Here is a 72,089-nt window from a genome sequence, read left to right as displayed (position 1 = left end):
GTATATACAGTATATATTAAGGATTCAGTAACTCCAGCCGGAGCACTGTGGGAATCATGCATACGGCGATGTGGAGAACTCTTCACCGGAACATACAGAGGCTGCACAGGCGCTGAGCACAGGCGACGAGTCATCCTGTCCACATCTTGCTGAGGAATTCCGTCGGCTGTAAGTGTATATCAACGGCGAAGCAGAAAGGGTTCCACGATGAATACGAAATTAGCAGTCTTGGAGGAAGAACATTCTGAGGAAATGGTGACAGAGCCTAATGCACATCTAAATGGATGAGACAGACACCATTGCTAATCAGAGGATTGCCCTGCTTGTATAAGGGTTTCAACAAGGTTGTGTAAGGACACTTCCACATTGTGCTTGATGGGGAACAAATATCTTTACTTAAATGGCTATTCATCACATCATGTGTAAGGGTATCAGATTTCACAAAATAATTCCCATATATTTTTCGCCCTATAATGGGAAAAAAGCAGAAGATCAGAAAAGAAAACAGTGAACACTCAATAGTATATGCCAATGTTTTTTGATTATATTCTTAATTTCTTGACTGTAAGCCGAATACATAGAAGTGCATAAAACAGAGAAAGGTTTATATTTCTTAGTCTGTGTGAAGGCTGTTACGTACTCTATCAAGAGCATTGTCAAGCCACTTCTTCATATATCTCCTTAATCAAAATGAATTGTAAATTTTTACCACTTCGTACTCAAAATTAGATTCTAAGGTACAGATCCGCTTCAGCCGTATTGTTACGAAAGCAGGAGGAGGCAGACGAGGGGTGAGGATCTAAGTGCGGTTTTTATTGAAAGTGATGGAAACAAACAAGACTGGAACAAAATGAAACGTCCACGATGGGAAAACCAAAACACGAAACACAACCAAGAGTACACGGGCTGGAGAAACATCCACGGTGGGCAAAGGTAACATTGACAAACTGGGCAAACACGGAAAAATATCTAAATCCAGACATCCACATTCAACGATCGACAATGACTGGGGAACAAACAGGGTTTAAATACACAGGGGTAATGAGGACTAAACGACAAAGTGCTGGCAGTGATGAGGGCCAGGAATTGTGGGAATTGTAGTTCATGAAAATTGACTAGTGAAACACGGGGCAGACAACAAAGGATCGTGACATGCTCTGGCTCGCTGACCATGGCAGGCGTGGGCTCTGGGGAGCTGACCGTAGCAGGCGTGGACTGGGGAGCGGAAGCCTTTGTTCACAGGGGTAATGAGGACTAAACGACAAAGTGCTGGCAGTGATGAGGGCCGGGAATTGTAGTTCATGACAATTGACTAGTGAAACACGGGGCAGACAACAAGGGATCGTGACACGTGTAAATTGTGTGTATTGTAACTTAGATAAGTCGGATGTGCACTTGAAGCATGTAAAACACTATTTTTATAGGTTCATAAGTTTAGTATATAAAGTAGTACAAAGAGTACCAGATTCAAAATGGATTTTGAATAGAGAAATTAAACCGAGCGTGGGTCAATTTCTGCATTAAATCTGGAGTAAACCATGTTGTTGAATGAGCTAAAAAAATAAATCATCAAATACATTCCTACGAACCTTAAAAATAAAAAAAACATCATCCACGTATCTTTTCCACATGATGATATTGTGCAAGAATGGATTATTATTCCAAATATATCTCTCTTCGATGTATCCCATAAATAAAACATGCATTGTCCAGTGAAAACTGTCCATCGCCCTTGCTTTTGAAGATAATATTCATCCTCAAAAAGAAAGTATTTTTTGTCTAATAGCAGCAAAATCATGTTGATGACAAAATCAGGAGGAGATATTTCAACTCTTTGTTCGAGAAAATATTTCATAGCTTTTAGACCTTTATCATGGAGAATGTTAGTAAATAATAAAACAACATCCATTGTTACCAGTAAGATATTTGATATAATCCTCCCCTATATTAATCCATTAGAGCTGTTCTAAAAAAAATCACCAGTGCCCCATAGGTACTGAAAGAAGTTTAGGAATAAAAATGTATATGTTGCATGCATTTGATAAAGTTGCTTTGGAAAAAAGTGTTTGTCAAATGCATAAAAATGGTTTATATTCATTATGAATGCAGTTTTCATGGCTTCATATAAATTGAGAAGCTATATGGAATATTTGTACTTTTAAAAATCCATGTTACAACTTAGGGCAGCAAAAGGTGATTTTAAAAGAAATGGCGACCAGTTACAATCTTAAATTATACACTTTCTGTTATCCATTCATATAAATTTAAACCTAAAATTTGTGAACCCATTTTTTTTTATGGTTATGGCACATTTCAAGAGTTTGGCTGTAAGGCAAGTCCTAAACTGATTCTTAAAGGCCTTGTGTGTACTTCTGTTTTAGGTTGATACATTTTCAGGGCGGCAATGGTTGCTTCAGAGCCAAAATGTGTTCTATCAGGTCCTTGAGGGCTTATCCCTTCTTCTGACAAATGAGAGGGAGAATACAGTGAACTCAGCAGCACTTATCCTTGCGCGACTTTCCCTGTGTGAAGAGGCCTGTCAGAAGATTCTATCCCACCCGTCTGCCTCCAGGACCTTCAGATGTTTAGTAAAGTGCCTATCATGCAGCCACAAAGGTCAGTGTCATCCAAAATGTGTACATTATCTGAGGACAATGTGAGTGGTTCTTGCCTGTACAAAAGTTGCTGTCTTGATGATAGGGTGTTGTGGGTGGTTGCCAGGGTGTTGCTATGTGGCTGCTTACTGGCCCAAGTCAATAGATCCCACCCACAATGTATTCTGGTTCCTATATATGACTTGGGTTCAATGTAAGTCCAATTGTTAGACTGAATTTTTTCATCTGATTGCAGACACAGCAATGAATGCAGCATTTGCTGTTGGTCTTCTGTGTGAGAGTGGACAGAACAAGACCCTCATTCTGAGAGAAGCTAAAGAGCATGAGCTGGTAAGAAATCTCTCATGCATTCTCTCCATAGGTCTACTGTAATTACTTAATCAATAAAACATCAATGACAATCATTATTTTATCATTTGTCACAAGGTTAGCAGACTGCAGGCTCTGCTATCTACTACGTCAGGAGTTGAGATGGAACAAACCGCATGTTTTGGAATGAGTTGCTTAGCAAACGGTGAAGATGGTCATGCTCTATTGATGGAGAGCACCTCATGTACTGCTGTGCTGGATGGTCTTTTACAACTGCTGCACAGTACAGACCCAGACACTGTCTGGTTTGCTGCTATGTGAGTCATTTGTTTCATTTTGATTAACTGTATTTTATACCTCAAATTGTGTGTGTAAGGATATAATTTCAGGGGGTAGCAGTAACAGATCATGTAACAACAATGGCAGTTCTGCTTTTATCCCTGCCATAAGCGCATCAGAATAGCAGACAGGTTTTAGGCCCATATGCAAAAATGTATGGGAGATTCTTTAACTTCGAGCTCCTTTAGAACTTTTAGACTTCTAGAAAGTAATGTCTCACTAAAGGGATCATGACATGCCTTTTTTATTATTTTAATATGTTCCTTGAGGTATAGTATTAATATACCTCAAGGAACAATATTAGTAAAGTTGTTGTTTTTATTTGTGCACATTTTCCACCTTCAGTCTGACCCTCTATCAGAAATGCTCTGTTTTGGTGCTGCTTCTCCTATAAGTCTTGACAGTAAAAATCCACTGTTATGTTTGGCTCTCTGTTCTTGACTGGCCTGCTCTTTATCCATGCCATCTCACTGCTAACCACAACTGGGCGTGTTACAGAAGTGATAAGGTAAAGTAGGTGTTGATTTGTTGTTGTGGAGGCGGTCAGAAGCAAATGTCTACCACAGTGTAACATCAAAATGTGGAGAAAGTAGAGAATTAGCTGTTTCGGCAGCTAGGTTTAAAAAAAATACTGTTTTTGCATTAAGGAGGAAGTTTTGAGTTCTGAAGCATACAGTCTGTTTTTTACCCATTTAAAACATTTTTAATTTTATACATTTAAATATTTTATAACAATGTCCAACAGTGTATGTACATGCATGTATCACAGGAGATTTATGTATTTGTTTCTGAAAGTCATAAAACATTCCCACAACATTGTCATTTCCAGCACATCTCAAATTCTGTACTGTGTTTAACAGAATTTAATGGTGGAAATTACATTTTTAACAATTATTAAATAAAATGGCCAAATCCTTTGTCTTGCTAAGGCTAATTTCATAGCTAACATTTTTCATCTCAAGTATGCTCTTCAATTACATATTTTTCAACTTGGTAAAATATACTAACTTTTAAATAAAACATAGGGGCAAAATTGTTCAGTGTGGTGGAAAGGACTTCATGGCTGTGGGACAGTTTTGAGTTCTGAAAATTCAAAGAAATCATTTTTACATAATAAATAATGGAATTGTTTTTGTTTATTTCACTCTCATAGTTTTGAACATGTAATAATTTGTATTTTTATAACGGATTTTTATAGCTTAATATTGAAAGTCTGGGTCTTTATATATAAGGCATCTGATAAGAACCAAATTTGAAGGTCATGGTAAAAAAGTGTCCAGTTAAGTTTTAATAAGACCCTTATACACTTACCGACCATTTTATTAGGTACACCTGAACAACTACAGTACTTATTCATGTGATTATTTAATCAGCCAATCATGTGGCAGCAGTGTAATGCATAACATCAGGCAGATAGGGGTCAGGACTGGGTTTTGGCACCATTCTGAGTAAACTCTAGAGACTGTTGTGCATGAAAATCCCAGGAGATCAACAGTTACAGAAATACTCAAACCAGCCCATCTGGCACCATCAATCATGCCACATTCAAAATCAATGAGATCACATTTTCCCCCACTCTTATGGTTGATGTGAACATTAACTGAAGCTCTTGACCCTTATCTGCATGATTTTATGCATTGCACTGCTGCCACACGATTGGCTGATTAGATAATCGCATGAATAAGTAGGTGTACAGGTGTGCCTAATAAAGTGGTTGTGAGTGTACAGTATAACAATATAATATATAAAGAAAAAAGTAGAACATGAAACTGATAAAACATGAAATGGCCCGAAGTTGAAGAAGCACCCATATATGAAAACCAAAAAAGATTTAACTTTTTTGCACAGAAACTTTACTTTTGATCTAAGAAGTGCTCCTACCTTAATTTTGTCTTGCTTTCACTTTCAGGACAGTAAGAGTGTTGGTGTCCCGGCCAAGGGGAGTGGTGCTAATCAGAATGCACTGTCCTCTACAAGCGCAGTTGAAGGTAATGTATAATTCTCTGAAGACACACACAGGGCAGCTGCCCGTAATTCTCTCTCTCTCGAACTGTCGTCACCGGCCGCCTTTATCCCTCGTGTGCCCCAGAATTGTGCCAATGGTTCAAAGGTTAAATGTTTATTCACTATAGCTCTATTTTTATTCTACAGATGGTCATTCCTGTTCTATTTCCTGCAAATTTGTGATTGTAGTCAATTTGTTAATAAATACATGTTTTACTTTTGTTCTGTCAATTCCCATTTTTGACCTACACAGTCTATGTATTCAGATTCTCCAATTCGTGTGTTTCTATTAATAATCTTTCTAATTCTATTTCTTTTCTCCTCTCAATTAGCCTCCTTTCAAATTCAGTAACAGCTTGTATCCATATTAGGATTTCTGTTTCAGGAGGAAAACTGAGACAAGAAAAAAAAGGCTTCTCTCTGTAAAGCGGGTTAAGGGAAAGGAGGAGGCGAGAACCGGCTTGACAATATAAATAATAGTTTTAATAATACATTGAACCAAAAACACACAAACATAAGCACAGAGCAGCTGCATGTCATTCTCTCTCTCTCGAACCATCATCACCGGCCTCCTTTATCCCTCGCGTGCCTTCAGGTTGATTGGGGACCGGGTGTGCGTTGTTCCAGCTCGGCTCTGCTCACAGACCTCCCTTTGCTGCGCCGTCTCTGCCTCCCTCACAGATTTCACAGCACTTAGTCTCTAGCGTACTGTCTGAGAGAGGAAAAGAGAGAGAAAAAGACACTTTTCTTATTTCAATTTCCTTACTTTATCGACAAATGTGTGTTTTTTTTTTTTATCTAGATCACACAGATTATTATTTGGATGGTGTTCAAATCAACAAAGCCAATATCTTGGAACATTTTAAGTTCACACCTTTTTTATCATTCATTTGCAGTCAATTCCACACATAGCTTCAAAACTTCTCAATGCCACTTCTGGCAACCTATATAATATTTTCCACACATCCCACTTTTGGGAGAACCCACTTCTGGGTTTATCATGCTACTTCTGCATGATCTGCCAATGCCCGACCTTTCAGTGGTGCTACTTTGAGATGCAGTGCCACCATCAAATGGTGAGCTCACTGCCTCTCAGCCAGCTCAAGGGCCTCTGTCTCAGTGCAGGCTCCCTCTCATCACTGGGGCCCCGCTGAGAGCGGCACTCGTAGAATTTTAGCGCATTTCAAATTATTTACAATACCTGTTTACATTTGCATGCACAATGTTTTTGAAACCTGGAACCCTGTTCTCTTTTTTATCCAAGACTGGAGAGGCTCATTGATTTATCACTGCCCAGGTCAAACTTACAACAGACTACACAAAACACCTTTTAAGCTAAATCTCTTATCTAAATTTTTTGGCACCAGTGATTTTGTGTAATCTGTGTCAGCAAACCCACAGCAGTGCTCTCTTGGCCCCTTTCCCAGCCCCACGTTGGGCGCCAAAATTATGTCGTGGAGTATTGAAGACCCGTTTTCTCTTTCAATACGAAAACTCTTGAAGTCAGGGGTTCCAGATGTCAAATGTTAGACTTTATTGAGCAAAACAACAAAGCCGAGATGCCAGCTGTATCATCTGATCTTCTCATTCAAAGCTTACTTGTTTATACACTTCTGCTAGCACACATTACCACATAAGCACACCCTCCTGTTTTCTTAACCAATAAGCGTGCTTCTCCACACTCCTTGTTCGCCACCAATATTTCACACACTCTCTGACTTATTTTTAATGGTGGAATTCTGGCAGTTGGTCTATTTTTAAAAATAACCTCTTAAATTAATTTATTATGAAAGTATACATTAACTTTAGCTATAGTCTGTGCCATTCAGTGCTTTGAAGACTACTCCCTCCCTAGTACTTTTCTGTCATGGCAGAGTGCCCAGATTTCTCTCAGCAAGGTCACGAAGACCTTGCAGTCTCATCCTTATTTTCCTGGATTAAAATAATGTTCAAACTATTCGATATAAGCACTTTTTCTATATTTGATATATAAAAAATATACTATAATATATAAAAACACACTATACCAGCATTGCCACAAAATAATAATTGTGGCTGCTGCGGCAGCTTGGTGAATAATGTAACGGTTGCGATGTAAGAGTTTATCAGATGAGGGCAAATGCTTTGCACAGAGTAGTTTTTTATTCAAAAATGTTGCATGGATCTGTCGTGGGTAAGTGGGCAAAGCAAAATGCTGGAGGAATCGTCACAGCATGGATGTAAGCAGCTGTTTATATATGCTGACACTGGCATGCGATTGGTCGGATTAAATTAACTTTGTTATGAAACTTTATCACAGTATTTTCACTTTTAGCAGAGACTATTTAGCCTGAGATGGAGCTGTACAGCCCAAAAGGGCAAATAAATCAATGAATTAAGGGGAAATAAAAAACAAGATTGACATTAAAACAATAAACAATACAATATACATTCATGCAAAAGCCAAAGAATATAGATACGTCTTCAGACGCGATTTAAAAATGTGAAGCGTATGAGCAGATCCAATGTCCAGAGGTATGTTATGGCACTTTTCCACAGCAAGTTACGTTTTGACTCACCTCAACTCTACTCGCCTTATATTTCTCAGCTTGCATTTCCACTACAGTTTAGTGCCATCTCAGCGTTGGTAGGATTATAGGCTGATCGTCATAGGTGCGCCACCTCTACTGCCGTGACATCATCTTAAACATGACACAAACTGACCACAACAATAACACGACCACTAGCTGTTAGCTACTAGCTCATTGTGAAAAAAAGTCACGTGAACAAATGATACTTTTATCGCTGTTGCTAACTTTAAAACTAGCGGGTTGATATCACGTATCGGAAATCCAGTGACGCTGGTAGTGACGATTCTCCCTGACCATTCAGTGATCTGCAGGATTTTGACATCACATTTAGTATCGGCTCGGCTCGCTTGGAAACTCGACTGAGGTGGTACTAAAAAAACTATCAGGTACCAGGTACTATCTACAATGGAAAACCATAAAAAAGCAAGCTGAGTCGAGTTGTACCTTGCATTGGAAAAGCCCCATTATTCCATAGTCTAGGGCTGACTAAGGAGAAGGCATGATCCACTTTAAACTTCAAGCATGAGTGTGGTGTATGCAGGAGAAGTTTATAACAGGATCTGTGAGTCCTGGAGGATTGTTGATGACTAAGGAGTTTTCAAAGTTAAGATGGGACCTAAACCATTAACAGCTTTAAAAACAAATAACAAAATCTTCAAATGAATCCAATGTATTGGACTGGCAACCAATGAAGAGATGCTAGAACAGGTGAAATAAGTTCCCTCTTCCTTGTTCCAGTCAGCAACCTAGCAGCTGCATTTTGGACTAACTGCAAGCGATACAGAGATGTACAATCCCATGTACAGTGCATTACAATAGTCAAGTCTGGTTGAGATGAAGGCATGAATATCATAAATAATAAAATCCTTAAATGAGAACAATGGTTTAAGTTTAGCAATCAACCTGAGTTGGAAAAAGCTGCCCTTACCACAGTGCCGTGTCAAAGATAACTCCCAAGTTTTTAGCAAAGGGGTGAATATTTAATGACGGTAATATATTGCAATATATTGAATCATTACATATGTATTGCGATACATCTCGTTTTAGAGTGGATGTGGCCATAGAATGTATGGTCACATGTCTTCATTTATGTGCTTTAAACAAGGCTCATCGAATCAGAATTTAGGGTCAGATCTATCATTTTTATCAAATTAATTACATTTATAACATGCTTCTCTGTTATTCACTTTGCTGTCAGTTGCTCTCGATGTCCTCATCCACTGAGCCAGAACTGCATGAGGAAGTCATCATGTGCCTCAGGAGACTGGAGTGTTTGCCCAAGCCAGCATCAGTAACAGTTACAAACCTGTCATCAACGGCCTGCACTGTATCATGGGACAAGTGTGAGCCTGAGAGCGGCCTGGAGGTCATTTACAGGTGACATATTTACAGCAAGAATTTTTCATCTTTTAAAATAAAACTTATAAAACTTCCTCCCTAGTCCAAAAATAAACATATTAACTGAAGCAGAAAAAAAAATCTTTATTATTATTAGTGTACTTTATATATACATAAAAAAGTATTCCTAAACACTAGGAGAACTTAACAATAAGAGTGAAGTATGGGAAAATTCTCCAAACCTTGTGTTGCCCATGGCTGTGTCTAGCACCTTGTGGCATGGGGGGCGTGGTAACTCTCTCTCTCTCCTCTCTGATGCTCTGGCGTACCTTTTAGGTCTCCCTCCACTATCACTATAATGAGAGACAGGTGTTAGAGATAATTATGAGCCAGGTGACAAGCCTTGCGGCTCTACCTCTCTCGCAGACCAATACATGACTCATGCCATACACCTGCTGCTCTGCATACCCTTTTGGTTTGATTTTAACAAGGTACTGTACTTGATTGTAGTCACATGACGTCGATACACCCTGACCCTTAACTGTTCTAGGATGATAATATGTCAAAGAATTCAAAATAATCAGGCTCTGGAGACACTAAAAGACACTTACATGCTCAAGCTGATGCCCCTGACAAGGTTGCGGACCAGGGAGCCGATTTGGCCGGAGAAGTGAAGGAACTTCTGTGAGAATTGTTGATCTTGTCAGTAATGCTGATGAAGGACGTTGCTGACTTGGAGGATCTTTCTGTATACGTCGATTGATCACTGCCATGGCAAAATTCTCTGAGGTGGTTACAAAAGTGGGAGATGTCGAGAAACGGATTGATTATCTGGATTCATCGGAGATGGAATTAGGTGCTAATCCGGTTTTGAGCACTTCAGGGAAAAGTTGGAGGATATGGAAAATCATAATTGCCGGAATAACGTCCGGATTGTTGGAATTCCTGAGGCCGAAGAAGGTCAGGATATGGTGAAATTCCTGGACGGGCTCCTTCCGAGTCTGCTCAACATAACAGGCCATAAGCTGGAAATCAAGCGAGCTCACTGGGTTCCGGCTCGGCAATGCTCAATTCTGGCTTTCTTGGAAGAACCACAGTATTTTCTTGTTTCGTGATTGTTTCAAGGAATGCAAGAACCTCTTACATCAATGGAAGGTCACTTTTGTACTGATGTTCCTGGCTAAATTGAGAATAGATGCCAAGGATGGCCGTAAAATATTTACATGTCCCAACAAGCAAGTTCTTCATAAAGTCAATGGACTGAGTTAGTTATTTTGTGGTATTCATATTGCAGCCAAGTGGACCAACTCAATGAATATTCACTTGACTGTTCGAGGAAACTGAGCGCCTTTTTTGTTTCTTTTTGTGCTGGTTCTGCCTAGTGGCTGGAGTTTGCTTTATAGATTATCTTCTGTTGTGTAATTCTCGCTCATAAATTTGTATACAACCTTAAGCAATCCTATGGCAAATTTGTTGCAGGGGCTCTTGAAGATGTACATGGACTTTTTGAGTTTAGAGGGATGGATGCCAGGTGGCACTGTTGTGCGGGGGTTAATGCGCATGTTTTTCTTTTTTCTGTTTGTTTGGTTTGGGGTTTGATTGTTGCACTTATGTTGGAGTGTGGTCTTATTAATTTTATTTTTGACACACAATCTATTTTTTCTATGCCAAATGTCAAATGTTAATATGAGTGTATTGTCTCTCTCCACATGGAATGTGAATGGGTTGAGGTTATTTCACTACTTAAACATGAGAATTATGATATAGTGTTTCTTCAAAAAGCGCATCTTTCCCTGCAGGAAGCTGACAAATGTGGGAAGATATGGGGTGGACATGATTTCTTTAGTGCTGGCTCAAGTAAGAGCAGGGGAGTCATCACATTGATAAGTAAGCATCTACAATTCAAAGGTCTCAAACAGATTAAAGATACATTAGGAAGAGTCTTTATTGTTTTAGCAGAAATTCAGGGGCAAAATCTTATTTTGGCTAATATTTTTATTAATTTAAAATGTAATAAAGCTAACGCTGATAATCAGGCCTTTTTTATAGATCTTGAAGGGCTGTTGCAAGTCGCGGGCACCCATCATGATATAATATTGGGAGGAGACTTTAATCTTTTGATGGATCATAGTGAAGCAAATGTGTGTAAGCCACCTAGAGCAACACTGACACTTCACAGGATGTATAAAAATCTTGGTCTTACAGATGTTTGGAGGCTTTTGAACCCATCTGGTAGGGACCATAAAACATTTTTTGTTTTTTTGTTTTGGCTATTCAGGGCAAGACAGCCATACTGTGAGTTGGGGTTCAAAGCAGGAAAACCTATGGTTAGATATATATAAAACAGAGAGAGTCTTTTTCTATCATTCCCTCAGTGAAATCTGCTGGTGGTGAAGTATTTACCTCAGCCATTGATATTAATAATGCTTTTAAAATATTATATCTGGCAGGGTTGCTCCCTTTCTCCATTATTGTTCTGAGCAAGCCGCCTCTCAGTGGCTCAAACGGGGGAATGAAGTATTTGGGTATTTTATTCCCAGCAAATTTGTGTGAATTAGTGAGTTAATTTTGACCCTTTAATAAAAAGGTTTTTGAGCGATGTGGGCAGGTGGGCTTCATTACATTTATCTATGATTGGGAAGGTTAATGTTATTAAAATTAATTGTATTCCAAAATTCAACAACCTGCTACAGTCTCTACCTATAGATGTCCCCCTCTCTTATTTCAACCAATTTGATAGCATAGCGAAGTCCTTCATTTGGAAAGGTAAACATCCCAGATTACATTTCAGTAAGCTGCATATGCCGACTGACAAAGGAGGGCTAGGCCTACCCAAGATTTTATTTTATTATTATGTGTTCGGTCTCAGACATTTGACTCATTGGTCGCTTCCACCCGAGAGAGCCCCTCCCTGGTTTTGTTTTGAACAGGAAGTTCTTGCCCATATTTCACCATTGCAAATCCTTCAAACTAACCAGAGAATTGAAGTTACACCCCGTTATCTTGCATTTGCACTCGGTATGGACAAAAGTGTCCAGAGTGTTTAATACAGACATTTATTTAAATGTTGCCTCGAGGATATGGCTGAACCCAAAATTATATCCACTTTCTGCTGGTCAGAGTGAATTGTTAGGGGGTTACTACACTCTGTAACCTATATGAGAGAGTAGTGTTGAAATCCTTGAAAAATTTGGTTCCCAGATTCCCAGATCTCAGTTTTTTAGGTATTTACAGCTGCACCACCTGCTCTGTACTATTTTTTGGAGTAGCATACACCCTCAATGTGGCAGACACTCTTTGAGTGGTGATTACTGCTTATGGAAAATGTCATAAGGCATCAGTGTATTACTCCCTACTAATTCAGAGTCTGGGGGACGAAGCTTTAACTGCTATCAAGAGATTATGGGAGAAAGTTTTAAACTTGGTATTGGATGAGGGAGTGTAGGCTAGGATTCTAAAAAATGTCAGGTATGCATCTAGAGATGCAAGGGTGCGCCTTATGCAATTTAAGATTTTACATAGATTATATTGGGCCCCCTCTAGATTGTATAGGCTTGGTCTTAAAGACACACCTACCTTCTGGCGATACCAATCAGATGATGGAGACACAACACATGTCTTTTGGTGGTGTGTTAAGATCTAAGAATTTTGATTGCAGGTCCATAGTTTGTATGTGACGTATTGGGCACTCAGGTTTCATTTTGCCCCAGACTCTGTATTTTGTGGGGTGGTCATCAATGTAGAAGATAGACATATAAAGAGTTGGGTCCTAACCTGTGTCATGATTGCCAAACAGGTAGTTTTAAGGGGATGGAGGTCAGTTGCAGCACCCCTATTTCAGGAGTGGTGCTTGGAGATGGGGAGGGTGGTGGCTTTTGAAGATGGGTCATCTTGAAGACTGGGGAAATTGGACTTGTTTGTGGGGAAATGGGGCAGATATCTGGCATTTTTGAAGGGCTCTCGGGGAGAGGCAGTGGAGAGAGAGGTGTATTGAAAATGTGTGATTATTATATTTTATGACAACTGGGATGTTGTTGAGAGCCAGGGTGGGGGTTGGGGATTAGGATGGGTTATAGTGGGGTTAAATATTGATTCTGTGTATATATGTAGAGGTAATTATAAACCAGGTGACAAGCCTTACCGCTCTCTCTCTCTCCCGCAGACCGACACACGACCACGCCCCCCATGCCACAATCATTTCAGACATATCTTTACATATTGCATTTCAGTGCAGATTGTTTTGAAAACCTGTCACGATGTAATGTAGACTTTGTAGAAAGGCTGTTACTGAAGGATGGGCAGCGCAAACTGGCTGCATCTGAAAGCTGAAAATTGCTGCCTTCAGAGGCTTTATGTGGAGGTAAGAAGGCATCAAGACATATCCAAATCCAGTATTTACATCACTCCTGTCTACTGAGTACCTTCATCTGGTCATTTTTGTAAGGCAGCATATATTCAACCTTTGCTGCTTTTGATATCCCTCAACTTATGACTCCATTTCTAGCTAGAAATAAGCATTGTAGGTTCTAAATATTTGCCTGGGTATGTCTAAAGCTCACTTTAAATAGTTTAAGACCATTAGACATGACCGTGTCTGAAAACCAGCATCCTTATGAGGTGCCTTCATGTGCAAATCGCTGACTGTGAAGTCATTGACTGACTGGGAAGTGAGGAATCAAGGCAGCTGCCTAATCTTTTGGACGCAGCCTATATTAGACCCAACAGCAAACCCGCAGCCTGCAAGAAATAATTATTACTCATTCCACATTTGAAGATTTTAGACAATCATAACAGAGGGTGTTTTCATAGAAGTATTAAAGCTGATTTATAATTCTGTGTCAAAGCTAAGCCGTAGCTTGATGTGCACCTCTCCAAAAATGTAACTGTCACTTCAACGCAGACCACAACAGCTAGGATTGTTCCACATTGTAACCAGAGACCAGGACCAGGATGATTAAAAGAAAAATATCTGAGGTAGCGTCACAGTTTCTCCAATACTATTTTAAGATCTATACATCATAATACTTCATTGTATTTGGACTCATTTTAATTGGGAGCATATTCGGTTTTAATTTACTGTTTATGTTTCATGAATCTACCAGTGGAAACGTGACAAAAAGACAGCTGTTTACAACTTTAAACTCTGTGCTTTTTACCTCTGAGTGAAACAATATTTGTTGTATACTAATTATGACTTTTCCAATCTCTATGATATTTTGATCATATGTTTGACAGTTAAATGATCATATTTCATAAGTTATGAAAACATAACACTTCTAATTGGTCAACAAACTAAAAGGCATCTGTTAAGAGTTGGTTATATTTCATTTTATATAACCGTGCATTGCAAAATATATGGATTGTAACATCAATCTTCTAAGCTTTAAAAAACACCCATTTTGTGTTGGACAAGTGAGTGGTTATTAATTCATGAATTCATTCATTTCTTTTTTCAGCACGGAGTGTCAATGTATGGCAAAATATTGATTTATTACTGTTTAAGTGACTCAAGAGCTAGCATACAGTATATGACTAATTTATGTGCTATCTGAATAGCTGACAAGTATGATAAATACAGTATGGATCTAAATCTCAACATACTTTGATTAACTCATTTTTAATGCTACAATAATTTAATAAATATGTTTAAATCCACAAATGACATTGCTTTTGTTTATTAATGAAATTAGTATTAGTAAGGCATTTTCTCTCAATATAATAGCATTTTGGATGCGTACTCACAGAATGATGCAGCAGGCACACCAATGCAGAACTATAAATGCAAACCACCTCAGACCACGACATGGAGCCTTCGGCATTGGCTTGACACAGATGTATAAACCGGCCTTTAAAAGGAGAGTAGAAAAAATTAGAAAAAAAGAGTGAAAGAGTTGGTAGAAATTACGTTTTCATAAAAAACATTACAATAGTTTTGGCACAAAAATCTTTTCTGACTCTATTAGAATGTACTTTGCTCAGATTATTTTATATCCACATAATTAAATATCCATAATTTTGTCTTTGGGTTTCTGTAGTCTCTTTGACAGAGATGTCATGCTGTACCGTGGCCCAATGTGTCAGGCGACCTTACCTGTTTCTACCAACCAATCAAAGAATTCCTTCTCTCTGCGCCACCACCTGTCTACACCTGATGGTGACATCAGTCCCTTCAGTGAAGCTGTGGATGTTACTCTAGAGCAGCTGGATGCCAAACTCAGACCTCCACGGGAGCTCAGTGTGATTGGCTGCACAGCTACACAAGTACACCTACGCTGGTTAGAGCCGGAGGGAGAGATCAAACCCAAATCATACCAAATCTATTGTAATGACACACTTGTGAAGACCACTACTCTGCAAGGGTAGGCCAAATAAATCTTTCATAATAACATGTTTAAGGTCAAGTGTGTTATTATTGCACCACTAGCAGCAACAAATGGAATTGCAAAAATAATTATTGTTTCTGAACAGGTTTCCCAGACATTCCTACTGCTTGTTACACCCTGCCCATCGTTCAGATAAATGTTCTAAAAGCACCACAGAGCCACAGTTAACACACTTCAGGAAGTCAACCTATGAATGGCTTACTTTTAGTTATCTCTGCACAATAAGGTCAACAATAAACATTGACTATTTACTTTCTTAATACACTTCCTGGTCTTATTGTACAGTACATGATTCATCAATGTATGTTTTACAGAAATTGTATTTAGTCTTCGTAATCTTTCTCTAAAATCGAATTATAATTATTGAAACAACTTTCGTTTTCACCTGACATAACCTAAGTTTGTGTGGGCTATTGGATAATGTTAACCAATAGTCAAATATATATATCTTGGCATTGTTACATTGTATGAAACACCCAATTTCCACAATCCAATCAATTTCTTTACTTAAACTGGGATAGGGTTTTTTGACGTTTAAATTACACACTCCACCTTTAAGGAGCATTGTTCATTTCATAACAAAATAATGCAATTTAGTCATATTCATAAAGACTTTTGTGTATTGCAAGCTAGTATTGTTTAATAGAGTGCAACCAGCTTGCAAATGTGTGCGGGTACAGTTGCGCTCTATTATGTTGTGATTCACATAATGAAGTGTCTTCACCGTTTTTTGTCTGACAGGGCTGTAGTGAGTGGTTTATCTCCTAGTACCTCCTACCAGCTTAGCGTGAGTTCCCTCGGTCCAGGGGACGCACAGAGTCCTAGAGCAGGATCTGAGGTGAGGACAGCGGACGATCAGGATCATGCTCCATCCAGTCTGACCATAGCTGTCCTGGGACGTCACGAAATACAGATCAACTGGAGAGCTCCAGTCGTACCTTTAGGGAGACTCTTCAAATATGAGCTCAGTCTGAATGGATGTGTAACATACCTGGGCACAGAGCGGGCATACACTGCCCGCCGTTTGTCCGCTAACACAGCCTACACCTGCATTATAACAGCCATTACCTCCAGGGGGCGCTGTCAGAGCAGACCAGTCACAAAGAAGACTGCTCGGGATGAATACCTGCACTCAAACAGGTGAATTAACAACACCCAGTAATTTATTAATCATTAAAAAAAGTTTAACACCTAAAGGCATGAATTGGAATTTTGTAATCTATGTATCAGAATATTGGTTAATATGAAAAATACCAAAGTTAATACAAAAAAGATTTTAAGTGGTAAATAGCCCTGAATTATCTCTTTCCATGTGTTTATCCTGTGATGTCTGTGTAATTTTCCCAGGTATTTGCATTCCTCTACCCATCAGACTCACTCAAAACCCCCCACTCCTTCTCCAAGCAGCCAAGAGAGGAGTGAGGTCAGAAAGAAGGCCACGAATTCACCAGCTATACTTGGACATAAACCTACAGTTCACTCCAACACAGGCCAGCACAGAGCCTTTGACCTCAGAAAACACACACACAGGTTGTAGCTCATGATAAACAACTATTGTAATTGTTTTTGATACGCTACCAATCACTATTCTTCTTCCTTGCTTAACAAATGCAATTTGTCTTGGTTGTGTTTGAAAGGCGATCAGCCGTCCAGATGCATATTCCAAAAGGAAACAAATCTTCCAATCGCACATCAAAGGTATTGTAATAACTAACTATGACCTTTTAGGGTGTCTCCTTGTTACTCATGGACTTTCTAGGTGCATTTAAGGGTCATTCCTATTGTGTTGCCTTTTTACAAAAAAAATGTCATGTGTTCGTAGAGGAGTTGAGGTTTTGACTGTATCTGCTTAGGACCCAGTAAGACTTGGCACAAAATGTGATTTCAATGTTTTGCTCAAGACTGACAAAGAGAGTCCAGCTGTTGTGTTTCCTGAGAGCTCTAATGACCATCTCATGGTTTCTTACTGGGAACAATCTGATAGCACACATCGGTCCCAGACCCAGTCGTCCACCCCAGGGGACCTCACACACCAGAAGGCCATGATCACCCCAGGTAGATCATTGTTTGAATTATATGATAAGAACTATGAACAGAAACCTAATAAAAAGATACAGAAAATAAAAGCAAATGAGCTACAGCATGCAAGACAAATATAATAATAAACATCTGCCTTGTCTTTATGTAAAGAGATAGTTCACCCAAAAATAAACATTCTGTCATCATTTACTCAATTTCATGTCATTCCAATCCTGAATTACTTTATTTCTTCCGTGGAACACAAAGGAGAAGTTTAGCTGAATGTTGATGCAACTCTTTTCCACACAATGAAAGCATACAGTGACCATGGGATCGCAAAATTTGTGTGAGAATCATATTCAAATGTAAGTTGTTATTCAACTTCTGAAAATCTTTCCATTCGTCACAGCTTTCAAATCTCATTTGCGCATATTTAAGGGGTCATGACATACTAATTTTTTTTACCATTTTATTATCTTCCCTGTGGTCCACTGATTATGTTAATATAGATTTTTTTGCACCACAACTGTCATAATTTAGTAATATATGATAATGTTTGACCCTTTCTCTGGCTCTCTGACTGAAACACTCAGTTTTGGCCTAAGTGCCTCCTTAAAACTTTAACATAAATAGCCATTGTTCTGATTGTCTAACATCGTGCAGCCCCTAGAATACAGACATATTTGAAACTCAATCGGAAGAGAATGAACAAGGTCCACAACATTATAAAACTATATTTCAGCTTTTACACTTCCAACACATTGCATCTTTGCACATTGCAACTGTTCAACTTTAACTCAAGCACAGCAGCACCATAAAATCAAAACGAAATCAAACAGCCATGACATTTGAAATATTCATTAGTGAAAACAAATACGTACATAGTACAAAGCCCGATGAAACAAGACGCACGCATACTGTACAGTATTATCGTGCACTAAGGTGCACATTGCCGGAAACGCATCAAAACGGTCAAAGACGTCCATCTAGTGCATATTTACATACAACAACAATTAAAAATCAAGCAGATATGTGCAAGAAAGCATCTTGGTTTTGAGCACTGCTTGAGCACCCTGTTTTGAGCACTGTTTTTGTGCTCAAAACAGCAAGAGGCAGAACAACTGATGAAACAGTGGCATCTCCATTTCAGAGTAGTATCTTTACGCCGCATCTTTTAAAAGCTGCACGAAATACATGACAACGATCAAAGACGTCTGTCTTGTGCATGTTTATATACATAAATAATTCAAAATAGTCCAGATACCCTTTGGTGTACAGGAATAGTTAGTAGACCACACTAGGCCTGTCTGTCCTGCTCTTTCTCTGTTTACGAACTGAGTACCAATGGGCGGGCCAAGGGTGCATTGATTTAAAGTAGGCCTTGATGTTGTTGCTGTAGGTGTGGTCATGAATTAATGAGCCCCCTAGTGGCATATTGAAGTCACAGAAGTAGAGAATAAGAAAGTCATATTGGTTTAGATTGACACAAGGGTAAATACATTTTTATTAAAACATGCAAATGTATCTTCAATGTTGACTCTATAGTCAGGCGGCTACAGCGGAGCTCAGGCAGAAATGTTCCCATTGACCGAGAAAAACTTCCATGCATCAGCAAACAAATTTGTGAGTTTGTCTTCTTTTCTGATTAGTTGTGTGCAGGCTTAAGAAGTTACCACTGTTTTGATGTAAAAATTACACTGGCATGTTATTCCATTATTGAATATGTGAGCTAATGTTTCTGTTTCAATACAGCTGAGGATGTGAGATTGCTCCAACCTGTCTCATTCAGTTGGTCTAATCTGGAATGGACAAAGCAACATCAAAACAAAGCACAAAGGGACAAGTATGAATTGTACAACTACTTAAAATTATAATTTTTTTAAACATCCCAAAGGTTACAGGATTAGTTTATAACATTTCTAACTTCTATCCATAGTAAGGAATATTCCTGGTTCAATTCAATCTCAATCTCAATTAGCTCTCTAGTTCTGTAGTTAGGGAACTGATCAGGGAGCCATTTCTAGGGGTGTCCCAGTCATGAAATCTTTCCAGTGCAGTTAAAGATTTGCTCCCTAAAAATTCCCAGAATGCACCATAAAAACAGGAAGCATCATTGCTCACTATGTTCCCTTACTGGAAACATTGTCATGTCTTCTGAAGTCTCTCAAGTCATTAGAAGACATGCATAACTAGAGTAAAACTATGAAGTCAAAGCCATATATTTTCTCTTTAAAAGAGATAATAAAAAAACAAGATAAAAAAGAAGATTAAAAAAAAAGAGTTTGTAATATCTCTCATCCATAATGACCATGACAGAGAAACAATCTTTTAAATATTTGTATTGAATAAGGTTAAAATACACTCCAATATATTTAATTTAATTACTTATGTAATTTATCTTTCATTTCAACACTGTACGTGTGCAGAGAAAACATAAAAGTCTGAAAAAATCTTAAGTGAAGGTAGTGTACTTCGTGGATTAAATATTAAGTGTTTTTGGTAGCATTAAACATGAAACATAAAAAAAAACTTTATTACATTCTCAACTTTATACAGAGCACCCCCACTATTTTCTGAAGCACCCTCAGCGATTTTGATCTGGAACCGGACCTGATCATATTAACATGCGTGTTGTTTACATCTTGTGTCAATACTTTTGAAACAGTGAGTATTTTCATGTTTACAGATCGGCCCCATTCACTTCCATTGCAAGCGTCTCACTGTAACACAGATTTTTGCTTTTTTTAAAGAAAAGGAGGGACGAGTCAAAATAAATTTTTGTGATCAACAATATGCCACAAATGCTGTCGATTGAGCTCAACTGGTATTGAACCCGGAATATTCCTTTAATGGGATTAAATAAGAATCCTCCAAGAAACAAGTAAGATCCTTCAGGATAAACTGAAATAAAAAAAAAATTCAAAAAGAATGTCATTTTATTCAGTATGATCTGAATTATTGATAAATTTTTATAATCCGAACTTAAATAATTTTTTCATACTGTTGAACAAAGCTAATCCTGTACTGCTGTGAATGATTGAAAATGATTTCATAGAACTTTCTAGCAAACTTTAATATAGTGTTTGCCAATTTACTCTAAAAATAAGTTAATTGCATAATTAGATTGATTAGTTTTCCTTTTTTTCTTCTTTTTTTTATCAGAAATAAAACCATTTGGAAGGGCCAATGTCAACAAAAACAAAGACATGAACCATCACACACCAAAACTCACATAACAAATGGAGGGTCTCTACAACACCACAACCCCCCATAGATTTAAGATAATACATGTCAGATGTTTAATAAATAAAACTGAATAAATACTGTGAAATGTATTGTATTTATTTTGTATTGACACGTTGTCAGTGTGATTTAGTTTATACACGAAATGCATTAGCTCCTCCAGTCCTTTTGGCGTCGCTGTATTATGAGCCGCATCATTTTCTCGCTGCACATGCGGAAGTTAGATAACAACACAGTGGAGTTGAATAAGCTGTCAGAACAGTTTGGAGGTTACTAGAATTGTAAATAAATAAATACATTTTTTTTTTGCGTGATGGTCAACCTCGGACTCACTAAAGTTGATGATGCGGTTGCAGCGAAGCATCCGGTGCGTAAATAATTATCATTCATAATTTGAAATAATAACGTAACATGTATTAGTATTATACTATGTTGTTTTTTAATACCCTAAATAAATATTAATAAATTAATGTATTCTGAACGATACAATTATGTACAAAAATAGCCTAAACCAAAGTCTTTAATGTGTTAATGTACATGTGATTCACAGGGGCTAGTTGTCATACTTTTTATTTTTATGAGGTTTATTTTTTGTCAATTTATAGACCTTGAAGACTTGACTAGCTATTTAAAGCTATTGAACAAGCTATTGAATGTGTGATTGTGACGTATTCACTTGTTTACAGAAGAGTTATATATATATATTATATAATGAAATTAGATGTTTAGTTTGGTGGGTTGAATTCACATTATAAGAAATTAATTTAAGACAGTTTTAAACTAGGTGTTTGAAACAAACATTGCTTAAAATATTTACTCGTTGAATGCAACCAGTGTGACAACAAACCCCTGTCTCCCCTATAATAATAATAATAATAATTCTATGGTGCTAATATTTTGCTGTCATCCATCTCAGGGTTTGCAGCAGTATGCCGCTTGTCAGTCTTATGCTTTTATGAAAGGCACGGCAAGCTTCATACTCGGTTAGTGTAATATTGATGTTAATGAAGTTGTATCTGATCATTATGAACTGCTTGTAATACTCATAGCTAAGAAAAATCACAAATGAGATCTCTAATATCACAATTTATCAGGCACAGCTGGCTTATTTTTTGCACAGCGAGTACTTCAGAAAAAAATCCCATATCCCCTACAGTGGAACCTTCTAGGGTCTATTGGTAAGTCAGACGCAGAACATCATGCAAGAGAAGACTGTTTACACACAATCCATGCACACTATTATATTTGTGTTTCATAAACACACTTAATGAAGTATTTTTAAAAGAAAACAGTTGGGTGATACTCATATTTTCCTCTGGTCTGCAGTTGCCTCGTCAGTATTCAGCTATTCAGTAACACGCTGGGAAACCATGAGGTGCTCGGACTTGTGGTTATTCCTTGAGACAGGAAAAGTTCCTGACAGAAACGCTCAGAGTAAGTGCATAGTTGCATGCTTTGATAAATTATAAATTAGCATATAGAGATTGATTAACAATGAAGTGTGTATAGTTTCTCCACCACAAGTGTCACTAAACGAAATTGCAAAAATAGTGACTTTTTTTCCAAACAGTCACTCCATGCCGTTGGTCAGTCAAACATATAGTCCTGCCTCAAACGCACCCCAATGGCTGAGCCAATGTTACAGTGTAGTGCTGGTCATGATGCTCAAGTTGTAAGGGGAATCTCCCAACAGATTGCTTACTTCTTAAGCTGGTATAAAAGAAAGAGTTTTAACATTGAAAAGATTACTCACTCCACCTTTAATGTCGAATGCAATTCCAATCTCATTTGGAAGAAAGTTTGTGAAGGTCATAATTTATTCTTCTATAGTGTAATGTACCTCTAGGCTTTACATTAACCGCTTTTCAATCATCTGTCCGAACGGTTCTCGTTGCGAAACCATTTTGTTATGGTTTCTTTTTTCCACTGTGGTGCTTGAATATTTGTGACAGATACAGTATTTCTGCTAGATAACAGGAAAGAGACAGCCCATGTTGGGGAAAACAAGCAAAGAGATAAAATCAAGAGGTTTAACATCATATGCTGAGAGTTTGTGCATGCCACCGAACACAAAATCATTGAAAGGTAAAGGTTGAACATTATTGACAAAAAGAAAAGGGGGAGACTTGATAGTGTTTAAGGATAGTTCACCCAAAAATGAAAATTCTCTCATCATTTACTCACTCTCATGTCATCCAGATGTGTTTGACTTTCTTTCTTCTGCATAAACAAAGACTTTTAGAAGAACATTTCAGCTCTGTAGGTCCATAAAGTGCAATTGAATGGTGACCAGAACTTTGAAGCTCCAAAATGCACATAAATGCAGCATAAAAGTAAACCATAAGACTCCAGTGGTTTAATCCATATCTTCAGAATCGATGTGATAAGTGTGGGTGAGAAAACAGATCAATATTTAAGTCCTATTTTACTATAAACCTTAAGATTTGCGCTTTATTTGTTACTATCTCCACCTACTGGGCAGGAAGGAGAATTTATGATAAAAACAGAATTAAATATTGACAATTTTGTCTCCCACACCTATCATATCCCTTCTTAATATATGGATTTAACCACTGGAGTTGTATGGATTACTTAAATGCTGCATTTATGTGCATTTTGGAGCTTCAAATTTCTCACCATTCACTTGCATTGTATGGACCTACAGAGCTGAGATATACTTCTAAAACTTTTTTTGGTGTTCAGCAGAAGACAGAAATTGGGATGGCATGAGAGTGAGTAAATAATGAAAGAATTGTAATTTTTTTAGGATGAACTATCCCTTTAATAACGTTATTTTGGGATTTAGAACCTGAGCTTTTGCTTAGGTTGAAGACATTTACACAAACACTAAACTCTGTTGCTTTACTCAAGTAGCAAATACTAGTTAGCATTTAGCATGCTAATGTATGTTATTGCTAGCTAAAAGTTAGCTAACTAGCATAACTTTATAAAATAAAAAAATCTTATGTAAAACTGAGGAAATTAATCATGTTAGAGACACATAAATTACTTTGAGGATACCCAATTTGGTTATTTAAAAATAACTATTCCATTATTATTATGTGAACAAATTATGTTTTCTGACAAAGAATTAATGAGCTAAATCAAGAGGAAAAAATATGTTGACGTAACGTTATTGATTCAGGTGATGTACATTAAATAAATAAAAAAAAAACATTCAATGTAAAAAAAGTATGTACTAGTTAAACCATCATTGTAAAATCATTTTTATATAAAATTGTACTAACCTCATCATAGCAAACTTTGCCAGCTAGCATTGGAGTCGCTACGCACTAAAGCCATTCCACCAGCACGGTTAAGCACTGTGTAGAGAATGTTTTGTAATTGTGCCATGCCGAACCGTGCTCAAGTGGAAATGCTACTGGAACCATTCCTCACTGTGCTCAGGACCGTTCGGCCTGATGTGGAAAAGTGGCTATTTTGACACTTTATATGTTTGAATGGAGCCTTCATTTTAGTGTTTCATGTATTGTGGTTGCTTGTTTTCTCTTATTACTGGGCTTTTATAATGGAAAAACTTGAACAATTTTTTCTTTATTCTTTATCTAGAGGAGGACACTCCAATTGTCACAACATCAGCAGAAACCAAAGTCACCCAGTATGGAGATGTGCTGGAATAAATGTAAAGGTGGTGACTTTTACCTTTAGTGTAACACTCTGAATGGCCAATAAAAACACTCTTTTTTTGTTGTTGTTGTTGTTGTTGTTGAATTTTAATTGACTGGGTCATGACTTCTCGAGAATATTTGGCCTTGCTGAACTAAATGTGTACAGTAAGTTCTGTTTATGAAACTGCTTTTTTTTTATTCTTTAAAACATGTTTTTTTGTGTGTGTATTTAACTCAAGCATGTTTAGATTTTTTTTTTACATAAAAATTACATAATCACCTGTCCCTTGAAATGTTTCTTAAAACTCCCCAATGAATATAGAGTCAGCTAGCATTATAGTATACAGTGAGGAAAATAAGTATTTGAACACCCTGCTATTTTGCAAGTTCTCCCACTTGGAAATCATGGAGGGGTCTGAAATTGTCATCGTAGGTACATGTCCACTGTGAGAGACATAATCTAAAAAAAAAAATCCAGAAATCACAATGTATGATTTTGTAACTATTTATTTGTATGATACAGCTGAAAATAAGTATTTGAACACCTGTCTATCAGCTAGAATTCTGACCCTCAAAGACCTGTTAGTCTGCCTTTACAATGTCCACCTCCACTCCATTTATTATCCTAAATTAGATGCACCTGTTTGAGGTCGTTAGCTGCATAAAGACACCTGTCCACCCCATACAATCAGTAAGAATCCAACTACTAACATGGCCAAGACCAAAGAGCTGTCCAAAGACACTAGAGACAAAATTGTACACCTCCACAAGGCTGGAAAGGGCTACGGGGAAATTGCCAAGCAGCTTGGTGAAAAAAGGTCCACTGTTGGAGCAATCATTAGAAAATGGAAGAAGCTAAACATGACTGTCAAACTCCCTCGGACTGGGGCTCCATGCAAGATCTCACCTCGTGGGGTCTCAATGATCCTAAGAAAGGTGAGAAATCAACCCAGAACTACACGGGAGGAGCTGGTCAATGACCTGAAAAGAGCTGGGACCACCGTTTCCAAGGTTACTGTTGGTAATACACTAAGACGTCATGGTTTGAAATCATGCATGGCACGGAAGGTTCCCCTGCTTAAACCAGCACATGTCAAGGCCCATCTTAAGTTTGCCAATGACCATTTGGATGATCCAAAGGAGTCATGGGAGAAAGTCATGTGGTCAGATGAGACCAAAATATAACTTTTTGGTCATAATTCCACTAACCGTGTTTGGAGGAAGAAGAATGATGATGAGTACCATCCCAAGAACACCATCCCTACTGTGAAGCATGGGGGTGGTAGCATCATGCTTTGGGGGTGTTTTTCTGCACATGGGACAGGGCGACTGCACTGTATTAAGGAGAGGATGACCGGGGCCATGTATTGCGAGATTTTGGGGAACAACCTCCTTCCCTCAGAGCATTGAAGATGGGTCGAGGCTGGGTCTTCCAACATGACAATGACCCGAAGCACACAGCCAGGATAACCAAGGAGTGGCTCTGTAAGAAGCATATCAAGGTTCTGGCGTGGCCTAGCCAGTCTCCAGACCTAAACCCAATAGAGAATCTTTGGAGGGAGCTCAAACTCCGTGTTTCTCAGCGACAGCCCAGAAACCTGACTGATCTAGAGAAGATCTGTGTGGGGAGTGGGCCAAAATCCCTCCTGCAGTGTGTGCAAACCTGGTGAAAAACTACAGGAAACGTTTGACCTCTGTAATTGCAAACAAAGGCTACTGTACCAAATATTAACACTGATTTTCTCAGGTGTTCAAATACTTATTTGCAGCTGTATCATACAAATAAATAGTTAAAAAAATCATACATTGTGATTTCTGGATTTTTTTTTTAGATTATGTCTCTCACAGTGGACATGCACCTACGATGACAATTTCAGACCCCTCCATGATTTCTAAGTGGGAGAACTTGCAAAATAGCAGGGTGTTCAAATACTTTTTTTCCTCACTGTATATACCTGATAAAATACAATTTCGGACACACTTTTCATCTAAATTAATTTGCCGTAAACATACACCAGTTAAGCAGCAAACCTCTTTTGTCTTTGTGGTAGCAGACCAGAGCCTTAACCAATAAGACAACCACTAGGTGTCATGAGTAGAACATGAGTCAAGTGTGAGTCAGATGTGGAGCATGTTTGATATTGATTTCTGATATTCTAGAGGTGCATTAAATAAATACATAGGAATAGATTAAACTAAATATAGATGTGTTTTCACACTTTTGTTAAGTCACTTTTGTTATATCAGAAGCGACTTCTTTATTAAAAAATTGTCCAGGGTTTAATACAAGTTAAGCTCAATCGACAGGATTTGTGGCATAATGTTGATTACCAATAATGAACTTCAAATTGGCCCTACTTTTGTTTTATTTTACATTATGATTTCATCATCAAAAATATATCATCAAATGTTTAGGCTATGTATTAGTTGAGAGTGGCAGCAGAATTTATCATATCTGTTTTCTATATTGCAATGAATATGGTAAAAAAAAAAAAAAGGCTTTTTGAAAAATTTAAACCAAACCATTGAGAAAATTGAATGGTTACAACCCTGATTTAGAGCCAAAACATTATGGCCACCTCCCTAATATGCTGTTGGTCTTCTGTGTGTTGCCATAACTGTGCCTACCCACCAAGGCATGGACTCAACAAGACCCCTGAAGGAGTCCTGTGGTATCTGGCACCAAGACATTAGCCGCATATCCTTCAAGTCCTGTACATTGCAAGGTGGAGCCACCACGGATTGGACTTGTTGGTCCAGCACATCCTACAGATGCTCCATCTAATTGAGATCTGGGGAATTCGGAGGCCAGGCCAACACCTTGAATGCTTCATTAAGTTCCTCAAACCATTCCTGAACAATGTGTGCAGTGTGGCAGGCCGCATTATCCTGCTGAAAGAGACCACTGCCATCAAGGAATACCATTGCCATGAAGGGGTGTACCTGGTCTGCATCAATGTTTAGGTACTGTAGGTGGCACGAGTCAAATTGACTTCCACGTGAATGGTCAGACCCAGGGTTTCCCAGTAGAGCATTGCCCAGAGCATCACACTCCCTCCACTGGCTCGTCATCTTCCCAAGGTGCATCCTGGTAACTGGCACACACGTACATGGCCATCCATGTGATGTAAAAGAAAACGAACTCATCGGACCAGGAACACTTGGTGCACAAAACACAATGACGGTAACTAGCAACAGGTAATTTTTTGATCATGAATGATTCATTTTGAGCCAAACATTAAAACAAAATAAAAATAAAAACAGTGTAAATAATCTGGAATTAATTAATGTTACATTTTTATTGCACTTTTTTTTTTTACACTACACTCAAAGCACTTTATACAGTGAAAAGGAGACTCTCCTGAACGACCACGACCAGTGTGCAGCATTCACCTGGATGATGCAACAGCAGCCATAGTGCACCAGAACACTCTCCTGCTGGTGGAGAGGAGAGAGTAGAGTTATGCAGCCAATTAATGGATGGGGATTATTAGGAGGCCAGTGAGGGAAATTTGACCAGGACACCAGGGTTACACCTCTACTCTTTTACAAGAAGTGCAGTTTTTAATGACCACAAAGAGTCAGAACCTTTAACATCTCATCCAAAGGACAGAGCCTTTTTACAGCATAGTGTCCACATCACTATACTGGGGCATTAGGACCCACACAGACTGCAGGGTGAGAACCCCTTGCTGGCCTCCCTGATACCACTTCCAGCAGTAACTTTAGTTTTCCCAGGAGGTCTCCCATCCAGGCACTGACCAGGATGGGAGACCTTAGCTTCAGTGTGCAACCAGTCTTGAGCTACAGGGCTTCATACAGTGCAATCATGTAAGCTCATTAAATATTCAACTGGTATCACCAGCTTTGCAAAGTTAAGTAAAATTATCTTATTTAATTTACCAGTGATATATAATCAAATTAGCAAAGAATATATAATTTATGTTTTTGTACTTCAGGATTAAAACATGATGATGCAATGTGTAGATAACAAACAATCATAAATAATATTTACTTATAAGCAAGGGAATGTCTGAACTGACTAAATGTATTTAAGTTTATGCTGAAACTAACTCAATGTAGGAATTACTTATAATTTACTTGATTTACCCCCCCTTCACCCATGAAGTTTACTAGCATGACAAGTGTTTGTTCCATCTTAGTACACAGAGGTTCCTTTTACTCTGAGAGTGGGCTGGCAAAATCTGAGAAGGTCACAGAAAGTCGAGGAGGGACAAAAGAAAAGGGTGTGCTAAAAGCTGAAGAGCATCTTCTGTCACAAATAGCCTACTATTGCTGTTGTCGTTTAAACTCTAATGCTTTCCATTAAACAATGATAATGGTAAACAAAAAGAAGATTCCTCTGTACTGGACACACTTGGCTGAATGTGTTTCTCACAAATCTTAAAGCCCTTTCAAGACATTTTATAAAATGCTGGAGATTAGTTTTTAGACAAGTGTGTATTTCTTAACAAAACTATTTTAAATGGATAAACTGGTAATCCCATTTTTGTTATTACATTGTTTAGATGACTTTAGTATCATTCTAAAATGTGGGAAATGGTAATGAAGAACGAGTGAATCCAAAATACAAGCTGGCTACCGCACCAGGCTTATAAACTTTAACTTTCCACATTTAGTGGGAAAACATGTTCAGCGAGTCTAAACTGTGTGTTTATTAAATTTATATAAAAAAGGCCTACAATCAACATAGTCCTTGTTTTGTATAGATCATTTCTAACGTACGCGTCCATCGCGCGGAGGTGGCATTTGACGTTGTGTTTACAACTGTCCAATCAGAGGTTGCGTTAGAAAGGTTGGGGTCTGTATTGTGATTGGTTAAGAGGCCGGCGTCATCAATGGACGCGCCCTGATGGACGCAATCTGACAATGACTTGGAGGAGGATTACAGAAGGTCCGTGTCTAACACTTGCTTTACATGAAACTTAAAAATGGGACTCAGTCAGTTATTTTAACATTTTGATTTATTCGTTTTGTCCATCGCTTGAGAATACCATCCAAAGTCAGCCCAAAATCCCCCCGGTAACGTGCCCATCATCATTTGTACCCCGGGCGATTTAATCATGGATTTCGTTCTCGGCGGCGTGGCTGCGTGCGGCGCTTGCATATTCACTAACCCGTTGGAGGTTGTGAAAACTCGGATGCAATTGCAAGGAGAGCTGAAGAGCCGAGGGACCTATCAAATTTATTATAGGAATGTATTTCACGCCTTTTACACGATAGGTAAAATAGATGGACTGACTGGTCTACAGAAAGGTTTGGTACCCGGGCTGGTGTATCAGTTGTGCATGAATGGGGTCCGGCTGGGCTCTTACGCCATCATCGAGTCCTTGGGATACATTCACACGGACGGAAGGGTATCCGCTGCGAAGAGCACTCTGGCCGGGGCCGTTGCCGGTGTCGTGGGTGCTGTCATGGGAAGCCCGATTTACCTGGTGAATAACTGAACTGAGTGTATTTCTGACTTGTTACCGAAGTATTAGGCACTTGTTGAATGACAACTGGTTTGGGGGTGAACATAAAAGGGCGTACGCAGATTTGAAAAGGGCAACTGAACAAATGATATATGGCAAGCCCTTAGTTCCGACATGAAATCACGTGCAGGACTATGGCATGCCGAACTGACTTCTATTCATGCGCAGAATATGAATTGTTGATATAAACAATTACATTTTCACTAGAGAAAATCAGTGCTTGGCATTAACTTTATGGCTCACTGGTGGCTAGTGGTATTCCAAAGTCACTAGCCACTTAGTATTTTAGGAAAGTTTTCAATTTTTTTAACAGTGTCATTTGTAATAAGGCCGTAAGCACAGGTCAGACCATTACTGTGGTTAGGCTAATGTAGATAATCTTTCTAAAAAATAAACAGTGTTTATCATGAAAAACTAATAGCATAAACATGTTTATAAACCTTTCACAGTTAATAATTGTATGGAGTACAAAAGGAGATGTTAGGTAGATTAAACAAAGTCACTATTCACTTTCATTTAAACTTTTTACATAAATTCTTGAATCCCTTTTCCAATCATGGAAGAAAGAAAATCTTAAGGGTTTGGATTTAAAATAAAGGGTTAATCACTGGCACGTCAGCAACAACGAGAGAGGAGTATACTATTTTATTCATATGAAATTCAGCACCTGCATTCCAGTCTACATCTTGATGTAATCCTTCCTCACGATCACACAGCGTGTTTTCATATAATTACTATTATTGTAAATGTTAATTTTTATATCAGTAATTATATTTGCACTAGTAAAGACTTATATGAAAATGAGATACACATTCTTGATATAATTTTTTTTTATTACAGCTAGTAAAACGGTCATTCTTGATATCTGTAATTGCATTTTTACTACTAGAATTGAACAATGATCTGTCATTCAGTTCTGTTCAAAACATAATTATGGATATCTAAAATGTAATTCTTACAAGTTGAAATTCCAATTATCAGCAATGCACTTCTGACTAGTATAAACGGTACATTTGTTATATCAATAATTACATTGTTACTAGTGCAAATGTCCTTTCCTGATATCAACAATTGAATTACAACTAGTAAAAATGCTAATTTTGGAGATCATTAATTTGGTTTTCACTAGTGGCAATGCTAATTACTGATATCTGATTGTAACTAGTAAAAAAAAAAAGCCTTTTTATGTATCTTTTAATACTCTCCAATTTGTTGATATCTAAAATTAAGGGTGTTCGATTTAGAGTTTTTTGGAGTGGACTCTCGATTTATTTTTAATCAGGATTCTGTCCAAATACAGGGCCGTCAACAGGGGTGGCCATTAATTGGTAGTGCCTTCTCAGGTTACATATTTTCACCTACCAAAATTGCTTGTCAGGCATGCGTGGAAAATCAATTAAATTATAAATATCATCATTCATTTTCAATCGTATATAGCTCGCTTAATCGATTGCTTACTGTATACGATTACTGCACCTTGATTTTTTACGTGCAGTTTTCTTTAACTCTGGTCAGTTTCTTTAACACTACTCAAATCATAACCTTAACTGTTAGTGGGACGGGACTCTACATAGCTTCCATGCCGATGGAAAAACAAACACGTATTTATTCTTGCTTGATTAACTTCAATAAATATCAATAAGCATTGTATGGAGACTTAATCAAACAGGAAAACGTTGTTTTTAATGGAACGTACATTATGGTACGTAAAATAAACGTTTTATGGAATTTAAAAATGGCAGCTTTTTAAACTGAACAGTCTCGACTTCAATAGATTAAATAGCAGTGGGTTTATTTAAGATGTTTTGGTGTGGTTACTGCTTTGAAAAATATCACTAGGTTACCGATACAGTTAAGATAATAGTGTTTCCTATTACATATGTTCCGGCTATGGCCCTGCGAATATTGCTGTCTCTATTGCACACTAAATGTAGTTTTCTATTATGTGTTTTTAAAATGTATGACACGAAAACATAAACTCTTGCTATTATAAAGTGCACTTTAATACTGTTCAAATTAGCCTAATTTAGAGACGTTGAGTAACTTTACCTTAAATAACAGGTGTCATTCGCTAATTAGCTGCTCATATTCAATTTTAAGAGGGAAAAATTAATCGAAACAGGCTGGATTTACTAGAAATAGTTCCCCCAAAAATGTCATTCACACAGTGTCATTCCAGCCCCATATTATTTAATTTCCTTCGTGACGTACAAAATTTGAGGCAGAATTTCCAAGCTTCAGTTTTTCATTCATTGAAAGTGGATGGATATTTATACTGCCAAAAGGAGGAGATCATCAGTGAATAAAGGCATATACTTTGGTCTTTTCCTTAAACAAAACTATGATATAGATAGAGTCTGATGACTTATAATACAGTATGGTGCTTTTTTGCCCTTTTTTTGAAGGTTGCCAGTATAATTGACCATTCGTCACAAGGAAAATTCCAGTTCGGACATTGTCAAACATCTCCCTATGTGTTCAGGGAAGAAAGATACTGTTGCCACATTAGGGTTTGTTTATGATGACAACATTTTCTTTCCTTGGGTAAACAATTTTTTTAAGAGGGTATTCTTCTCTTTGTGTCATGCCAACACCAAATACTTGTGGTAAAATCACTGTTATCCATGGCATTGAGTGTCTGATTGTTTTAGTTTAGCAAGTGTACCATCTGTTTACCATCTCTTTTCTTTACCTCAGGTAAAGACACATTTACAGAGTCAATCCACTTCCTCAATTGCAGTGGGACACCAGTATAAGCATCGGGTGAGTTAATGTTCAAAATCTTCACATGACTACACATGACAGATTTTAATTAGTTTCTTTGAATGTGAAGTTAGTAGTTTCATCTTCCTTTCTGCTGATGTTGTTGAACTTTGAGTTGTTATATTCTGTTTTCAAAGGCAGATTTGTGCATCCATGGTGACATAAACCGGTCTGAATATAAGACAGCACTGTTATGATGTAAACATAGTGATTGTTTATGTTGTATGACTCTTTTGATTGGTTTTTCTTTTTATTGTTAGGGAATGATACATGCACTTTTGGCCATCCACAGACAGCATGGCATTCTGGGTTTGTGGAGAGGGGCAAGTGCAGCAGTCCCAAGAGTCAGCGTGGGGTCAGCTGCTCAACTCTCCACTTTCTCTGCCTCTAAAGAGCTGATCACTGACACACAGGTAAGCATAAGAGAACCCACTTTAAATTGGTGTCTTCAACTACTATGTACTTAAGCATTTGTACTTGCAACAATGTACTTATTATGTACATATGTGTTGTTACATTGTACCTACATTTAAGGAACCTGCATTTAATAACATCTGTAGTTACACTTTTATAGGGGTCATGACATACTCTTTTAAAAAAAAAAAGCGCACTAGATAGCACCTGGAAATGCTGTCCAACAGTATAATTATCCACCGCTGCTCAACCTTTAATGGAACTACATATTATCTCTCTCTCATTAAGCAGCTGGACTAAGGAATGCCTGTGACACAAACCATACTAATTAGGGAAGGGTCAGAGCTTCGTGACAGAGCTTCGTGCTAACATTCTTTTGCGTAGGCATAGGTTCTGCAACCTAAGTATGCCAGAGAAATATTAGTTGTCTGTTTTAGAAACAGCCTATTGAAGTCCCTCACATCTGCACTACTCCTATCCTACGTCTTATACACACAGCCAGTTTTATTTAGTTGTCAGCTATCAAAACCTATATCAAAAGGTGTGGCGAAGCTGCGCACAGCACGATCTGTTGGATCGCGCGGAGCAGATGCATTTATGTTGTAGTGAAGCGCAGACCATTATGTGGAATGCCCTGGCTTTTACAAATGTTTTATCTCTTTGGCGTGTGTCCCAAAAAGCATCTAAGTGGTAAAGTAAAAACTTCGTAAATTAAAGAGGACTTTGAACCACTCTAAAGGTGCAATTTAAATGTACCTTTCTCTCATTTTCACAGTTTATCCGAGAGTATGGAACCTTTAATAACTTGTATTGATATATTTGGATCATTGGAAAGCCATAGCCAGAAACAAGGCTTTGGGTGTGTCAAGGGAAAACTGTGTTTAAGAACTGAAGCACAAAAAAGTGAACTTTAACATCAATTGCCATTCACAAATGTAAAATTTTTAGCACAAATAAATTATGCTGCACTTTAGCAATAAATTATACTCTAAAACAAGTGAAGCACTGTTTGCAGACACTAAAACGACGATAGTTTTACACACACTGGATAACCAACCCGAAGTCTAACAGCAAATCCTACGGGACAAGTCTATTCTAAATCTAGCAGTGGAGTGGTGGTGGCGGCGTAGTGGCTAAAGCACAGGGCTATTAATCGGAAGGTTGCAGGTTCTAACCCCACGGCCACCACCATTGTGCCCTTGAGCAAGGCACTTAACTCCAGGTTGTTCCGGGGGGATTGTCCCTGTAATAACTGCACTCTAAGTCTGCGTCTGCCAAATGCATAAATGTAAACAAATCTAGCAGTGAATACTATGTGACAGGTCAAAACAAATCTAGCAATGAATATTACAGGACAAATCTATCAGCGAATACTATGGTACAAGTCAACACAAATATAGTGCACACACACCAAACACACGTTTAAGCGACCCGCGTTCAAGACAGTAAACAAACAGCACCTGATCTAGCAATGAATACCACTCTAACAATGTTAAAAACAACATTAATTAACACTTTTATCAATTTAACAATTTTCTTTTCTTTTCTTAATACATATTAATATATTCCCACTATCCTATGCAAAGTCATGAATGTACTGGAGCCAAATTCCCAGGATTTGTTTTTATCTAACATTAGAAAAGCTGAAAACTGAGCTTTGACTTTTACAAGGCAGATATGTCTGTGCTAGAAATTAATATACTGTAAGACTAGATAAGATTATTTGAATTTTTATTAAAAAAAATTTATGTGTCAATTACATTTCTGATTTTAAAAATCCTCGACTGTGTAGAAGTCCTTGTTTTTTTTCTAAATTATTTACTTCAGCACCAGACATTAATATGCAGATATTTACATTATGCAAATAAATAAATGTATAAACAAGGCTCAGATTTCACCATGGTACAAATAAACAAATATATGTTCCAACAAATCATATAAATTGAATAATTGCATCTTACATATTATTTTAATAAACTCTGGTCACCCTACTTTATTATGCTTCTGTTTACCTACACAGCAATCAGTGATTCAGGGCCGGTTGTAGACATTGAGAGGCTTTAGGCAATTCCTTTTGGAGGCACCCCGAATGTTTTTTTTATTTTAATTTTGTAACTTATTTTTAGTTTTTAATGTGGCATGACATACAACAAAGCAGTAGCTCATTCATATAATCACTTTTAAAATCTGTTGGCCAATCAGAATGGATTGTCTGACAGCTCTTGCAATTTATGCTGCAATTTACATCATGCTTGCTGTGAATGGTCTGTTGTCATTTCCTGCGGCCTGAGACTAACCCTTAGCATTGACCAAATTAAATTCACCTTCAAACATTCTTGACTTAATTGTTTAGTGTTTTACAAGTACAGAAACTAAAATGTACCACGCTTTGAATAAGTAGTAATAATGACATTCTTGTATTACTATTAATATTCATTTTCAGATAAATTCTCTAATTCTCTAATTTTATTTAATTTCCTTGTTTCTGCTCATTTCTTTTCAAAATGAAAAGCAAACTATCAAAACATACACAGATGCTCTCTACCTGTAGCTTTGGTCTTCAGCAGTCAACACCCAATCGCATTCAGTATTTTGTACATTGGAAAGCAAACATTTATTCAGAATTACCCATTTGCAATTTCGGTCAGTTCCTCACATAAATCTGTTGTGGGACTTTAGACATGGAACATAGCACATGAGTCATATGGACTTTTGTTTAAGGACCCAGCTATTCACTTTAGTTGGAAAGCCAAGTGTGTTTTAAGGGAGCACACTACAATTGCACATCAATTTTGTCATGAATGAACCAAGAATTTTTACTGTGAGAATGTGTAGTTAAAGATGCTATTGTGATATGTTGTACTGGTAATAAGTGGTGTTTATAAACTAAATTAACTGAATGAATAAAATATTTTTATTTAAAATGAACAAATAAATAATTACTGCCAAGCACTGACAAGCATTAACAAGTAGCAATGTTTGTTGTGTTGTGACTTAGATGTGGATGTACTGTATTTTAACACCCCTCTTTCCTCATGCGGTCCAGTATTGCGAAGCACAGTGTTACAAAAGGATTTATTTTAGTGTCAGTTCTATATAAATCACAGGGAATATACAAGGAAGTAGGAAACTAACTTTACAGGATTTTACAAGATTTGTCATATTTGCTTTCTACACTATTAAAGCACCAATTATTTCAGAGTATATATTTAATGGGTTCAGGATGGGCAAGGAGGAGGTGGGAACCGGCAAAAGAGTCAACATAACTTTTATGACATAAAAGAACTGAAACATATCATAAAACACATAGATGCACACACACAGTGGCCTCGTGTGTCTCTCTCTTGAACTGGCACCCCCGGCTCGTCTTTATTCCCCTGCTGGCTAATTAGGTGACTCAGGCCTGGCCACGCCCCCTCACGACCTGGCCACGACCTCCTCCTCATCACACTCCTCCACCACCCGATTCAGGCTGATGAAACCTCCAGCATGACTTACTCCCTTCCTCTCACTTCCTGGAGAGGAGGTGTTGCCCTTCCGGCCGGCCTTCTCCTCTCTGGAGCCTTGGGAGAGACTAGGGGAAGGAGAGGGAAAGAGCGAGGGGGAGAGAGAGGAGAGAGAGAGAGAGAGAAAGAGAGAGAAAAACTCACTTGCCAGTCCCCGGACACCATCTCCTGGTCTTCAGCCACTCCTCTGCCCTCTGGCGGACGACAGCCAACCCTCCCCTGGCAAACGGCAGTGAGTCCTCCAGCCCCTGGCGGAAGGAATGGCTCCTCCCCTTCCTGGCGGATGGCAGCAGTTCCTCCGACTCCCTGCAGTGACTCCTCCGTCCCCTGGCAGTAGGCAGTGGCTCCTTACCTGGTGGACGGCAGCGGCGAGGACTCAATGACAGCACATTCCTCCTCCTTCCTGGGTTTCGGCACCAGTGTAATGGGTTCAGGATGGGCAAGGAGGAGGCGGGAACTGTCGGAAGAGTAAACATAACTTAAATGACATAAAAGAAATTAAACATAACATGAAACACATAGACGCACACACACTGTGGCTGGATGTCTCTTTCTCTCTCTTTCTCTCTCTCTCTCTCTCTCTCTCTCTCTCTCTCTCTCTCTCTCTATCTCAAACCGGTGCCCCAGGCTCATCTTTATCCCCCTCGGCTGATTAGGTAACTCAGTGCCTGCCTTGCGCCCTCACGGCCAAGTCAGGACCTCTTCCTCCTCGTCACAATATACTTATTAAAAATACATTTAATTAAAAAAAATTTACATTTCAGTCTGAAGCTTAAGTTTAATTTGTTAAATAGTTTTACATACACCTTAGCTAAATAAGTTTAAACTCAGTTTTGCACAACTCCTGACATTTAATTGTTGAAAAGATTCCCTGTCTTAGGTCAGTTAGGATCACTACTTTATTTTAAGAATGTGAAATGTCAGAATAATAGTAGAGAGAATTATTTATTTCAGCTTATTTCAGAAGTTTACTTACACTTTGTCAGTATTTGGTAGCATTACTTTTAAATTGTTTAACTTGTGTCAAATATTTTGGGTAGCCTTCACAAGCTTCTCACAATAAGTTGCTGGAATTTTGTCCCATTCCTCCAGACAGAACTGGTGTAACTGATTCATGTTTGTAGGCTTCCTTGCTCGCACACGCTTTTTCAGCTCTGCCCATCAGATTGAGATCAGAGCTTTGTGATGGCCACTCCAATACCTTGACGTCTGTTGTCCTTAAGCCATTTTGCCACAACTTTGGAGGTATGCTTGGGGTCATTGTCCATTTGGAAGACACATTTGCGACCGAACTTTAACTTCCTGGCTGATGTCTTGAGATGTTGCTTCAATATGTCCACAAAATGTTCTTTCCTCATGATGACATCTATTTTGTGAAGTGCACCAGTTCCTCCTGTAGCAAAGCACCCCCACAACATGAGGCTGCCTCCCCCATGCTTCAGGGTTGGGATGGTGTTCTTTGGCTTGCAAGCCTCACCCTTTTTCCTTCAAACATAACGAAGGTCATTATGGCCAAACGGTTACATTTTTGTTTCAATACACCAGAGGACATGTCTCCAAAGATCTTTGTCCCCATGTGCACTTGTAAACTGTAGTCTGGCTTTTTTATGGTGGTTTTTGAACAGTGGCTTCTTCCTTGCTGAGCAGCCATTCAGGTTATGTTGATATAGGACTCGTTTTACTGTGGATATAGATACTTGCCTACCTGTTTCCTCCAGCATCTTCACTCAGACCTTTGCTGTTGTTCTGGGATTGATTTGCACTTTTCGTGCCAAACTGCGTTCATCTCTAGGAGACAGAATGCGTCTCCTTCCTGAGTGGTAAGATGGCTGTGTGGTCCCATGGTGTTTATACTTGCAAACTATTGTTTGTACAGATGAACGTGGTACCTTTAGGCTTTTGGAAATTGTTCCCAAGGATGAAACAGACTTGTGGAAGTCCACAAATTTTTTTTTTCTTTTGATTTTCCAATGATGTCATACAAAAAGGCACTGAGTTTGAAGTTAGGCCTTAAAATACACCCACAGCTACACCTCCAATTCAGAACACCTTCTATCAGAAGATAATTGTCTAAAGGCTTGAAATCATTATCTGGAATTTTCCAAGCTGCTTAAAGGCACAGTTAACTTGGTATATGTAATCTTCTGACCAACTGGAATTGTGATATAGTCAATTAAAAGTGAAATGACTCGTCATGCACAAAGTAGATATCCTAAACAACTTGTAAAAACTATAGTTTGTTCATATTAAATCTGTGGAGTGGTTAAAAAAAATTGTTCAACCTAAGTGTATGTAAACTTCTGACTTCAACTGTAAAACACCAGACAGTCTGAGTTAATTTTCTGCTTTTCACCAACTATAGACCTTATTCAGGTCAGACGCCATATATAATTCTTTGTGAAAACGAGAAATATCCATTTCCATGTTCACTTATGCACAGAAACATTGCACTGTGAAGATTGATCTTTAGGATTTTTAAGGTGTCATGTCATTGTTGTGCCAAAGACCAACAAATGAATGGATGATATTGGTGTTGTACTCACAAATCACAAGAAACTGTGAAGGTTTTTCTATACTATGTATTAATATATAAAATTATTGGTGGGGTTTAAGAGTGAACTTAGATCTGAAGATCTATTACATTTTTATTACAAATCAGCAATTAACAGCCCTGATAATACAGTTGTATCAACAATTCAGAGAACATTGTGTGATGTTTGCATATATACAAATTTTACTGCAAAAAACTAGGGGTTTCTGTAACTCATCTGGTTGAGCAAGTCACAAGCAACGCCAAGAGCATAGGTTCAATTCCCAGGGAACACAAACTGATAAAATGAAAACCTTGAATGCACTGCAAGTGGCTTTGGATAAAAGTGTCTACCAAATGCATAAATATGAAAAATATAGTATAATGATTGCATAGGAAGAGTCTTGCATTGGCCCAAGGATATTTGAGCTATAATGTGACTATTTGAATCACTGTAAATTATTAAATTAATCTGTTTTTCAATCAAGGAAACTCAAATATTATTGTAGGCTGTTAGCTGAGTAATGAGTAATGTATGTTTCAGTATAATAAATATGCAAATTTAATGGGATAGTTCATCCAAAAATTAAAATGTTATCATAATTTATTCCCCTTTCTTGTACTTCACCTTCAACACAATCACACGATAAATTATATTTTCCCGCTACTGATGGTTAGGTTTATGTTTGGAATGTGGCACCAGCACCTGCTTTGGTAGCGTACCCATGCAACTACCAATAATATTGCATATTTTATGCAATAAGATGCACATATGACAGTATAGCATTGTATAGCATAATTATTTAGAAGTTGAAATATTTTGACAGGGTGACTAAGTTCACCTTTACAAATTCCTTTCATCAGGCTGCTACTGATTTAACTACAGTCATCTCTTGAAATTGAAATAAAACAACTTACATTTTCCTACAATCAGAGAGCATTAGAAAACAGATTTTAAACTTATAGCTTGGTCCATCATAATTATGATTATAAAATTTACCATAGCTCTACCATAATATCCATATTTTTTAACAATTATAATTGTAATAAGTTCATAGTAAACACAGGTAAAACCATGCATGTCTCCTCACTACATTGCATTTTTGTTATGAAAACAGCAGTCTTAATAAATTTAGTGACTTTTTCTGCCACAAATACCACAGTTAATACAGTTGGTGTTACTACAGTAAATCCATGGTTAATTTTTGTAAGTGTTGTGATCTGAGAATTTAAAAGCCTTCTAATTTATGTTTTCTCCTGTTTTCTTTGTCAGTCCCGTTTAGAATGTGGGGGCTTTTTCACATTATCGTCACAAATTTGGTGTTAAAAGGCCTTTAAATTACATTTTCATACTACTAACGGTTAGATTTAGGTTTGGGATAGGGAGTAGAGTTAATAAAGCATGCATTCCTGTTGACTTTATTACATAATTTGCAAATAAATATACAACTCTCTTTTGGCGCCACCATGTGGACATTGTCAACATCACTTCCAGCTTCTGCCACTGGGACAGTGGTTCAAATTCGAGAAGCACAGACATATTTCAGCACCAGAACTGTCAGATAACAGAAGACAAGCGACAAGAGGGTTGGTAGATGATGAGAGAATTTTCACTTTTGGGAGAACTATCCCTTTTAACTGTAGAAGAAAGTACTCTCAATAAAGTTGAACTGAAATGTACAAATATATTCTCAGGGAAGAGGGGAAAGTAATACTGCTTATTAATGCTTATTTGTAGTTAACATATTTCTCTTTTTTCCCCCCTGTATCTGTAGGTATTCTCTGAGGGCAGTTGGTTAATAGCTCTGAGTGCTGGTATGATCAGCAGTGTAGTGGTTGTATTAGCTATGACACCGTTTGATGTGGTCAGCACACGCCTTTACAACCAGCCTGTAGACCATCTTGGCAAGGTGAAATTTCTACAACATTCAGCAATCATAGTTAAGAGCTTTGCTTTAGCCATACAGCGCCATTAAGCATTCTCATGCAGACTGTAGATAAAGTTATATTATAAAACCGTCAGAAAGGTATTTATACTCACTGTTTGTCCTTTTTTACTGCAGGGTGTATTGTACAGAGGTTTTGCGGATTGTTTCTCTAAGACACTGAAGAAGGAAGGTATGACTGGTCTATATAAAGGTCTCGGAGCCTCATACTTCCGGCTCGGTCCTCATACCATCCTTTCCCTGCTCTTCTGGAACGAGCTGCGCACTTTATACCACAACTACAGCTAGCGTCTCACGACAGCCTGATGTGGGCATGCCAGTCAGCAAAGCATTATCTCTATCAGCATGATCTGCTGGTTAAAGTCATATTAAGATTGTTATTTAAGGTTAGAGCCTTATCCAATAGTTTAGATATTAATGTTTTATATTTTATTAAGCTCTAGACAAAGTTTTTTAAAAGGTGGAATACCTTATCTGATCAGCTAGAACTTGAATGACACCCAAAAGATCTAAGTTTTACAGACAGCCTTAAGAAGAGACTGATAAGTAATACTGTAAGAACTTGGTTTAGACATTTACTGAAGGACATGCAAGTGCTTACAAGGCAGGAAAAGAATAAGGTAAACGTTTTAAGTAGGTGCACCTATAAATTATTATTATTATTTTGGCTGATACTGATTTTAACAAACATTTTACCTTATTTTCATGTTTATCACTGCCGATGGTTTTAATTTGGCCAATAACTCGTTAAAAGATTAGTTCACCCAAAAATTGTCATTCTCTCATGATTTTCTCACCTTTAAGCCATCCCAGATGTTTGTCTTTCCTTCTTCAGCGGAACCAAAATGAGGATTTTTATAAGCACATTTCAGCTCTTTTTGTCCATACAATGAAAGTGAATGGGTGCCATCAGTGTGCTGTCTGTTTGACAGTCTAATAGTCATATTTAGGCAGCATAAAAGTAATCCACACGATTCCAGTCGATCAATGAATGTATTCTGAAGCAAATTGGTAGGTTTGTGTAAAAAATAAATAGATAATTCAAATTGTATTCACTTTTAAAAAACGCTTCCTGCTACCAGTCGACCCATTACGGACCTGTCGTGTGACGCAAGCGCAATGGCGCATTCACGCGAGAAGTCGGAAGCGTGCGCTTTGTATACAACAGAGTAACAAATGTCAAGAGAGAATTAGGACATTTCAAACAGAAATACAGCGGCGGGCAGAAGCAACAATTTAAAGTTAAAAAACATTTTAATTATCGATTTGTTTCTTACACAAACCTCTCGATTTTCTTCAGAAGATATTAATTGATTAACTGGAAGCATGTGGATTACTTTTATGCTGCCTATATATGCCTTTTAGACTGTCAAACAGCCAGCAGTGTCATGACATCCATTCACTTTCATTGTATGGACAACAGACTTGAAATGTGCTTATAAAAATCTTCATTTCGGTTCTGCTAAAGATGGAAAGACACACATCTGGGATGACTTTGAGGTGAGTAAATCATGAGAGAATTATTCTTTTTGCGTGAAATAATCTTCTAATAAATATCGGTCGCCGATACATTGGTGCATCCCTGTTTAGATGGATAAGCAGATATTTGAAAGAAAAGATCAATCACAATTGCAGCATGCAAATACATTTAAGAAAGAAGACCAATCGCAACCCATTATGCAAATATTACAGTGACATAAACGTTGGTGGTATGATTTTAAATAGCGATTGGGAAGGTGGGGATTTTTCCAGTCAATGGGAGATTTTTTTATTTAATCTTAATTTTATTTAAAAGTAAAAGGTAACAAAAACGGATAACACAAATAATCTTATACAAAAAAGAAGTTTGAACGGAGTCTGTACGTTAAGCAATTTGAGCCGAACTGCGAAAAAAAGGAAAAAAAAAAATGTTGGAAGATGCTTGCCCTTGCAAAAGTCACTTGCACAATGGTAGGGTGCTCTAGGTGATAGCTTACTGGTCCAAGCCAACAGCTCACCTCCAAATCATAATACACTAAATGTCCAAAGGTTTGTGGCAAGTTTGTACTTGTTGAACATTCAATTTCAAAACCATAGGGATTAATTCAACTCTTCAACTTCAACTTGCTATAATCTTCCATTCTTCTGGAAAAGCTTTCCACTTAATGTTGGAATGTAGCTGAATGGATTTACTCCCATTCAGACACAAAAGCATCAATGAGGTCAGACGCTGATGTTGGATGATAGATGCTGACTCGCAGTTGCCATGCAATTTATCCCAAAGGTACAGTGAGGTTCAGGTCTGGGCTTTGGGCAGGCCAGTCAAGTTCTACCACATCAGACTCTGTACGTTATTTCTTTATGGACTTCACTTTGTACACAGGGGCATTGTCACGCTGAAACAGAAAATGTTTCTCTTCGAACTGTTACCACAAAGTTGGAAGTATACAATTCTTATTAAGATTTATCTTCACTGGAATTAATGGAACAGCCAAACATGTTCATTAAAAGGTGGTGTCCACAAACTTTTGGCCATATGTTGTATTCTGATACTTAGATATTTCTTTAGTCCCTTCTTCAGTATAAGTAAATTGGTCTTCAATAAGCCAAACAATGTAAGGTATCGTTCATGTCCATGTTAAAAATGGTGCAGGATGAGTTACACAAATGGTTAGAAATTAATGTTGGCTGGGACCAATAACGGCCCCCGTAATTAAACATGTGGGACAAAAAAAGGGCAAGTTCTTAATATTCTATTATAGTAGTCTTAGTTATACATATTATGGCATAACATATAAATGAACATTGATTTAATTCTTAGGGTAAGAGGTCATTCATTCTCTTGGGGCTTTGTATCAGTAAATCGATTAAATGGAAGTGTTTGACATAAATGGATGGGATACATTTTATGTTTTAAAAAGTTTGAAAAATTATGCCCTCATAAAGGTAAAAATGCCCCTGAAAATCAAATCCCCTTAATGTAAATGTACATATTTGACACGCGTTACACACCACAGTTTAGTACTTAAGTATGAGCAATAGTAGTGTTGATGGGTGCCTAAGCAAACAACACTAGTCAAATAAAATAGATTTTTGTGGAATATTAATACAGTCATCAGCTTTGTGAACACTAGTTAAATAGTACTAATAATACTCAATTAGAATGTACTGTATACAAAAGGATTGAATACTTAACACTCCAGCAATGTTTTCTAAGAGGTTTAATGGAAAGAGATCATATCTGCACAAAGATGTTAAATAAGTGTTACTAGAACAAGCTAAATAAAAGGTTAAAAGGAATAGTCCAGGTTCAATACAAGTTAAGCTCAATTGACAGCACTTGTGGTGTAATGTTTATTACCACAAAAATCTAATTTGTCTCGTTCCTCCTTTTCAAAAAAATGTGTGTTCCAGTGAGGCACTTACAATGGAAGTGAATGGGGCCAATTCATAAACGCTAAAATATTGGCTGTTTCAAAAGTATAGCCACAAGACATAAACTACATGATTTTGGTGTGATAAAATTGCTTACTAACCTTTTGTTTAAAGTTATAGCCAATTTTACATTGTTGCCTTGACGACATAACACTGTAAACTTCTAAAACCCTAAAATGACTGTAGAAATGATGATTTAAGCAACTTTACAGCTCAAATAATATGAGATTTAACAGAATAATTAATTTAAGTGCTTTTATATAATTATAAGCTTCACATTTCTGCCTTTAACAGGGTTTCTGCGGGGCATTAAAAGTCATTAAATGGATTTTGCGAAAATTAAGGCCTTAAATAGCATTAAAAAGCATTAAATGTTTTCCCTACAGGCATTACAATTTTCAGATAGTTTTGAAAAAATTATATTACCAATTTATTTTGAATATATCCTTCACAATTAATAACTTTGATTTGCTGTCGCAAAATATGTACATTGGTGTGATAAACATGCGGATCCAGTTTGGTAATTGCCTCCGGCCGGTGCAAAATTGACGTAACGCCGGATGTTTGGACAGCGGCAGGCTGGGACAGGAGTTAGAACAGAGAACTTAAATTTAGTAAAGTTGCAAAGAAATGGGTAAGTGCAAATTCCAGCAAAAGTGGCTAGAAGACAAAGAATGTAGGACATGGTTGCTTACATGGTTGGTTGTCAACATGGAGCCGTTAAATCTCAGTCCGATGGCCACAAATCGGCTGTAAAAGGCAGACAGCAATTAACTATCTCAAGTTACAAACTTGCTTACTGTAAATGTGTCATTTTCACATGGAAAATGTTATAGAATGACTGGAACAAAAAATATTTTTCTATTTTAAAAAGTTTATTTTCATTTGTGTTCTCTGATCTATGACTTTAAATAATGACAGCTGTAACATTCATGCTGCTAGTTATTAATCATGTTAGGAAGAAATAAAACGTGAGAAAAGTTGCACTCAAACTGAGTGGCTAAAACACAATAACTTCAAACAGTACTGCATTCATATATTTCATTTTCCAACAGTCTATTTGGTCTAAATATTTGTCGATGCCTTTTAATGTATGGTTTTCTCATTTATTTCTATTCGCTTTGTTGCCATAAAAAAAAAGTTGTATCCCCTTTTCTCCCCAATTTGGAATGCCCAATTCCCTCTACTTAGTAGGTCCTCGTGGTGGTTCGGTTATTCACCTCAATCCGGGTGTTGGAGGGCAATTCCCAGTTGCCTTCGCTTCTGAGACTGTCTTCTCACGACCACGAGGAGGTTACCCCATGTAACTCTACCCTCCTTAGCAACTGGGCCAATTTGGTTGTTTAGTAGACCTCGAAATTCAAACTTGCGACTCCAGGGGTGGTAGTCAGCGTCAATACTTGCTGAGCTATCCAGGCTCCCGGTTGCATTAATCAATTAGTAACAAAGCATAATCGCCATATCACCTTTGGTTATCCAATTGCCAGTTCTTGATCTCATATTATTAAAATCTCTTTGTGTTTATAAACTGCTGGTCATGTTTCATGTTATATTTAAAGGGCTTTTTCTAATGTGGCAATAAGAGCCATAGATATTTGCAGTGAATAATAGGACAAAACTATCCCTGTTTGCCTTACATTAAAGGTGCTTTAACTGAATGTGTAGCACTGTTTGAGGCTTTAGAGAAATGAATGTAACTTATTGTATTAAATTAACTAATTACTTAGGAGACTCTGAATTTAAATAAGCAGGAGTAACCATTTTGGGTTCTGTAACATGACAATGTACAATTTGAGATTAAACTTTTATTTTTAAAAGGATGATTCTTCCATATGATGTTACTGTTACTGTATACTGTTTACAGTACTGTTCTACATTTACGTTCTATATGATTACAACAACTAGAGTAATTACTAGGTACTAACCCAAACCCATATTAAGAATATATAGTTACCTAATATTACTCAGTACTTTCTTGAGTAAGTACACTGGAAGTATACTGAAAGTACATGTACTGTAAAATAAAGTGCAACCCAAACTTCTTTATGTGAAATGTTTTGATTTGAAAAGTTGTATCTTTCTTTAAAATATATGGCATTTGGTTTCATAGTTTAATCTTTAATGCATTGATGACAAACATCCATCTAATTGTGTGTCGAGTGTCCAACTACTTTTTGGGGCCACTGTACATAGTCAAAAATGAATAAATGGGTAAACTGTGTTACATTTCAGAGTTGAGGACAAACCTGACTTTTAACACAGTCTATTTCCAGTGAAGTTGTTAAACATTAGTTTAGGGGTGAAGTGATAGAGATGTTTGAATCTGAAAAAGAAGACAATGAGCTTTGATACACTCGTTAAAGTCCAGAGAATTGCTACTGATGTGTGAAACAGTTATATGTTTGTGTAAATACAGCTTTTAAGCTTACTTTAGATTAAGCAACACAGCAGTTTATCTTATAAAATGTAGTTTTTAAGGCTTTTTACAAATGTGACTGGATTGTGTCAATGACATTGTTTATCTGGTATTAAGGTGATCTTCGGTGATCAGATCACAAGTGATCAGCGCTTAATACAGTTTGTGTTCTGATCAAAAAAAAAAGAAAGAAAATCAGAGACCATCCAAATCCAGACACAGGTGGTCACTAAAGATGCAATTGAGTGACCAGGTGTAAACAGAGATGTGAAAAAACCTGGAAAACAAGACTTTAGAACACGGATGTCATGTTTAGTTACCATGTTCGTTAATTAAATTCAAATACATAAAAATAATCCCTTAACACTATATTAAGAGCCACTGCTGTCCTGGTTTACAATTCTTATGAACGTATAAATGTCCTTATCAGATTTTAATTGTGCAAGTCTATGAATGCTGACACTCTACGGGTATTCCAGAATAAATGCTGATTACATTTATATACATATTGGAGTCAGTGACTATTAATAAATGGCACGAGAGGCAGCGTGAACAGTCTCCTCGTGGACGTGCATCTGAAAAGTAAAGAGTTATAGTGAAAAGGACATAAATATTGATCTGTTTCTCACCCAAATCGATCATTTCGCTTAGAAGACATTAACCACTGGAGTTGTATGGAATACTATTATTACAACTGTGTTTTTTGGAGCTTTTAAATTTTGCAAATAAAGAGCTGGTTGCACCAATAAGCACATGGGCCATTTGAGCCCACATTCAACTTTGAAGTTAAATCAAATAAAAAATAAACCCTCATTTCTCTTTGCTTTTTTTTTTTAAAGAGTATATTTGTCACTTTAGTGTTATTTTCATTGTAAGCTATTCAGACGAATTAAAATTTGTGCCTTAGTGACCACACAAGAAGCGGCAAAATGTTGGTGTGAAGAACCCCTTTAAATGCACACATATTTAATCTATTTCCAATCATTTAATTATGCATACTTGATGGGAATTTAAGAGATGCCTGGTTTGATCTATGCATGCTATGAAATATAACTCTGAAAATAATTACCAAACAGACCACTAATGCATGTTCCATTCAACTTGGAAAGTGGGAATTTCCAGCTTTTCACCAGGTGCAATGGAATGCCAATTGAAGTCGGACTTCCAACTTGAAAACTTGTGTGGATATCCTCAACTATTCTGTCTTTTAAGACAGAAATCAATGCCGTACCATTTAATCCCACTATGCTCAGTGTACTTCAATGGGACATTTCATGTATTTCATTTTTAAGAACTTTTCGCTGTACTTTTGCCAATAGCTAATTCATCAACATATTTTCTTTGTATTCTGTATTCTTTATCTCTTGTTTTCACATCAAGACAAGTCAAGAGTAATCGAGCACACGCTTCAATCTACGATAAACCAATGGTAAGCAGGACCCGCCCACTTAATTATCATACAAGAGACAGAAATGTAAGAATAAATACATGTGGGAATATTTAAATATGGAAATAAATACATGTGGGAATATTTAAATATGGAAATAAATACAGGTGGGAATATTTAAATATGGAAATAAATGAATGCATAAATAAATAATAATAATAAAAAAAATGAAAGAATTAAAAAGTTTTAAAGAATAAAAATAAAAAGAGAAAATAATATAGGAAAAAAGTCTATAAAAATAAATTCAGTAATAACTTTAATTAAAAATTAATTATATTCGTTTTATCAAGACATGTATTCCTTTATTTATTTTCTTATTATTAATTTATGTATTTATTTATTATTTTTGCAGGTTTGTCCTCCATATAGATATTCTAAACTGAACACTGTTATAGGATCCAGATCAGAAACGTGATGACATGCAACTTTGTTGTCCTCCACTCCCCACTAGGGGGCGGTATTTAATTATATCACTACAGTACATCCCCCTTTCTGAAATTTCTTCTTTACATCAAGTTCAGATATATATGGGAGGATGTAAATGTACAATACTTTTAAAGTTTTCTACAATATCACAAAATCTGTTATCTCCATTACATTACCACCATACCCATTATTACTTAGAATAGAATTACCACATCCACATGAATAGAACAGATTTTTTTTTTCCAAAGAACATTTAAAAAACAATTCTAACCCCTAAAAAGGGTGGGGTAGACTACCCATTCCTTCTACTGCATGTGGGGGTTTATTCTGCCCATTGCAAATCACTCAGTTTTCCCAATAGGACTTGCTAACTATGAACAAAGTCCTTCAGGTACTTATGGGGTTTCCTTTCCCTAGAAGGATGTCTTTTTCTCAGGGGTGATTGTAAGTACTGGAACATTATCTGAACACAAAATATCTGGCCAAACTACAGAAGCCCTGTTTTCTAGAACAGGTGTCTGTCTAAGTCCTGAAGTTTCTGCTGGCGGTGCTACTGGTGTAGACACTAGTTAACTTCGGTTACGATGAAGAATGCCCTTAGGTGAATCCACAAGGTAAGATCTTGGAATTTCCGCTGTTGTAATCACAGTCCCTTTTTCTGTAGTGTCACTGATCCACACAGGCTTCCCTGGATGGAACTGTGGTAAATCATGTGCTCTGTGCCTTTTTATTCAATTGTTTTCCTTGTTTCTCTCTCCTAACCTTTTCAGCTTCTTTCAGACGATTCAAGTCCATCCAGCCTGGGTTCAACATTGACGGTATGACTGGGACTGTCGTGCGAAACGTTCTGCCCATTAGCAGTTCTGCTGGACTAGATCAATAGGCTAATGGTGTTGCCCGATACTCCATAAGAGCAAGGTATGGATCTGCTGCTTTGCTAAGCAAATCCTTACAGTCCTCAATGCCCTTTAAGCTTCACTATTGGCTTGCAGATATCTGGGATTGGACGTAGTGTGAGAGAAACCCCACTCTTTACCAAATTTCCTAAAGTATTCCGCACTGAATTGTGGGCCATTATCTGACATCACCTCAGTAGCAAACATACTTTTGAGATGTGTTACTACACTTGTAGCAGTTGTTGATGACAGTTTTGCTATTTCCACAAACTGGGAAAAATAGTCAATCACCAGCAGATATTGATCCTCTTTCCACTGAAATAGATCTGCTCCAAACTTTGTCCAAGGTCTCACAGGGAATTCAGTGGGAATAAATGTCACTTTGAAGTTTTTTCGATGGCTTGCACAAACATCACATTTCTCCTGGCCATCAAACTGACTGCTTAGCATGCTCTCTACACTTGCCTATACCTTAGTGTTTAGTGTGTACATTTTCCAAGATATCACTCTGCAGAGGTTTTGGAATTACAAGTCGACAGCCTTTTAACAACAGTCCGTTTTCTACGGTTAACTCCCCTGCAAATTGAAAGTACGCCTGCACCATGGCTTCCACTCTATTTTTAGTAGGCCAGCCCTCTAGAGAGTACTTCTTCACCAGCTGTAAAACTGGATAAGCTTCCTGATGTTGCTGAATTTCACAAAGTCTCTTTTCAGTAGCAGGTAAGCTTGTGACAATTGAATTCACATACAGGTTCTTCTCTTCTTCATTTTGCTGCTCGTCTTTCTCTCCTCCTTCTCCAGGTGCTCTGGAGAGGACATCAGCATAGTGTAAGTGAATTTCATGAGCCTTATATGCAGTCTTTGGATATGTGGAGGTAGTTCGTCTAGGTTTTTGGAACTCAGGAGAGGTACCAAGCAAGTTTTCTCTACAGACAATTCCTTGGACTTCAAGGCTTGGTTTGTGCTCTTACTGTTAACTGTGGGACCTTATATAGACAGGTGTGTGCCTTTCCAAATCATGTTCAATCAACTGAATTTACCACAGGTGGACTCCAATCAAGTTGTAGAAACTTCTCAAGGATGATCAGTGGAAACAGGAAGCACCTGAGCTCAATTTTGAGTGTCATAGCAAAGGCTGTGAATACTTATGTACATGTGATTGTTTTGTTTTGTTTTTGTTGTTGTTTTTTTTTTATAAATTTGCAAAGATTTCAAACAAACTTCTTTCATGTTGTCATTATGGGGTACTGTTTGTAGAATTTTGAGGAAAATAATTAATTTAATCAATTTTGGAATAAGGCTGAAACATAACGTGTGGAAAAAGTGAAGCGCTGTGAATACTTTCCGGATGCACTGTATATACACAGTATACTGTATACAGACTGTGATGCCCCTCACTGACCTCTGCCTGCATCATCTTGGTCAAAGGATAAACTAGACTCTCTTAAAATGGAATACAAAGACAATAAATTAATCAGGCTTCCCACTTGGTGTTCAACCAGCCCCATGCTTCAACCGCCCAAAGAGCTCAGTATAGGCCTCTGGATCATCTTGTGGCCCCATCTTCGTGAGCGTGATGTGGGGCGGGGCTAAAGCTGCCGCAGGGTCATGGCTGGAGTACTCCCCTGGGCCATCAAGCTCCGCAATACCTGTCGAGTAGACAAAATTAGACTAAGTAGACTAAGTACTCGTCAGGTACTTGAGGGAAAATTACATGTACATAACTGTATATATAATAACATGTCTGACAAACGTCTTTGGCTGCTGCATTGCGTCTTGTTGTTCCAATATATCATCTATTCATTATAATAGACTTTTATAAAATAATCTGTTGCAAAATGTACAAATGATTGCTTAAGCAAAAAAAAATGCATCTTATTTTGTCATTATGTCAAGATTCGCTGCCCAACTCAATGAAAGAATGTTTACAATGCGCATCTGTCTGTTCTTCCTTCAGGTTACTGTAGTAAGCTTAGTAAGCGGGCACCAGTTTTATAGTGACTGTCTGAACAGTCCATTTTCAAATCGCGGTTGGCTTAACAGGACACACCATAATCAACATGTTTTTAATATGCCTGTTAAGTTGAAGTTCCATTTTGAAGACGCTGTATTCTGTTCCTGACTTGAGTCCACTGCCACATGCCTGGTGTGTATGTGTCTGTGGTGGTGTGGTGGTGGCATAGTGGCTAAAGCACAGGGCTGTTAATCAGAAGGTTGCAGGTTCTAACCCCAAGGCCACCACCATTGTGTCCTTGAGCAAGACACTTAACTCCAGGTTGTTCCGGGGGGATTGTCCCTGTAATAACTGCACTGTAAGTCGCTTTGGATAAAAGCGACTGCCAAATGCATAAATGGAAATGTGTCTGTGTGTGTCTCCCCAAGTGTTTGCTCATGTGGGGAAATTTCACACATTTTATTTCACTCTCTTTTGATGATCATAACGATAGCATTGCAACACTGTTTATCAGTTTGATTGCTATGAGACATCTCTGCCAATCAATGTTCCCCTCAAAATCACAATGTAATCAATCTCAAAATTAAAAATAAGCTCCCTCTAATTGTCACTGAATTTTGAATTAAGTAAGAAGTTACATAATGCATAATCACCATCGTTTTTTATGATCGATCATTTCTGCCATGTCCGAGTACAATGCTCTCTAGATCTTAATTGGGCCTAATTTCAGCAAACAGCTTTGCCAAACCTGCATCTTTTTCTGACCTGAAATGAACTCACTACAGGATTTTGATGGAGAAAATGTGGGCATACTCGCCGGTTTAACAAGAGAAGATTTTGCTTGCATATTTAAATTTACGTCTTCCAATGCACGGTTCATGGCACGAGTTACAGCGCAAGATACAAACACGTCTGGAAAGTTTTGTACACTCTTATCAGACTTAGTTGAGAAATGTGGTCGTTTTGACAACAGGATGCGGTTGGACACCACACGCGTCCTCCAGCCAAATACTTTCCCAAAATAATGTCCACACCTTCCACAGGTAAAGAAGGTCATAGAGCAATCTCAACTTCTTCCTCCACAAGATATGATTCTAATTGCATTTTATGAATGGGCGCAGAAAACCTTTGTAACCCTATCCCTTGGATCAAATCATTACTCCCTGCACTAGACTCGGAAGAGAAAGGTACTTTTGACTCCAAAATAAAGAATTCTGAGAACCCTTGGTTAGCACTGCACTGACCCTCAGCGATATCAGCCATCACAACAGGTGATGGTTTTTCACCAGAAATGCCTGCAGATGTACTTACGTGACTGCATACAGGCCGGGAAACAAGAACTACAGGTCTTGCGGTAGCGAACTTACATTTACCTTTAAGCACTGGATATACTTTCTTCCAATGCCCCTTTTCCAGACATTAGTTACAGGTGGAGTTTGGATCTATTTTTCGACTCTGATCAAACTTTAATAAAGTTGACCTTCCCTCGCCCTCATATTTACGATATTCCCTGCGATTATAGTATTATTATCTTTGTGAGTCAACACGAACTCATCTGCAAGAACTGCTGCTTCGGCTGTTGTTTTGACCTTGCGTTCTTTAACATGTGGCAATTCGGTCAGGAACAATGTTTTTAAATTGTTCCAGCACTATCAGGTAAGCTCTCTAGCCAACTTGATGTGAGTTTGTTTTTCCCCTTTTTTCCAACCCCTAAAATGTCTTAGATGAGCTCATATGCTTTTAAAACAGCATCTATTACGGTCTTATATATACTTTCCTATCTGCTACTGAGAGTGCAATAAAGGCCTCTTGTGTTTTGCAATAAGACTCATCCCATGCTCTATCATCAGCCACATTCTCAAACAAAGTAGAAAACTAATTTAGCTTCTTCAATTCTTTAAAATTAATTCTAAATGCTAGTTTACACTTGTGGAATTCTTACCTTTTCTAATTATAATTGACTTTCTAATTCATGTTCCTGACTGCATTTTCATGAGTTTCTGTTCAAAATTAAAATCCCTTTTCATTGCCCACAACCGTATGTGGGGTTGAGGTGGCTTTTGGTGAGAGCACTTCCTCATCAGACTGCGTATCTAAAGTCATTATTAACCTTTCAACCAGCTTTTCTTTAACCACTTTCCTAAGTTGTTTTAATTTAGTACTTTGTTAAAGACGCCTCAAAATTGTAATGTTCAATAACACTCCACAGCTGATCCTTTGTAAGACAATCAAGTCTTTCCTCAGTAGGCCTGACCAAAAATTCCTCCAACCTATCCATTTTATAATTTCGAAAAATCACAACTCCACATTTCTACTGAGCCAACCAAAATACCTACCAATTGGAATCAGTTGTAAAAGGTCCCAATCAAACAAATTGTTGATCCCCACTTACCCAAATTCCTTTGACTGCGCACAACCAATGGAGCAGTGCAGACAGTGCTATGATTGCTGGGAGAAAATATAAGTTTAGGAGCTGCCCCTTATCTAAACTAATAGACCTATAAACTAAATCTCAACCTTATGCCCGTTTCACACATACTCTGTTTGCAGTGCGTATGCGGTGCATATTTCTTTCCATACCCATGTTATCAAGTTAGAGCTTTTACACTGCAGTCTGTCGATTTGTTGCGGTGCGTATACAGCAGTGCAGCGATCGATTCCGCACCGAGTCTATTTTTGCTGTGCTGCACCGCACTGAATTAAAGTAGCAGCACATTGTTCACATTAAAATAGACATAGATTGACAAGAAACTGTAATAATTTCATCATATACGCATAATTTTAGTTAATGTGTTCTACAGTTACTAAATTACAGGGTCAAGAAAAACAAAAAAATATGATTATAGTCCCAAAAGTTGCAAAATGCCATCATATATGATTTTTTTTACCCTAAAAAAAGACAGAGTGAACCCAAATGCTTCTCATTCTTCTCCTTCTTAGCAACAGATATAGCGCGATAGCTTTTCTTCTGTCAACAACTCGAACTACATGTAAAACAAAGAATCACAATGATTAAAATAAATTTTCATACTGTTTCAATGTCTTAAACAATGTCAAAGTTAACGTTTGGAATTAAAATCAAAATTACTTACACATTTTTGATTTTGTGGCACACAGAAACTGCGGATCAGTAGCGCACTGCAAACGCAGCATGTGTGAAAGCACTATAGCGCGTGCTGCTCCTGTACCGTATACGCACCGCATACGGAGTATGTGTGAAACGGGCGTCAGTCTTCGGTACGCCCACATACAGCTCAACTGCTAATCAGTCTACCCGTGCCCGATGCACCTAAAACAATAAACAAAAATAACAAAGTAAAATAACAAACAGTGTTAATTGCTCTACTGCCTAGCACAGGGTTTTGCATAGCTCTGGTGATCTAAACACACGTAATCTTTCTCTAGTAGGACAATCTCGCACGCACTTAAATAGATCATGTGCAGCAAAAGCTCGACCCTGGACTATGGCGTTCCCATCTCCAGCACCGGGGGAAAAAAATACAACAAAAGAAAAATATTTTCAAAGTTAACAAAATATTAATTAAATTACAATGAAATTATTAAATTGCCAATCGGTAAACAGGCCCACCAAATATTTCAAACTAACACAATATATCTCACGTAGTGTGTTATGAAAATATTCCTAAGGGCATTACTGACCTGATCCCGGCACAAGGAAGAGTAACATGAAGGGGATGCCATACATGGATACAATTTAAACAGAAAATATTATTTATTTTAAAGTCAAAGAAACATAATCAAAATATGTAATAAGAAAAATAAATGAATAGAAAAATAAAGAACAAAAAATCTGGGAAAATCAAATCAAACTACTCAAGGTGCTGGTGAGGGGAGGCCAACACACTGGGGAGAACAGCCTTTTTATGGGCTGCTCATTCCAGCTCTGGCCTCAGGTAATTCAAAACACCTGCTCCTTCAGAAAACCTGGAAGAGACAACACCATCTGTTGGACAAAAATAGCATCAACGCCCAGGGCCATAACAGTAGGCATTGCTCATTACATTCCTATTTCATTAACAGCACAATGCCTTTGTTGCTCTAATACAAAAATAATCAAATCAAAACAAGGAGGTGCTAATTCCTGTTTACAGTTATGCTACATGTTCTGTTTTATTAGAGTCAATATGGCATCTTTCAGTGTAGAGACTTGCAATATCATGGGTTACTGTAACCTTTTAATTAGTAATAGGACTTGAAGCTTCCTAACAATGGGGCTTTATAAGAAACATTTGAAATTACAAGGTATCTTTACTCAAGTTTCTGCATTCTGCTGGTCAACAAAAACTCGCCAAAATTGTTGCTGCATACCCCTCTAACACTGGGTAGTTGTGCCCCTGATACATCCCCTAACCAGCGCAAATGTGCTGTCCTGGTGCCTCAATTAAGCCGTGTTTTCTGCTATCGTCTCAATCTATCTCCTAAGCAGCGCACATGTGCTGTCTAGGTGATGCAACTGCGGCATGTCTTATGACATTGCAAATGTGATTGATAAATAAACCATTTAATCTCACTTCACGTGGCAAAGCATTGTTTATCTTTGCAGGGGTATTGCACAAACAATGCTTTCCCTTATCACAATCCTCTCTCTTATCATAGGGCTCAAACGCAAAATGCTGTTTCCTTGCAAGGGTATGCACAAACAACGTCGCCCTTATTGTAGTGCTAAAATGCAACATTGTTTGTCCTTTTGCAGAGTTTGCAAAAGCAACGTCACCCTTATCGTATGGTTTAATGCAGAATGTTTTTGCGTCTGCAGGGGTTTTGCATAAACAACATAGCCCTTATCATAGGGCTCAGTGCAATCGTTGTTTGTTTTTGCAGGGGTGTTGCATAAACTATGCCTGGCCTTTTTGCAAGGGCTCAATCACAAACAAGGGCTTATTCACAAGCATTGTTTACTCTTCTGCAAAGATATTGCACATACAAAGCTCAACCATTTAGCAGGGGATAATAATAAATTATCATAATCTAGTTACCTTTCTGAAGGGTCTGTCAGCTGGGATAGGCTCCAGCACTACCCGTAACCCTACATAGGACAAGAGGCTATAGAAGATGGATGGATGGAAAACGAATGTACTTTCTAATTATTCATAATTTTTGTATTTATTTTAATGTATTCAAATAAATGTAATCTTATTGCACTACTCTATATTACTGTGAATTAGAACATGCAGAACTCTAGATCTAATAACCTGCAGATAAAATAACAAAAAAAAAGTAAATTTAAATGCTATTTCCATTATTCCAATCGAAATTGGCTCCACAAAAATTAACAACAGCTTTGACTTTTCAATGACTGAGAAGTGACTATGGTAAAAGCGGAGTACTCCACGTCTAGGTGAGCATTAAACAATTTAATGCACTCTGTAAAGGCAACCACCCACCCTTACTTGCATTACATTCCTATATTAATTCATGACCACTTAAATTTAAAACCAAAAGCTTTACATATCAGACACTAACCAGCCTGACATCCTTACACATTAATCAGTGCCTCAGGCTATAGGTCTTACAGTACCTTTCCTCCAAAAGGGCATTATCCAGAACTGAAAGATCCCAAAGTGTGTCTGGACTCTATTCTAGCTTTCAACTGTGTGTGTGAGCTAATAATGTCTGGTTCATCCTTAGCAGCTCCTAGTCCTCTTTTCTGCAATGAACGTTTTTGACTTCTGCAATTTCGCAAATCGGACTAAACAATCCAGTCCCAACATTTCACTGTCAACAGTACTGAACTGATAACTGTCTCCAGCAGACATGTCTGAAATGCAGAGAACTGATGAATGAGCTGCTAATACTACGACTACACATGTACCGAGTGTTTTTCTGAGGGATGCGATATGTATGTTTCTGATGTATTTTACAAAGTAGCAGAACATTTAAAAAATTGTAAGGAGGGGTGCCAATGAGTTTGCATTCAAAGGACAGAACTCCCAAGGAAGGCAAACAGCAACTGTATGATGTTTGAATCTTTCTCGCAAAGATACCATCTCACACCCAACTGAGCAAGAATTGCCTCATTGTTGTCTTTGACATCTGTTCTCTCTCCTGCTTTCCCTCATGTCCCTCTCAGCTCAAAATCACCTAAAAATACAAAAAAATTTTAGGTAACAAATGTTGAATTACTGTATACTGTATGTCTGGCTATTCATGTTTCATATCATTAAAAAGGTCTCAGTATGACTGGTACTGCTCTGTTGCCTCCTTTGAAAATGGGCATGTAAGGGGGGCTCTGTAGCATCTTCCATTTTCACCTACAGTCACCAAAATTGGTGCATATGTACTTCTTGTCAAGCCGAACAACTTTTATACTCACAGTCATTAGCTCTGCACAACAGGAAGTCTGAAAATCACTGAACTTTTAAATACTCCTCCTAGGGGATTCATGTGACTGGCACCAAATTTGTGCAACATCATGCTAAAGACATTGTAGATGCTAAATTACAAACAGATTTCTTATATTTTAAACAATGTCGCCATGGTGAAAAATGGGAAACAGGAAGTGCCTTATATCATCTGTGAACAATGTGTGATTTTTATTTTTTTTTTGTTCAAGGTTTTTTATTATTATTATTATATAAAGTCATGACAAAAGTTTCAAACATTGTACAATAGTAATACAACATAAATGAGGATAGAATAGCAATGTGTGATTTTGATGAACATTCTTCTGTATGTTTGGTAATGGGGGCTGATCACATTGATGTGGCTATTATGGGTCACGGTCATAGTGCTAGCAACTGGTAGCAGGAAGTATGGCACTTTTAACAGACTTTCAAATAGGCCTCTTATAGTTTACATGAATTGCTTAAGAAAAATTTGAATAATGTCAAGACAGTGCTGGATGTAAATTTGTAAAGGGATATTTGAAATCATAAATTATGTTGTCATGACAACATATTAATTGTTATTATTCAATTCTTATTTGGGTGTTTTTGAGGCACTTGGCATGCTTCAAATTTCATGACATTTTCCACACACATCAGAGTCGTCGGCCATTAGGTCTAGGCTAAAGTTCATACATGGGCATGTAGGGGGGCTCTGTATCGCCCTCTTTAAAATGTGTGTGCAAGATGGCCTCTGTAGGAACCGAATTTTCTCCTACAGTCACCAAAATTGGTACATATATAGTTCTCATCAAGCTGGACAACTTTCATAATTATAGTCATTAGGACTGTCCAACAGAAAGTTGGAAAGTTGCGAACAGACGTTGATATTTTGAACAGTGTTGCATTAAATTAATGGTGAAAAAAATGGGAACCAGGAAGTGTATCCTATCTTCTGTGTTCAATGTGTGATTTAAATCAAATTTTAGATGTATGTTTAGTCTTGGGGGATAATCACAGAGATTTGATTATTTAGGGTCACGGTCATAGCGCCACCACCTGGTAGCAGGAAGTGTGGCTCACAACAGACTTTGAAATTTATATTTACCCAAATTGCTTCAAAAGTCTTTAGAATAAAGTAAAATGCCAAATGCATGTGTCCACCTTGCATTGTCTTCCTAAAGTCACCAGGTGGAAATGGACCCATGGTGTTTGGGCCTGTCATCACTGCTTAAAGCTATATTTATCATAAGAATCTCTAACTGAATCTCTAAATGTTCCAGTAATCTATCTGCTAATTTCGTCATGCACTCAGATGAAAAGAAGCTCTTTCGTTTCAGTGTCTGTCTAAGTTAACGACATTTCTTTCTTACAACAACGGGCTTACAACTAAACAGTGTGGAGTAATTGTGTCAGCTGATTCAGAACTTTGTGATTGGTTAAAACATGTTCACTCTGGAAGTTGACATTTTGTTTCTGACTGTTCCAGTACCCTAGGATCGGCCACATTATGCTGACTCACTAATAAGCGTCATCTCCTATCAGACATTTTTGCATTGGCTCCAGTTTGTTAACCTTCCCTTGTGGCACAACCCAAAGCGTTTTGTGTCAGCAGCGAGGGAGTTCCGGGATCGGATTCCCTCATCACGGACCTGGCTTTTCAGAGACCCAGGTTCGGATCCCGTCATCAAGGATCTGGGTTTTGTTAGCCAAAAGGATATTCCAAAAGACCAATAGGATGGGAAGTGATATTGAGGATATAGGAAAAAAATAGTATGTTACAAAACTGCATAGCACTGGGGACATAATTACACCTGCTCAAACCAAAGTTGTGGAATCATTTTAATTTACCCTTTGTGATAAAGGAAAACAAGCTAATACGATTTCCATCTTCAATAAAATATTTTCAATATATTCAAACATATATGATGGGGACATGAAAGTCATCTTAGTAAAACATTATAGGCAGTTGGACTGTGTATTACACAGTGGAATCATTGTCTGATTACCAGAGGGAGGCGCTTATGTGTACGTGTGTTTATCTGTGTAAGAAGCTAACTGTGCTCAGTTAGTCCATTTGATCTATTAGACCGTTTTAGCCAGATTATAGGGCCAAACATCAAACACTTTACACCGAACAATGTTCTTTAATGGCCTGCCTACACATTCACAAATGCACGCTACACACAATGGTGAAGATAAGTTTAATTCTGTCTGTGCCAATTGCTTCAGTTAAATGAAACAGCCCAAATTTCCAGGTGTGCCTAGTGGACAGATAAGTCATTATTTTTTAATTTCTAGCACAGATAACTAACGGTTCTTCACCAAACCCTTTCTTGAATCCATGTCACAGGTCAAACCTCACTTAACCTAATTATCCATCTTTATCTTCTGCTCTCTCTCTCTCTCTCTCTGGAGCATGCTCTCAATCTGCACAATAAGATAGCTCCCTCCCCTGACCCTCTTAAAGAACATGTGTTAAATCCGGTTTCACCAGCTAGTACCTCCAAAGTTTCTGACTGGGTTAACCTGATAACTTGAAAATTGGCTTGACCTGAACAATTCTTTATCAGGAATATAGAAGAGGAAGCAAAGATCATGGTCACCTTAGCAATTAGTTTATGTGACCTAGGGCTCAGAACGACCACCCTGTGTTGTGTCTTGGTTTTCTATTATGCAGTGTGCTCCCAAAGCCCATTTTAATCATGGAATGGAACTAAACAAAGTTTTAGGATTTAAAAAATTAAAACAAAGAATAAAAATGAATTTAATAAAGAAGAAATATTTCAGATTTATAGTTAATAATCAAATGTAAGCAGGTTTGTGGCATTGACCATGCTGTGAACTCCTTTGTACAAAAGGTCAGATTCCATTGAAGCACACAAGATGCTCTCTGGAACAGGAACATCATCAGGGTTTGCATAAACTTGTGGAGTTTAAAGTAACGGAAGGACATTCCAAATTGTACACAATTATGTTTCAACTATTCACTCAATATAATTTGTAATGAAAAGTGAAAATAAAAAAGGGAAATAGAAGCATATTCACTAGTGGTTTCAGACTTTTGGAACCCATCATATTTCAAAAACTAAAACTTTTAGGTATACATTTGATCAAGATATACAACCCTTAAATGTTTGGATTTGGCCGATGAGTAATACTGCATAAGAAAGAGTAATATAACCTTTTTGCACTGCTCCACAGTTCAGTTGCTGATCCCTCCTACCTTGCTTATCATGTTTTCCAAGCGCTGTCTTCTGGCAAACCTTTTAGGTCAATCAAGGCAATGTGTAATCTGCATCTGTGCGGTTCTGCTTCACACTGTATTGTGACCATGTTTCAATACATTTGTCCACAATGCACTCCTCCTCTCCTAATTATATAGAGCATTAATATATCCAACCACATAATATCTCTTCTCCATTTAAAATGTAAAACATCTTGTTAGACCTTCTATTCAGACTATAATGTATTTTGCAAAAGTTTAGTCTGAATGATTTATATATGCACAACAACCTTCCAGTTTATGTATATATTGAACATTTCAGTAATTACATTCTTAAAATTACAAAAGAACAAAAAACATGTTATAGTGTACACAACAAAACAAAGTGTTTTAAAGCAATGTTCAGCAGCATTGAACCTCAAAATATTTGATTTCTCAAAATCCAGTGTTTAGGATTCAGATTTTGTTTCTGATTTGAAATATGTTTTTTGATCATAATCCTTAACAAGTGTTTTGGAGATTTCAGTCTTTCCCCATTTACATTTACATTTATGCATTTGGCAGACGCTTTTATCCAAAGCGACTTACAGAGCCTTTATTACAGGGACATTCCCCCCGGAGCAACCTGTAGTTAAGTGCCTTGCTCAAGGACACAATGGTGGTGGCTGTGGGGATCGAACCAGCAACCTTCTGATTACCAGTTATGTGGTTTAGACTACTACACAACCACCACTCCACTTCAAGTTGATATGAGCTGCTCTTGTATGCCACTTGTTTACATAGAAAAATAGCTTCCAAAAAAAAATAGCATTCCAAAGTTGACGCCAGTGGACTGACTTGTTAGAAATACTTTGAAATAGCATAGCAGTTTCTACTGATGTTGAATACTTATGGGTAGTTATGCTATGACTCTTGAGTGAAGTTCTTCCCATGCAAGAGGATGGAGATCTGGAGGACTGGACAAGACCTTATTCCCAGCAGCGCCATCTTTGATTTTACCATGTTAAAGCTTATTTTAATGTAAAGATCAGGAATGTGACTTTTAAAGTTGAAGAAAAGTAACAAGGAAAGCCAAGCTAAAACTGTCACAGACGTTTTTAGTTGTAAAAACCTAAATGTTTATTAAAATCAAATTTAAGGTAATGAATTTAGCTAGGTGCTAAAGGGTTGATTTCTGACAGAATAGGAGCAAGAGAAAGCTTGACAGGAATTAAACCATCCTGAGCAGGGGCTGCTGCTTTGCAGTGCCTTCTTGGTAACTGATCTAACCCACAGCAGACTTACACTAATAAACTTTGACAAGTCCCTTTCCATTCTAACCCACAGACCATAATCCACACAAACTAATGAACTATCAGTTTGGATTTCAGATGGACCATAAGATCCAACTCAGTTTCCCCACTTATTCTCAACCATAGTGAGAGTGAAGCTGGAGAGAATATGGCAAGCCATTGAATGACGTTGACTGGAGGAGAGGCGCAACAGTGGGCTATCAGAGTTGTGTAATGCTTGCTGGAGTAGAGAGGCTTTTACATTGTCAATGGAGTTCTTAGACTGAGGGGCCAATGCTTTGGATTTGATATAGGGGGATTTCTAAACCACAATTGGTTTTATTTGACACAGGGATCCTACAAAAGAGAGAGTTACAAAGACAAAGGTAGGGACATTAGAGATGTATGATAGAAAATATGTGTGTATTTTTCACATATGGATGTTTTTCACATATTTCTTGTGTTTAATTAATAGTTAGTTCATGCAAAACATATGCGTGAATTGTTAGGTTAAAATTTTGATTAATGTACAAGAGAAAGTGTAGGCTATATTTGCCGTGCTTCGACTGGTCGGCAAGTTTTTCACCATTTTTAATAAACTTTTGCCTTCAAATGTTTATTTTAAGTACACATATTTCATGTAGTCTCTTAAATTGATATGGTCATAAATACTGCATGCATAATAATTATAAAACAAATTGCAAAATGATTTTTAACAATGTTTTAGAGGGCATCTCACAAGTATTTAACGTCAACTTCCCTAATATTTAGTGAATGTATTTAAATTGATATATAATAATTATATTGGAAAATAATAAAGATTTAACCACCCTGTTTTTATTGTGACAATTTCCAATGAGACAAAACTCAGTTGTATAAAGCATGTGTTCAAAGGAATGATATGCATTGGAAAAATAAGGAAGGAATATGCAATGTAATGAATTAGATAGTTGGCAGCACTGTGCCAAAGGGTGATCAGTGTTTCATTTTAATTCGATATTGCAATAATTTACAAAGAAATTAAACTTGATTTTAATGGCCAAATGAAATCAATCATAAACCCACTAATAAACTAATCAAACAGACAAATGTATAGTACATTTTAATTGTTGTTTGTAAAGAATCACATAGAAAGAAAAAGGAATCTCTTTATAAGGACTAAGGGCAGAGCCTGATTGTGACATAGAGTATGATATTTTAGCAAAAATTATGTCAGTAATGGCTGATTTTCCCCATTTCATGCCCATTAGGCTGACACCGCAATCACAGCTTTGTAGTTCAGCAGCAAAATTAAAGGTGAGCATTAAGTGGATGAGAAAGAATCAGGGTCATTGAGAAAGTCAACAACAGACCCATTATTTAGCCCTATCGCTGTGAACAAGGATCACAGATTACCAACAATGCTAAACCAATGGCATTTTGCCACATTTAGATAGTACTACAGGGTCACAGGGTAATTATGTGTTGACAGGGTAATTATGAATGGCTTGCTTACAGTTGTCTCTGAATATTAAAGTGGTACAATTGTCTTTGAGCACTGACATTGTTTTGACATGCTTCACCTTTAAGCTATGCATATGGGGCATGCTGTCAATTACCGCAGAAAACAACTTTGAAACCCCCCTGAGGTTATGAAAATTAAAGGCAAATATGTGTACAGTAATGCTTTTACAATAGAAGTCAATGGGGTGAATGTAACACTAATACAGTGGTATTACTGTATTACTGTATTAAATACACATTTAGAATATGAAACTGTAACATTGTTACATGAAATACTGATAGTATATAGTACCTGTAAAACCTTAACATTACATGTACATTTCACATATTAGTTGTAATCCTCAACTCATGCCAGGACTATTCAAAGTCAATACACCTTGCAACTTTTGCATGATATAAATTCAAAGATATCAAGAGGGAATGTGAGTCAAAAGGATATTCCAAAAGACCAATAGGAAGAGGGACAGTGTGCTGTGCACTAAAAGTATGTTATATACTAGTAACAGTAAAATATATCACTTTCAGTGTGTAGAAAGACATACTTCTGTCACATACTGTTTTGAATTAGCATGCAAGCATTAAGGCGGTCACACAGCGGACGAGGTGAGCCATACATTGTGCTGCGCCTAGCACATGGCACAGGTTTCAAACACAGAGCACAACGATGTGTTTCAGGGGGCAGACAGTACACGCAAAAGTTACCAAGGTTTGAACAAGGCTAAAGTAAATAATCAATGTCCATTGATAATGATTTAGGTCTAATTTATTGGAAAATATGCGAGTTGCACTCCGTGGTGCTGCAGAAATTTGAGCAAACTCCGGAGACGTAGTTGGCGCCACAGACAGATGCTGCCCTTAAGAAACAAAAATAAATGTTTATCTTATATTGAGAAATATAATGTGATATACTAAATGATACATTTTCATATATGGGTGTCTAGTGCATATATTTGTCAATATTCTGCAATATATGCATGAACCATGTATGGCTATGTATTGATACATTGATAAAAAAAAAATATTGCAATAAAAGACAAAAACTGTACTACATTTTTACAGGTAATAGCTTTATTGAAACACTCAAATAATTTCTCTTTTATTAGTATGTCTCAAAAATCTATTCCCAATATGCCTATAAAGTTCTTTTTTTTTTTGTTTTGGACCATGTTGGTCTTCCTATTATTATGAGCACTTTCCATAGGTATAATGATTTTTATACTGTACAAACTATAGATTCTATCCCCTAAACCTAACACAACCCCTAAACCTAACCCACACAGAAAACTTTCTGCATTTTAACATTTTCAATAAAACATAGTTTAATATGTTTTTTAAGCTATTTAAATTATGGGGACAATAGAAATGTCCTCATAAACCACATTTATAGCATAATACCCTTGTAATTACTATTTTGTAACCTACCAGTTTGTAATTGTCCTCGTAAACCACATTAACACGCACACACACACACACACACACACACACACACACACACACACACACACACACACATACACACATATACAAGGAGCAGATAAAAGGTGCAGAGTTCATTTCAAGTGTGCTATTTGCATTTGGAATCTGTTGCTGTCAACTCTCAATATGAGATCCAAAGCTGTCACTATCAGTGAAGAAAGCCATCATTAGGCTGCAAAATCAAAACAAACCCATCAGAGAGATAGCAAAAACATTAGGTGTGGCCAAATCAACTGTTTGGAACATTCTTAAAAAGAAAGAACGCACCGGTGAGCTCAGCAACACCAAAAGACCCGGAAGACCACGGAAAACAATTGTGGTGTATGACAGAAGAATTATTTCCCTGGTGAAGAAAACACCCTTCACAACAGTTGGCCAGATCAAGAACACTCTCCAGGAGGTAGGTGTATGTGTGTCAAAGACAACAATCAAGAGATGACTTCACCAGAGTGAATACAGAGGGTTCACCACAAGATGTAAACCATTGGTGAGCCTCAAAAACAGGAAGGCCAGATTAGAGTTTGCCAAACAACATCTAAAAAAGCCTTCACAGTTCTGGAACAACATCCTATGGACAGATGAGACAAAGATCAACTTGTACCAGAGTGATGGGAAGAGAAGAGTATGGAGAAGGAAAGGAACTGCTCATGATCCAAAGCATACCACTTCATCAGTGAAGCATGGTGGTGGTAGTGTCATGGCGTGGGAATGTATGGTGGCCAATGGAACTGGTTCTCTTGTATTTATTGATGATGTGACTGCTGACAAAAGTGTTCTGAAGTGTTTGCAGGCAATATTATCTGCTCATATTCAGCCAAATGCTTCAGAACTCATTGGACAGCGCTTCACAGTACAGATGGACAATGATCCGAAGCATACTGCGAAAGCAACCAAAGAGTTTTTTAAGGGAAAGAAGTGGAATGTTATGCAATGGCCATGTCAATCACCTGACCTGAATCTGATTGAGCATACATTATCAATCTCTATCCCCTGCATCCGACTTCCCAGTATCTAATCTATCCCCTAACACGTCCCCTTTCCCCCTTATCCCTCCTGACCTCCCTCCCCTTTCTCCACATTGCCTCCTCTCCCAGTTTCACTCGGTCACCACTCTGGAAATCTCTAAACTCATCAGCTCTTCCAAACCGACTACCTGCTCACTTGATTCCCTCCCAACTCCACTCATGAAGTCCTGCCTCCCTGTCCTTTGCCCCTACCTCACTAACCTCTTCAATTCCTCACTGTCCCTTGGAACTGTCCCCTCTGCTTTTAAAACTGCTGCTGTCACCCCAATCCTCAAAAAACCTGGTCTGGATCCCTCTTCTCTTAACAACTACCGCCCAATATCCACCCTCCCCTTTCTGTCTAAAACCCTGGAACGTATAGTTGCCTCACAATTACAAACCTATCTTCATGCCAATAACCAATTTGAACCTCTCCAATCTGGTTTTCGCCCCCTACACAGCACAGAAACCGCTCTCCTCAAAGTTCTCAATGACCTCCTTACCTCAGCTGACACCGGTTCCCTTAACATCCTTATTCTTCTCGATCTGAGTGCAGCCTTCGATACTGTGAGCCATAACATCCTGCTCACCAGACTCAAAGACCTTGGCATCGAAGGTACTGCAGTCAGCTGGCTCCATTCCTACCTTTCCGACAGATCCCACTTCATCTCTCTTCATAACCTCACCTCTGCAACAGTCACAGTCACCCAAGGCGTTCCACAAGGTTCTGTACTTGGCCCCCTGCTCTTCATCATTTACATTCTCCCCCTTGGGCAGATACTTCGCCACTTCAAACTGAATTTCCACTGTTATGCCGATGACACCCAGATCTACCTCAGCACCAAATCCCCTCAGAATCCTCCCCTCTCTCACATCAACTCCTGTCTGTCTGCTATTAAAACTTGGATGCAACACAACTTCCTCAAACTCAACAGCAATAAGACAGAATTCCTCCTCATAGGCTCCAAATCCACTCTCAGCAAAACCAATAACACCACTATCACCATTGATGACACCATTGTCTCCCCGTCTCCCCAGGCCCGCAACCTCGGCGTGATTTTTGATTCAACCCTCTCCCTGGAGCCTCACATCATGTCATTAAAACCTCTTTCTTTCACCTCTGTAACGTCGCCAAAATCAGAGCCTTACTCACACTCTCTGCTGCTGAAAGACTCATTCACGCCTTCATCTCCTCACGACTGGACTACTGCAACTCACTACTCTTTGGTATCAGCTCAAACTACATAAAAAGACTCCAACTGGTCCAGAACGCAGCTGCCCGACTCATCACCCGCTCCAAATCCTGGCACCACATCACTCCAGTCCTAAAACATTTACACTGGCTTCCCATTTCCCACCGGATCACATACAAAATCCTGGTACTTACCTACAAAGCCATCCATCACCTGGCCCCCTCATACCTCACTGACCTCCTCTCCCCCTACCAACCCTCACGTCCCTCAGGTCCACCTCAGCCGGTCTCCTCTGCATTCACAAGTCCAAGCTCCGCAGTTTTGGGGACAGAGCCTTTTCCAGGGCAGCTCCCAGGCTATGGAACTCTCTTCCCCATGAGATCCGCACCTCTGAGTCTCTAACCATCTTCCAGTCCCGCCTCAAGACCCATCTATTCACCTCTGCCTATCCATAGCCCCCCGCCCCCCCCCAACTCTATATGTCCCTGAATATTTTTTTTTTTTCACTTGCTCTGTAAAGCGACTTTGAGTTCGAGAAAAGCGCTATACAAATTCAATTTATTATTATTATTATTATTATTATTATGCATTACACTTGCTGAAGACAAAACTGAAGGGAAAATGCCCCAAGAACAAGCAGGAACTGAAGACAGTTGCAGTAGAGGCCTGGCAGAGCATCACCAGGGATGAAACCCAGCGTCTGGTGATGTCTATGCGTTCCAGACTTCAGGCTGTAATTGACTGCAAAGGATTTGCAACCAAGTATTAAAAAGTGAAAGTTTAATTTATGATTGTTAATCTGTCCCATTACTTTTGGTCCCTTAAAAAGTGGGAGGCACATATACAAACTGTTGTAATTCCTACACCGTTCACCTGATTTGGATGTAAATACCCTCAAATTAAAGCTGAAAGTCTGCAGTTAAAGCACATCTTGTTCGTTTCATTTCAAATCCATTGTGGTGGTTTATGGAGCCAAAAAGATTAGAATTGTGTCGATGTCCCAATATTTATGGACCTGACTGTATATTGCTCATTCATATTCCCATAGAAATGTGACTATATGTACAACATATATGTTAAAATATATTTAAGCACACACTACCATTTTTTATCCCATGCACATCTATATATTATAAAGTGTTTTACTGAATATAAAATGACATATTTTACAATATATAAGGACATATATTGTCATAAATTTCCCAATATATGAAAAGCGGCAATACCTTATGTATTACTCAGTATATTGTAATATATTAACACAGTGTATTATTCTATATAATTATGAATATACTGAAAATTATTTAATATATTGAGCCTTAATATATAAGGAAATATATTTGCTTTGCGTAAGGGCAGGCCGCAGCGTTGTGCATACATTCATAGAAAACAACTGTTTCTAATTTTAGAACGCTCAATGTTGTCCACCAGATGCATCCGGTGTGCGACCCCCTTTAGCATCAAGCTAAATTATTTGATTACTACTAAACTTTTAGGTTTGTGCAACTAAAAACTGCGGTGTCAGCTTCAGCTTGGCTTTCCTCATTACTTTTCTTCACCTTTAAAAAGTTGGAAAAGTATATCATCCAGGTACCTTTTTGGCAAACAGTTTTTAACACTATGATTTGAGATGCACTAATTTTGCAAACTATGTTGGACAAATGGTATTTGAGTGGGAATGCACAGACTGTTTAATATAGCAATACTCCATCCACAGTAATTACATTGGTTATGCATAACCGAAAAGTAGTTCCACCTTAAAAGGAACATTCAGACAACTGTACAAATGAAATAATAAATTTTTTTACTGAATAACTCATGTAAATAATTTAACAAAAATATGAGCTTTACATTTCTTCATAAACATTTTGCAATTCTGCCATTAAAAGCTCTGGTACATTCACCCCATATACTGTTTTGTAAGTGCAAGTAATTTTCTGTGGAAAGCATGCCACTGATGGTGTTGACAGATCTTAAGTTTCTTTATAGGCAGAATTTCCAAGTATGAGTAATGATACAGTTAACCATTTGTGAATACAGTCTCCAAGGAACCTGGGTGTTACAAGCATTGCTCTCAACCGAAGCTTAAGGTCAATGGGAGTTGGATCTCAGTAACTCTTAAGTTAGTGGTTGATCCCTACTTGACATAAAGCCTGAGGCCATCTCGCAAGTACCTTAGACCTCAGAACAGCAAACCATGTCGCTAAAGAAAATTTTAAGATAATTAGCAAGAAATTACAACAAATACGCAATTTATTCACACACATTATATAGTAGAACAAGTGCATAGGTCAGGGCTATTAAAATCCAATCCTTGAGAGCCACTGTCCTGCAGAGTTTAGCTGCAACCCTAATCAAACACGTCCGAACAAGCTAATCTAGGACTTCAGGAATACTTAAAAGGTACAGGCAAGAGTATAAATGCAGGATTCATAAGTCATTGTTTAATCTCAGCCTCCCTCTCTCTTTATCTTTCTATCTCTCAGACATGGATATTGGAGGTTTGGAAAGTGTGGTGGCCAACTCAGCCTACGTGTCAGCACGTGGGAGTATAGATGGAGCAGCCGTGGCAACTATGCGTGACAAAAAATACCGTGCTAAGCTCAATCTTCCACACATAAGACAATGTGAACACATGAAGTCTACAGTCGATTCTGCATTTGACAGCATGTGTGTACGCCAGCAAATTGGTAAACGGCTCTTTCAGCAATATCTCGAAGGCGAAGCTGCTCACAAGAATGCTGTAGACCTCTGGAAAGATATCGAAGACTACAATGTTGCACAAGAAAACGACAGAGCTCAGAAAGCACAAAAGATGATCAACAAATACTACGAGTCATCATCCAACAACTTTTGCAACTTCCTGGTGGATAAAGCAGTGAGCAGGGTAAAGGAGGATCACAAGAACATTCCAGGGGATCTGTTTAAAGAGCGCGAACATCAGCTCCTTGCCCACCTGGAAGCTAAAGCACTGAATGGCTTCAAGGACAGCATGTACTTTCTGCGTTATGTACAGTTTAAATGGCTGGAGAGTCAGCCTGTTACTGAGGATTGGTTCATGGATTTCAGAGTGCTTGGAAAAGGCGCGTTTGGTGAGGTCCATGCTTGCCAAATGAAGACGTCAGGGAAGATGTATGCTAACAAGAAACTGAACAAGAAGAGGTTGAAGAAAAGAAAAGGTTATGATGTAAGGGAGAGGGCTAGTTTATCAGTACAGCCTACTCTCTACAAACCGAATTTGGTTTTATCCATTGCCTAGACTTTTTAGAGCCATTTTCACACCTAGCTCATTGGGAGCTTTTGATTCGGTACCTGGTGAACTTTCTTCCTCTGTATGTTTAGTTTAGGCATGCACTTTTACGCTCTCAAACGTATGAGAACTGGAACAGATAATGGATGATGTCACGTTGCGACTTGGCAGTAATTTGTTTATAATAATAATAATGATAATATTTCAGGTTTTCTAGCTTTTATGAAACACAGGGGACCCCCAAATGTACTGTACACAGGGGACCCCCAAATATACTGGACCACCCCACTGGGGTCCATTTCTGAACAAAGTAAAGGAACTATAGGCCTGAAAACAGCCTTAGACTTTGTACAGGAGACCCTTGTGATTACTGAACTGCAAACATCATGTGCTGTTAAGTATGCAGCAAAAACCTGCTAGTGGAGCAATTCCTCCACTTCACCACATAGAAGGGAAAAGAGCAATTGAGAGAAAGGGAAAGAGACACATACAGTAGAGACATGAGATTAGATTAACCTGAGAACATATAATTAAGCAGCTCTAATCATAATGTATTGGCTCAGTGCAAAGAGGCTTGCAAGCTCTGCTTGATACTCCACAAAGCAGCTCAACAGCAACAGAGAAGCAGAAAGACAGCAGGGAAAAGGAGAGGAATCCTTAAGAGATGGAGGAAGAGAAAACAATTGGAACTATGCACGTATGTCCACACCAAAACAGAAAGGACAAAGGCAATGAGAAATAGAGTGCTGTAGGGGAAGCAGGGGAGCTAAACTACTTGGCTAAAAAGGTTTTAGGAGGGTAAATGGAATTAACCTTTTGCTAACATTTATAGATCTCATCTAAGAACTTCTTATTCTTTCTTATCTTGGAAATTCATCCTCGTCACCGATTTCGGAACCTGTGTTGAGACTGTGGAAACATGAGAATATCTTTCCCAAGTATTGAATTAACAAATTAAGAATTGTAGATTTCCTAGTTTCCCATGTGCAGTAATGTATAGGTGGATGAAAAATACAGTTGAAATACCTTAGAAAAGCAAGGTATGTGGTTAACAAGCACCTCTTTAAGGATTGACTATAGGAAGAGTGAATAAGTATTTGCACAAGATCTAATTATGAAGGACACAAGCTAATTCTGTGTTTTGGCAATTGGTCTTTGTATCAAGA

The 72,089-nt window shown here is 37.9% G+C and overlaps 4 protein-coding genes across 4 annotated transcripts in view; all 4 read left to right on the top strand.

Moving 5' to 3' along the window:
* Positions 1 to 20,851, top strand: part of LOC127621996 (uncharacterized) — a 21,049-nt gene extending 198 nt beyond the window's left edge. Inside the window, exons 2-13 of the mRNA XM_052095846.1 lie at positions 2,851 to 2,945; positions 3,042 to 3,241; positions 5,173 to 5,251; positions 9,036 to 9,214; positions 15,211 to 15,534; positions 16,300 to 16,698; positions 16,906 to 17,088; positions 17,196 to 17,256; positions 17,460 to 17,613; positions 19,123 to 19,200; positions 19,330 to 19,420; positions 20,740 to 20,851. Of these exons, the coding sequence (XP_051951806.1) occupies positions 2,851 to 2,945; positions 3,042 to 3,241; positions 5,173 to 5,251; positions 9,036 to 9,214; positions 15,211 to 15,534; positions 16,300 to 16,698; positions 16,906 to 17,088; positions 17,196 to 17,256; positions 17,460 to 17,613; positions 19,123 to 19,200; positions 19,330 to 19,420; positions 20,740 to 20,851 (1,955 nt within the window). The remainder of the gene's footprint in view (positions 1 to 2,850; positions 2,946 to 3,041; positions 3,242 to 5,172; positions 5,252 to 9,035; positions 9,215 to 15,210; positions 15,535 to 16,299; positions 16,699 to 16,905; positions 17,089 to 17,195; positions 17,257 to 17,459; positions 17,614 to 19,122; positions 19,201 to 19,329; positions 19,421 to 20,739) is intronic.
* Positions 20,852 to 21,039: 188 nt separating this feature from the next.
* tmem141 (transmembrane protein 141) lies at positions 21,040 to 24,665 on the top strand. Its single transcript, XM_052109996.1, has 5 exons — positions 21,040 to 21,187; positions 21,737 to 21,803; positions 21,915 to 21,998; positions 22,147 to 22,254; positions 24,391 to 24,665. The coding sequence occupies exons 1-5, from the start codon at positions 21,134 to 21,136 to the stop codon at positions 24,459 to 24,461; spliced, it is 384 nt and encodes a 127-aa protein (XP_051965956.1). The 5' UTR covers positions 21,040 to 21,133; the 3' UTR covers positions 24,462 to 24,665.
* Positions 24,666 to 29,364: 4,699 nt separating this feature from the next.
* On the top strand, positions 29,365 to 41,936 carry LOC127632134 (solute carrier family 25 member 35). The gene is made up of 5 exons (XM_052110674.1): positions 29,365 to 29,905; positions 32,642 to 32,707; positions 32,968 to 33,120; positions 40,933 to 41,067; positions 41,221 to 41,936. The coding sequence occupies exons 1-5, from the start codon at positions 29,534 to 29,536 to the stop codon at positions 41,389 to 41,391; spliced, it is 897 nt and encodes a 298-aa protein (XP_051966634.1). The 5' UTR covers positions 29,365 to 29,533; the 3' UTR covers positions 41,392 to 41,936.
* Positions 41,937 to 70,161: 28,225 nt separating this feature from the next.
* The window catches only part of LOC127629428 (rhodopsin kinase GRK1-like), a 14,074-nt gene continuing 12,146 nt past the window's right edge, over positions 70,162 to 72,089 (top strand). Inside the window, exon 1 of the mRNA XM_052106519.1 lies at positions 70,162 to 70,860. Coding sequence (XP_051962479.1) covers positions 70,162 to 70,860 — 699 coding nt within the window. The remainder of the gene's footprint in view (positions 70,861 to 72,089) is intronic.

The sequence above is a fragment of the Xyrauchen texanus genome, chromosome 3 (genome assembly GCF_025860055.1).
Source record: "Xyrauchen texanus isolate HMW12.3.18 chromosome 3, RBS_HiC_50CHRs, whole genome shotgun sequence".
Classification (NCBI taxonomy): domain Eukaryota; kingdom Metazoa; phylum Chordata; class Actinopteri; order Cypriniformes; family Catostomidae; genus Xyrauchen; species Xyrauchen texanus.
The sequence above is the reverse complement of the archived record's forward strand: the minus strand, read 5'-3'. Positions and strand labels throughout refer to the sequence as shown.

Excerpts from the sequence above, each read along its gene's own strand:
- tmem141 (XM_052109996.1), top strand. The coding sequence starts at position 21,134 with ATGGTCAACCTCGGACTCACTAAAGTTGATGATGCGGTTGCAGCGAAG. Across the intron at positions 21,804-21,914 it reads CACGGCAAGCTTCATACTCG|GCACAGCTGGCTTATTTTTT; the intron begins GTTAGTGTAATA and ends ACAATTTATCAG. Across the intron at positions 21,999-22,146 it reads GAACCTTCTAGGGTCTATTG|TTGCCTCGTCAGTATTCAGC; the intron begins GTAAGTCAGACG and ends TCTGGTCTGCAG.
- LOC127632134 (XM_052110674.1), top strand. The coding sequence starts at position 29,534 with ATGGATTTCGTTCTCGGCGGCGTGGCTGCGTGCGGCGCTTGCATATTC. Across the intron at positions 29,906-32,641 it reads TGGGAAGCCCGATTTACCTG|GTAAAGACACATTTACAGAG; the intron begins GTGAATAACTGA and ends TCTTTACCTCAG. Across the intron at positions 41,068-41,220 it reads CTGTAGACCATCTTGGCAAG|GGTGTATTGTACAGAGGTTT; the intron begins GTGAAATTTCTA and ends TTTTTACTGCAG.